The sequence below is a fragment of the Halichoeres trimaculatus genome, unplaced genomic scaffold, assembly GCF_033239565.1.
Source record: "Halichoeres trimaculatus isolate MK-OKI-2021-1 unplaced genomic scaffold, fHalTri1.1 fHalTri1_scaffold_2, whole genome shotgun sequence".
NCBI lineage: Eukaryota > Metazoa > Chordata > Actinopteri > Labriformes > Labridae > Halichoeres > Halichoeres trimaculatus.
Genome location: NW_027437180.1, coordinates 14152948 through 14223233, shown reverse-complemented (window position 1 = coordinate 14223233; position 70286 = coordinate 14152948). Strand labels below are relative to the sequence as shown.

Here is a 70286-nt window from a genome sequence, read left to right as displayed (position 1 = left end):
CTAGTTTGCATAATCAAATGTTTTAATCTCTTTCTTTCTCCCTAATTTTCACATATTAAATCCAACCCTGTATGATCTGGGCCACAACTTGTTTGTCGTTGCTGTTGTTTTCTCTCTCATTTAGATGTAGGTACGAAGGCATCACATTTAGTTTTAGATTATAGAAAATTATCTGCCCATTTATTCTTGTTTCATGGTGGCTCCTGCCAAGTCGCTGCTTGCATTTAGTTAGATGTAAAACTCATAGATCTGCTGTCTCATGCCTCATTTACTCAGCAATACATTTAATTTCTAATCGTAAAAAGTTGTTACAAGTGAGTCCAGTGATACTTAGATTTAAGGAAAATGTAGGAATACAATCTCAAACAACAATAATGTTGCATTTACTGCACTTACACCTCACAGGCTTTTATTAATGTTTACCCCAAAAAGGTAAAGCATGCACAGGGATAAATGAATTAGTCATTAGGTCAGTTATAGATGAGAAGAGTAAGAAGGAGAAATGTAGGAGTCTTAATAAGGTAACGTTTTTCAAGCAAGCTTAAATAGCTGTGACCTATCTCACAGAATATCTGAGCATGCTCAGTTCAGTTCAGTTCAGTTCAGTTCATGTCATGTCTTTCAGTGCAAATCTGAGTTTTCTCTGAATATATGTGGTAAGTATGGAATAGGTAGCTAATATATAGCCATCATTACATATGCCCATTCATTTATCCATTTTCTATACCACTCAAAGGTCCCATGTTATGCAAAAATCACTTAATTAAGTCTTTTAGTGAAATTTGTGGGTCTTTGGCTTTCTTCCCAGCCCACAAAATGTGATATTAAATTACAAAACCTGTATTTTGAATGTGAAATCCTGATTTAAAACAAGTTGTTTGGATTTTGGGGATTTGACATCAGCAATCCCCTTTTTTGACCAATCAGGAGCAAGTCCACTGGTCCACTGGAGCAGATACCCCTGCACCCCCTTCCCGCTGCTGGAGAGAAATCTCTCCAACAGCGGGAAGGAGAATGCCAAAGCTGAAGGGCCATCACTGCTCTGTTTTTGGCTGTAAACAGCCACATAGTTCCATGCACAAGCGTCCCATCTCGGAAGAAGACAAGACTAAGTGGCTAGAGGTCATTTATCAGGAAATGTGCCAGCTATACTCAGTAAAACTGTGCACGTGTGTGCTAATCACTTCACGGCCGACTGCTTTTGCAACTTTGGACAGTACAACAGAGAGCTAGTGAATAGACTGGTCCTGAATCCAGGCGAATTACCAACCATCCACCAACAAACCTCGGACCCTGGAAATGTGAGTATTTTAAATGCTGTGTGCTGTGGAGCAGATGTAAGAGCTTTTCCTCAGTGCCCCCCCTCTCTCTGTGTTAGCTTCAGGATGCTAACTTTAGCTGCAGTTAGCTTGTTGTTTTAGCCTGTAATGTTACGGTAAACGAGCTTCGCTGTTTTCTAAACATTGTGTACTCGGAGCTCGTGGTGCCACTCTCAGTGACGCTGAAGAGCGGGACAGTATCAGCGGTGGCTCATTTACATATGAAGGTCACGCCCACTAAATCAGACCGTTCTGAACAGAGGGGCTATGAGAGCCTGGAAACAATGCTGCTGTGCTTGATTTATTGGTGTTTTGGACCAAAACATGTCACTACCATTTCATGAAGACATCAATGATCCATATTAGACTGCAGAAAAGGAGCAGAATATGGAAACTTTAACCTATTCAGGGTCACGGGTGCCTGGAGCCTATCCCAGCTGTCTTAGGGTGAAAGGTGGGGTGTACCCCGGACAGGTCGTCAGTCAATCAGAGGGCATACACACAGAGACTGACACACTCACACCTACAGACAGTTTAGAGTGACCAGTTAACCTGGTGAGCATGTTTTTGGACTGTGGGAAAGAACCCACACATGCACTGAGAGAACATGTAAACTCCACACAGAAAGGCCCACTGGCCCAGATGGGAATCGACCAGGTAACCAACTAACAATGGTGAGTGCTGCAAGAGTGAATCACTGACCATTGTGCCACTGGGCAGCCCATGTGTGCTGCTCTTTTGATTAATAAGCACTCAGATTTCAGATTCTCGAGAACTGTACAGCTCATTGCTTGTTCTCTGTTGCTGCTGACGTGTTTCACTCTCAGTGTGAGCGCCATCGACCCATCCTGAGATCAAATATGCTAATGCCAAGTGAAACACAAACCACAGGGCATAAGGTCAGAGACTCATGATTGTGTGCATGTTTAAAGGACAAACAGATGCTAACCTCTGCTGGAGGAACACACCCACCCATTATCTTTATCGCTTTTGTCTTTCAGGGTCGTGAAGGGCTAGAGCCAATCTCAGCTGTCACTGGGTAAAGGGGGTGGTACACCTCCAACTGATCACCAGCTTATCGCAGGGCTAACATGTAGAGACAGACAAGCATTCACACACACACATTCACACACACACACACACACACACACACACACACACACACACACACACACACACACACACACACACACACACACCTACAGGTAATTCAGAATGAGTGATCAACCTGATGAGCATGTTTTCAGACTGTGGGAAGAAACTGGAGTACTGATCTTCTCGCTGTGCCTCCTGGATGAATTTAGTGCTGTTCTCACTTTGACCTGCTATTTGCATAATAACATGCATTCATTTCACAGAACTGCTCACAGTATGTGTGGAGTGTAAAACATCTTGGATCCCTTCGTGGTCTTGTTGTAACATGTACAAGTGCTTTAAGGCCCAGATCTCGTGAAGTCTGTGTTGCTAAGTTTTTCTGTTTACAACACAGCTTCACTGTGTTTATCCAGGAGGGAGGACTGTCATTGTATGCTGCCATTAGCTTAAATTGAAACGTGCTGAGTATGACATTGACATTTTGTACTATTAAAAAAATTAACACAGTGTGAGGAAAAAGTTGTTTAGAGTGCCCAGGAAAAAATACTAAAAAAACATGACTTAATGCAAAAGTAAACTGTTACTGAATCAGTGAGCTGACTGGAAAACAAAAAAGAAGCATCGCTAACAAAACTCTGAGCACACCTCCAGAATAAAATCGATGAAAAGAAGATGCAGAGCGCTTTGTCTAAAAGGTTTGCCAAAATCAACTAAACACAGAGGTTTCTCATTCATATAGCCTATTACTAATACTACACGCTAACACTACATCTCTGCAGTCTGGGGTTTCCGCTTTTGCTTTGGAGTTCAAGTGATGAATCTGTTTCATGAGAAGCTGCCTGATATGAGTAGCAGACAAACCAGTGGACTTTCCAGCATATTGCTCTTTACATGAGACAAATAAATCACCAAGAGGAAGAGGAAGGCGAGCCCTGATGAGGGCCAGACTGACTTGCTGCCCTGGTCACACAGACCCTTAGAGAGGTATTGACATGCTTTCAAAAATATCAAATCCCACAGTATGTCTGTCAATCATACGCCTGATAGAATCAATTACAGTCCATGTGGGTGTTTCCCGGATGTGTGCTCTTTGTTTTTCTATATTTTGCTGAGAACGCTCTGAGCTCTATACTTCCTGCCATTGGTGTAAAGCTGGTCTGCTTTTCTGTCAAACCCGGAGTCACTTGTTTGGTCAGCACCAGAGTTAAAATGAGCTTTCACACCAAACCAAACAAACCAAATCACCATTGGAAACAAACCAAACAGCAGGGCATATACACACTCACCAAAGCTAATGTATGCAAACCTCTTACAATAAACCACCAGGGCCTGTACTGATGTGCTACAAGTGACACTTTTATTTACCCGTTATTGACATTGTAAAGCTGCAAATGCTGATATGAGACCCCAGTATTCAGATTAGTCTGTTGGCATTAATATGAAGTTCCTGCAAACAGTGCTCATTCAGTGTGTCCATAAAGTTTTTTGACAATAGTTGGAAAACTTTGTCTTTGTTTTACATCAGTGACGTCACCCTATTATTCAACAGCTGGGGCTTTTGGCATCCGACTTACATGCCGCCTACCATGAGGGGCACAGTTTGCTGTGGAAACGCATACGGATAAGGCTTAACCATTCCAAACCGGACTGAACCGAACCTGACTGCTCAGTGGAAACGTGGCTTAAAGCCAGCCCATCCCTACTGTGTGTATAAGAGCATAAAGCAGGACAGCGGCAACTGTAAATTGTTCATAGACTTTTATGTTAATAGATTTTTTATGTCTTTCCAGTCATAGCACTGCACCGCACATTCACCCGTTCACCCCGCATTTCCACACCGATGGCACAGAGGCTGTGCGTGTCTGTGTTTGGTGTCTTGCTAACTCCAGTCATGTTGTCCCCAACGATGTAACATTAAAGTTATAAGATCCAGAGGTAACTGATCATGTCCGGTCTTAGCAATGACAAAAAAAAGCTCGAGAAGGGTTCATGTGTGGTTTCAGGTGGCAGGTGTCACATTCTAGCTGTGATCCTAAAACCACACTCAGACCAGGTTTATCTCCATGATACCTCTTTGATAGTAAACCTCAGATGCCATCACGTCAGTCTGAGCCTGGATTGCACAGACGCCGTGGAAGTAAGGCTCAGGTCTGAGCATTTAATCCCTCCATCAGGCTGCATCAGGCTGCATCAGGCTTCATCAGGCTTCAGGAATAAAGACACAGCACTGACTGCTTCTGTTTCTGTCACCCACTTGTTTTTGTTCCAGCGATGGGAGAATGAGACAACAGAGTGCATCCCTGTGCTCCAACAGTACTGAGGAAAAACAGACTCACCGGGGATGATAATGTAGTTTATAAAGTGTCACAGTTCAGGGGTGAACCAAGGAAATACAGCGAGTCAGTATACAAGCAAAAGTACAAGAGGTTAGAGGAGAGAGTCACAACATTGCAGCTATCAGTACTTTTTCTACATTCAGTGAGCTGGCATGACTTTCTCTGTGTCACCAAAGTACAGTTTGTACACGAAGGAGGACAAAGCTGAGTATTGTGGCTGAAACAGCAGAAGTTTGAATATCAGGAGTGTGAGTTATCTTTGTGTGCTTACACTTTCTCTGCAGCGTCACTATACGGTCTGCACTTCATTGCTCAGCTCTGTACAGTCACTCCTGCACAAATGTTGAGGCTGAACATGGATGCAGATGCGAGACATGTGTCAAGTTTCATGTACGTCAGAGGGCTGATGGCTGGAACAAAATTTTACACTTAAAGGGGCTGTGAGGAGTTTGAAAGTGATCTTAAAAAGTCTCCCTTCCAGATATATGCCTGATTGCAATCCACACTTTAAAATGAGATTATCAGAGCCAGTATTGCTAGTTAAAGATTATTTTAAATTGCTACTTTTTAGTGTCCCGATCGGGTCGAGCAGGGCCAGACTGATTTATCTACGTCTCTATGACAACACCACACCTACCAGTGGCGGACTGGGACTGAAAAAACAGCCAGGGACTTTACTGGCCATTGGCTGACTGGCAGCTCGTGCCGTTCTGGTATTCTCCAGAACGTCAAGATGGCCAGCCCGCCCTGATGCTTACTGAAGAAGTTTAGTAGTAAGAAGAGATAAAACACAGAGGTCTGTGTTTTTCTCTTCTGACAGAAAATGTCAGACAGAAAAAGGACAGAGGAGCAGAAGAAAGCATAACAGGAGAGTGATACAGCCCAAGCTAAAGGCTAATTAGCACAGTCAGCAGTTATTCTGCAGTGGTCTGTTCAAACTTGAGAGTCTATCAATAAAATGAAGAGTGAGGTTACGTTAGCTCTGCTTGGTAGATGAGGGCTGGCAGGACATAGCTAACCAGGATTTACTAATATTACACATTACAGACACGTCTTAGGGCACCGGGTTGTCAGTATATATAAACAGCTACTAAACTATTTACAAACTGACAGTGTTTACTTGTTGTCACGTTAACCTACAGATACGTCTGAGCACCAGGCTGAAGATGTCGCTAACATATAGCTGGCTGCTACGCTTGCTTGATGTCATGTTGTAAACTGTAGCACTACGTAACTTTACTGATAAGTAGCTTACCTCGGCACGTTGTATCCAGTAAAAATTTGTCTGAACAAAGGAATTCTGTTTTGATCCGATCGCCATTTAATTCCAAAGCAAACACACGCCTCACAAAAGTAATTTGGAACAGTGTACTGAGACGCCGGGCCACAAGGTGGCGAGGGAGTGCAATTAAAACAGATCCTCCTCACAGCATCTTTTATATTTGTTTTAAGTTTGTCACATGAAAGAACATTAAATCCGGAAGAAATATTTAATCACAGCTTCCAGACAGAAAGAAGGACAGGATTATTTGCAGGAGGTCTTGCACAAATTAAAATCAGTTAGTAAAAATAATGTTCCATTTCTGTATGTATGTGTGTGTCACGCCTGATCTTACACTCAGGACCCCTAAATCTGTCTCAGCCACGGCTCCACTTTAATTACCAACCCCATTCTTTATGCACACCGACAGAGCTTCACATTAATCTCCACACAGCAGCAGCAGTTCAGTTTTATTGCCAGAGGAATCAGCAAAGCCCGTGACCCATTGGTATGATAGTGGGGGGTGTCATGAATCTCATTCAGGGACAGAAAGGAGCAGGGTGGACTTGGCCTCTATTATAGAATTGCTGAAGCTTTTATTTCTCAGCTATGGGGTACTGAATACTGTTTTCTCATTTACACCAATCAGTTCATAGAAAATATTAAACAGCTGGGTCTCTAACATGTAGCTAACAGATGTCGCGACAAAGTTTAAAGTTGGTGTCCACATTTTCTGTTTTGTTTTGTTTTTTTTTGTAGTTGTTTTATTTTTTCTGAATTTATTTTTCTAAAATCAGAGCCACAGAAATAAATGAAATTAGTGTTTTTACCACCTCACAGTTTCCATGACCCTATCTTGGAAACACTGAGGCTGCAACACAAGACACTTGTTTTATTCGGTGTCCCTGAATAGGAGTTTGTAAGGGTTGTTTGGCCTTGATGTAAATACATAAAACCCTTCAACTGATTTTTTTTTTTTTTTTTTTTCATTTTAAAGTTACAGCACTTCTATCCTGCTGGGACCCAGTCTTTCATATTTTTTTGTCCTCTGTGTGAGACACAAGTCTCCAAAGGACATTTCCAGTGCTCTTTAGGCTTTGCTGAAACCTTTCAGATTTTCCAATGAGCTGTCACTTATGGGCTGTATCATTCACAACAAGATTCATGCCACGTCGAAATGATAGCCGTTTTCAGAATAACACCTGGGTATAAGAGGTAAATCCTTTTACTTTTTTGATGTCCGAGGTGCTCCTTTGAGATGTCTTTACACTAAATCCATTGTACAACAAGCGACAGATACTTGACCAAGGCAGAAAACATCTTACACACCTTGCATGGATTGTGGAGGGGAGCTCAACTTTGGGGCTTTCTGGTATTTGGACACAGAGAAGAAGACTGTAGAGGGTAGCTATGACAGATAAATTACTGGAAAATATTTATTTGGCATTTGGGGATTTGGATTAAGTGATATTTCAGATTAAGTCAAGTACATGTGGAAACGAATCAACTTTAGCTCAAAAATCTTTCTTCCAAAAATGTTTGTAACTTTTGTATTTGGACATGTTGCTGCACTTTTTATAACTGAGGTGAGATTAGATTACTTTATGATTTAAAAAAAAGGTCACTGAGAAGTTATCTTTTCAATTTGTAGACTTAAAATGTCTGGAAATGTCTGGAAATGCTTAACCTTTTGAGGGAATTTCCTAAAACAATATGTAAAGGTCCAAATAACTGTCTGATAAAGGCAATGGTAAATGCCAAAGAGACAGAAAAAAAAGAGAAATTTTCATGATAGGAAGAAAAGCAAAAAAAAACAAATATTCGTTTTGCTCTCTCCTAAGAGCACAAGAAAATCTTCTATCATTTTTCATCTCAGACCTTTTTCCGATAAATGACTTGCCTGTGAGGTAAATCTGCATATGCTAATGTTTTTGACGCTGCATGGCATTATGACATTTCCTGAGGGTCATCTGCAAAATAATACAACGCAGAAATGTATTTACAGCTCTTTGAAAATGTCACATTGTTCATCTTAAGCTTCTAGAAAATACTGCATCAGCATTTATGACATTCAGCAAATTGCGTTCAGATGATCATACCCAGGAAACCAGCGCCATGACTTATGTAGTATAGATTTTTTCTGAGAGCTGTTGCTAGAATAAAGTTCATTTTGAAGGACCATTTGTATAACTGCGAGCTCAAAGTTAATGGCTTCAATTTGCATAAGATAATGATTTTCCATCCAAGAGCCTGTGTCTGGTGTGAATGATAAAACTGTGTGTGTATACAGCACTGCTGCAGAGGAACACAAGTACTGCATGTTTTTTCTTATTCATCATATACATGGGACTGTTGGTTTTACTGGAGGGCTCTACTCAGAGGAAATCCAAAAAATCAACAGTATTAACATAAATTGCACAACAGACATTGAAGACAGGGCTTTCTAAACAGCAACAACCACATGTTGATACATGTTTCTTGGCTGCTTTTGACCAGAGACATCATGAAAGAGCTGCTATCTTTGCTGAGACTGAGGCAATCACTTTTTTCAGGGCTAACTTTGATTACTTTGTTATTTTTTAAAGTTGGCACCCCATTCAGGGACGGATTCTTGGCTGACAGACCGTAGTTCTTTAAAGCCTGAGTGTATTTTTATTAAAATCTACCAATCAGATTTTGAAATATTCCCAAGATGAAAATCTCTGCAAATCTGGAAACGTCATCCACAAGCCGTAAATGTCCGTACAGAATACCATCCAAATCCAGCCAACCATAAGACAGCATATTTCAAAAGTTAAACCCATCAAATGGAAAATACCATTTCTTTCTTTTTCTTTTTTTGCGTAGGTACATTTACAGGAATGTTCTGAATTCTGTTGTTTTGTTATTCCAACTGCATACCACAGCAATCCAGTTAAATTCAATCTACAGTCCTATCGAGGAAAACTGACACTTTTTTTTTCATTCTTCACTGTGTTATATTATTTCTGGCATCATCATAGCAGCAGGAATATCATTTAACTAATGTGGAGTTTCCTCTTATTGTTCAATGGAGCTGAAAAAATGTTAAAATGTCGACCTTTGAAGGTCCCATATTCTGCTCCTTTTCTGCAGTTTAATATGGATCATTGATGTCCTCATGAAAAGGTAGTAACATGTTTTGGTCCAAAAAGACAATAAATCAAGCACAGCAGCATTGTTTCCAGGCTCTCATAGCCCCTCTGTTCAGAACGCTCTGATTTAGTGGGCATGGCCTTCATACGTACATGAGCCACTGCTGATATCGCCCCGCTCTTCCACGTCACTGAGAGCGGCGCCACGAGCTCCGAAGCTTGTTTACCATAACATTACAGGCTAAAACAACAGGCTAACCTATGCTTGCCACCCGTCCCTTGAAATACGGAATCGTTCCGTAATTGGGAATTAAAAGTTGCGTTCTGTATTGAGCCAATACGGAACGCAGTTTATTCCATATTTCACATTTGTTCCATGCACATCTGTTACACACACGCCCGCACACATACGTGAACACTGAACTAACAAGATAAAGGACGGGAAATATCAAAGACAGCAAAATATGTTACCTGCCTGCCTGCGGCCTGCCCTGCACTGCGCAGCCTAGCCCCTTTCACGCTCCACTCCCTGGTCACCGTTCGTTGCCTAGTTACCTTGCTCGCTCTGCTCAGTGCACCGCCGCGCGTTTTAAAAACAACAAAGATGTCTTCGACTTCTACAGCCGATGCTCAGGACACCCCACCTCGTCCTCAAAAGAGGAAACGTTTGCAAAAATATAGACGGGAGTGGGAGGAGGGCAACCTGTGGCTCAATAGAGTCACTGAAGATGAATATAAAGCAAACTGCAAGGCATGCAGGAGAACTTTTCAGTGTCTCAAGGAGGTGTGACAGATGTAAAACAGCATGCTGCAGGGGACCTCCACAAACGTAGATCCCTAGAGTTGCCACCCGTCCCGTAGAATACAGAATCGTCCCATATTGGTTGGGGCGCAATTTGTCCCATATTTCCAGTTTGCCTGGAATGCAGCACCACTTTGCCTGAATTCAACATGCGTTCGTGTCCGCCTACTAGAAACAACACCCCCCCCGCGCGCTGCTGAGGGTGTCCCTTATTTTTCAGCCTCAAAAGTGGCAACCCTAGGCTAACCACAGCTAAGGTTAGCATCCTGAAGCTAACACAGAGACAGGGGGGACACTGAGGAAAAGCTCTTACATCTGCTCCACAGCACACAGCATTTAAAATACTCACATTTCCAGGGTCCGAGGTTTGTTGGCGGATGGTTGGTAATACAACTGGATTCAGGACCAGTCTATTCACTAGCCCTATGTTGTACTGTCCAAAGTTGGAAAATCAGTCGGCCGTGAAGTGACCGGCACACACATGCACAGCTTTACTGAGTGTAGCTGGCACATTTCCTGATAAATGAACTCTAGCCACTTAGTCTTGTCTTCTTTTGAGATGGGAAGCTTGTGCATGGAACTATGTGGCTGTTTACAGCCAAAAACAAAGCAGTGATGGCTCTTCAACTTTGGCATTCTTCTCCTGGGGAAGGGAGAGGGCGGGGACGGGGTTTGGGGGTATCTGCTCCAGTGGACCAATCAGGTCAGACTTGCTCCTGATTGGTCAAAAAAGGGAATTGCTGATGTCGGCAAATCCCAGAAATTCCAAACAGCTCATTTCAGTTCAGGATGTTACATTTACAAGCACAACTAAATACAGGTTTTGTCATTAAATATCACATTTTGTGGGCTGGGAGGAAAGCCAAAGACCCACAAATTTCACTGAAAGACTTAATAAAGTGATTTTTTGCACAATATGGGACGCCGAACTCAAATTAACCATCACATCCCTCGTTATTGAAGGTTTTTTCTTTCTATTGATTCTAAGACACTCTAATTATTGTGGGCACTTTTAGATTTCTCCCCCCTTAAAATATCAAAGCAGCCGTGATAAAGACCGGCTTTGTTCTGCAAAGAACGGAAACTGAGACAGGTTTGAACGTCAGCATCCTCCCTCTGAGCACTTTCATCAGTGCTCCACATCTTCAGGGACCTGCTGACCTACAGTAGGAAAGACAGTAACTGGAGATTAGGAATAGTTTCTGGATAGCACTTGGACATTTGGACCATCCTTTTGAACAACTGGTATACAAAGTGTGCAAACGTGTGTGTGTTATCAGCTAGAATCAACTGAATCTATGTCAGTCCCTGACAGCATGTTTGTCTCCTTGGCTGAATACTCTCATGCAAACATTCCTGTTTCATTTCTGGCCTGCAGTTTGTGAGGCGAGCAGAAGGATAGCGTGTGGCTTTCCACTCATAACAGCCAGCATCTCCTCAAAATGTCAGCCAGGAATGCACAAGCACATGACCCCCTTGGTTACTGTCGCCACACAGAGCACAGATACATTTGTCACTTTGTTTGACTGATATCAACACGTTACAACTGTGGAAATCGTCACCAGCTGAGGAGTTCTTACTGTTCCAAATAAAACATTTTTCATAACTGACACCACACACGAATCGGTAAATCCATCACGTCCAGCTTCAAGGCTCCTGTAGTTAATATTCGGCCACTGACATACAGGTATGTGCTCTGCAGAATGTTTCGCCACATGGCTGATTGAAGAAACAGATGAATGGCTGTGGTAGGAGACGTTTTGGTTTTGTCCTCATGTCACACTTGGTTGTGAGCAAAGAAAATGCAAACTTTTTCTCCTTCCTAAACTCTGAGCAGAGATTGTGCTCTCCACTTTTCTAATCTGAGGAGTTCCTTCTACCCAGAGTGCTTCAGAGATCATCAGGTAAGCAGTCGGTGTGTTTTTCCCCCTCTGTGGTCAGTGGAAGGGAGTACACAGGGAGCTTCAAACCAATAAAGCTCAGACTTAGTGTTGGAAAAAGTCAGTGGCCTGTTAAGGCCAAATGGCACCATTTGTAGAAGAACCTGAAGTGAAATATGGGGAACAGGGTCTCTTCTCATAGCTGGGGGAAAAATACAAACATCAGCCAAATGCTATAGCGTTAGACTCAGAGTCAATTCAAGAATGAAGACCTAAGAGATCAATGGTCCGTCCTGAATGATAAAGACCAGCACACACTGAGAGATGTCTTACGTGATGTGCTACCAAGGAAAGAATCCTTTCTGTGGGTTTTCAATTTAAATGTCTAGACTGGACAATTGAAAATTATCAGTCAATATTTTTCTGCCAATGACTATTTAACCCCTTTCTGCCTGAATTAATTAACAGTTATAAAAAATAGATTGTTTTTATGGTTTTTGCATTCCTACAAATGCTAAATGAAGTGGAGATAGTAAATTTGAGTATACACGATAGTTATAACTAAGCTTTATATATATATATATATATATATATATATATATATATATATATATATATATATATATATATATATATATATATATGTATGTATATAAATGAGAGAGAGGGAGAGAGAGAGAGAGAGACATTGGGTGTGCCAGCTGAGAAATCAAAGTGCACTGTGTTTTTCTGAATTGTCAGTGTCAGGCACTGATGCACTCAAAAAAGTTAGTGTTAGTACAGAAGTACGCGATGTGAGACACAGCATACGTGTGGATATGGTCCAAAATATCCATATTAATGCAGTAGAAACAAATAGTATGTTTCACTGAGAACAAAACCTCACAACTTTTGTTGTACCCTGAAATGTTTGGAGAAAAAATGAGAAGAACTAGACACAGAGCGAGTATAACACCAAAGCTATTTTGACAACTGTTGGACAGACGGCTGTAAAACTTAGAAACACATGGTGTCCAGAAGATGAACTTTTCCTCCACCACACAGTCATGCTTTGACATTTCTTACAAACATTAATGTTCCCCAGGATGGAAGATTAACACTTTAATCTCTGACCATTTAGGGCCCAGTCAGATCTGTTGCATTCCTGTTGCAGTCATGACCATGCACATGAGACAGTTTCCCCCTTCACTACACCTAAAATACCCCCTCTGTCTCCATGTCTGCCTGTGTGTCTGTGTGAGTGTGTACTGGCACCACCCGGTCCTACATCAGTCCACTCACCTGCTGCTGTCTGCACACCACACCTCCATCACTCATCAAAGGTCTCCATATGTCTGCTCTGGTTTTCCATCCACTCATTGTCAGACTGTAGTTGCTAACTCTATCAACTTTCCGTTGCTGGCTCAGCCTGACCTCTCCTAAACATCCAGCCAACAGAAGGAAGATTTTTATCTTTCCTCGTTATTCAGTTTGACTCCATGTTGCCCCTAATGTGAACCCTTTGCTTTTACTTCACTCTTGCTGTGGTCCCTCAACACATCACACACCCAAATCAACCCCCTTGGGAGCAAAAAAAAAGTAGTCAAGTGCACTCTCAGGAGTCAAAACACATGCCAAAGTACCCGCTTGGGAGTCAAAACATGCACTAAAGTGCCCTCTTTGGAGTTTGCATGTGCCTTTTAGTGTCTTTTCACCCCTGCCCTTCAAAAAGTCTGTGCATGCTACCCGGACTACTCCTTCTGAGATGCAGAAGCACTTATGTACTACCTCATATGGATACTGTGTATATGCTAGTTCAATTACAGCTCTTGTTTTAAGATTGGTAAGATAAATTTTGGGGAAATATTTTTGTGCCTTAGAAAAAATACATATCAATTTGCTAGGTAGCATAAAGATCAGACTCTGGAGCAATGGGAGAAGGTCATGTGGTCTGATGAGTCTGGATTGACCCTGTTCCAACATGATGGGCCATCAGGGTAAGAAGAGAGGCAGATGAAGTGATCACCCATCATGCCTAGTGCCTACTGTCCAAGCCTGTGGGGGCAGTGCTATAGTTCGGGGAACATGAGACATCATTTTCATACAAGGATTGGCCTCCACAGAGTCCAGACCTCAACCCCATTGAGAATCTTTGGGATGTGCTGGAGAAGGCTTTGCTCCACCATCATCGATGAGGATCTTGGTGAAAAATTAATAAAACACTGGATGGAAATAAATCTTGTGACATTGTAGAAGCTTATTGAAACAATGCCACAGCGAATGCGTGCCACAATCAAAGCTAAAGGTGGTCCAACAAAATATTAGAGTGTGTGACCTTGGGGAGTAACGGATTACATGTTGTGGCATTACATAATGAGGATACAAAAAATTAACTGTAATCTATTACATTACAGAAAAAAATATATAATCAGATTACAGGTATATTTGATAAAAATGAGGAATTTCCAGCTGGATTGGGTTTTCAAATCAAATAAAATATATTAAAATGCAGCTGAAACTTGCACAGTGAGCACACATGTAACATTTTAAGTTTGCTAGGCTTTGAAAAAAGCATATTTTTGTCATCTTTGTAAACAGTACTGTTTTGTCGGCAAATACTAGGACAATTTGGAATCCATAGGTGTAGTCTGAATTTGCTTTATATTTTTAACTTTTTTTCCTTTTTAAAAAATCAGTATGTTGACACCTGTTTTGTTAAAAGTGTAAGAGGAGAATTAATAGTGTGTTTCTCTAAAAAAAAAAATACACCAAGCAGACACATCTTTACACTTTCTTGTCTTTATGTGCATGTTTGGTATTGAAGTTATCCAAAAGTAATTAAAAGTAATCAGGCACATTAATTCAATAAAGTGATACTTTGAGAATGTTATTGATAACATTTTTCAACAAGTAACTTGTAATTGTACTGTATTACATTTTTAAGTGACCCTCCCAACCCGTAAAGTAAATAACGAATGAAACTACAGTAAAGTCCGGTTTAACTGAATAAAGTGACACATACATTTTCGCATTAAATATTTCACGAAATAATAGACATTTTATCCTCTAATAGCTTACTCCGTGATGTGATTAAGAGATCTGAAATAGTGACCCTCTGCAATAGAAATCTGATGAACATTAAATCCAGCATGTGGAGGATCTGATATCTCTGAGGGTTATTTTGAGCGCAGAGTTGTGCACCAAACAGCAAAAACCCTCATGTAACTGGACTATGTAACTGGACCTTCCCATCGACCCAAGCTCGAGAAATCAAGTGGAAAACTGAACGTCCTTTCTGTACGACAAGTAAATTTCCGCCCTGACCTTCTGAACTTTTTTTTTCGTTAACGAAGCCATAATTTCAAAACAGCTGGTGAGAGAAAAAAAAGAGCAGGTTACATCCAGAACACAAGGTTCTCTGCCTCAAAAATTGAAAAAGAGCATTAGAGATGATTTCTCGGAAGGATAGGTGACACACAAAAGGTGAGTCAGGACAGTTAAGTGTACTTTCTGTGTTAATCTAAACACCTTGAAGCGACTGAAGGTGCAGAACAGGGAGAGGGTCTTGACTCAGAAGTCGCGCCGCAGCACAGACGCCCACACAGGCTGACGGACGGACAGACGCGCTATAAAACCCCGAGTCGGTGTTTGGGTGTCATCAGGGATCCTTTACGACCTCAAAGCCACCATGAAACAGGCACACGGACTGAGCCATGGACAAAACCCTGCAGAGGACATCGATGCCTTGGACTTTATCAGAGGGGTGCAGGATTTCTGTTCGTGAAGATCTCAGTTTTTAATTGGCTGCGGGATTTGAGGGTTTTGAATCCTCCTGAACGTTTTCTGAGGAGGATCTCTGGAAAATTGAACGACAAGAAAACTATTTTCTGGTTGCTTGCTTGGACTAAAAGTGACATTTTAACTATGTAGGCGAGTGGTGAGTAATTTCCTTTAAAAATACGAAACATGACGGAGATCCTTAATCAGTTACAGTTGCAGGAATGTGGGTGAGACTTAAGTAATAAGTAAATAATTATTTGATCATTGGCTCATTAGCTGCACATCTGTTAGTATAGAAATCAGATCAATTATAAATGTAATGTGATCTGTTAAAGACTGATTGTGCTTAAAAAAGCCTCTCAAATTCCAGTCTTTATATTTAGAGTCCACTTTGACAACAGAATTATGTGTATATTTTATTTTAGAAAAATGTATCAGTCTTCAAGATTATTAAAAGGTTTTTTATTTATCTTTTGTTTTCTGTATGATATAAATCTCATTTTATTTCTTGTCACTGACCTCTTGTGTTTTGATGTGTTGAAACTGAATTTCATATCTCCTTAAGTCCCTAATTTAGTTTTCTTAGTTTTGATCAGTTTTCTTTGTTCTTCAAACATTTCTCATTTACTTGATTAGATAAAGAAATGAACTCACAGTAATTTACCTGCTCTGATCAGTAGTGTATTTCTCCTTTCTCTTGCAGCCTGCTGTAACAAAGGACCTCAGGGCTCAGTGATGTTAGCTCTGAGCCACTTCAACAGCTCAGCCACCCCGCTCTACCCTCATATTCCTAATGACAGTGTGGGGAAGGCGGAGGCCAGGGTGGCTGTAGAGGAGCTGTCACAACATGGGAACTTCACCTTGTTGCAGCCCACCACCAGCGGGGCTATTGTGGTCATACTGTCCATGACACTGGGAATCATCTCCAACATTATGGCTCTCTTCATCCTGGTGAATGCATATTCCCTGCAGCGCCGGCGCACTAAAGCTACTTTTCTTCTGTTTGCCACGTCACTGGTGGTCACAGACTTTATTGGACACCTGATCCCAGGAGCCCTGGTTCTCAGACTATACCTCTCTGGGGGTGTGCACCCTGTGGACTTAAACTCCTCTGACAGGATGTGTGAGTTCCTGGGTGGCAGTATGGTGTTCTTTGGCCTGTGCCCTCTCTTCATGGGCTGTGCCATGGCTGCTGAGCGCTGCCTGGGGGTCACTAAGCCCCTGTTGCACTCATCCCTGGTCACCAAAACCCGCGCAAAGATCTGCCTGTCTGTCATCTGGCTGGCAGCTCTGTGTGTGGCCCTGCTCCCCTGCGTCCAGCTGGGCTCTTACACCTACCAGGATCCAGGGACCTGGTGTTTCATTAAAGTGCTCAGTGACACCACAGAGGTGGATGTGGCCTTTGTGGCTCTCTTCTCTGGACTAGGTCTGACCTCGCTAACCGTGTCCATGGTGTGTAACACCATCAGTGGACTGACACTGGTGCTCACCCGGCTCAGGAGGCAGCCGGGCTCTCATCACTCAGCCAAATCCCACGACATAGAGATGGTGGTGCAGCTGGTAGGCATCATGGTCACTTCATGTATATGCTGGAGCCCTCTGCTGGTGAGTACGAGGAATTACAGTGAGAGTAAACTGAAATCGAAAAATTATCTTTTTTTTTTTCTTTACTTTACTCATTCACTTAACCTCGATAAAACTCTTATAAACTGAGAATCCCAACATGTTTGACAGTCCTTAATAACCTAAACTTGCAACACATTAGTGGTTCACTTACATGAGTGTCTTTTCTTATACATGGTCAGAACGTTCTTGACTGTTTACAACTCTGTCATTGTTTGGTCGGTTTTACTGCAGCAGGTAGGTGAGGATGACTCACACCTGTCAAACTGTATTGGAATAAAGCAGAGAGTTGTTGCACAGACAGGTGTTTGACAGGTGAACTATCACCTCTCCAGCTGAGCTGCATCTCCCTTCCCATAGAAATCTATTAGACTTCACAGGTCACGGCCTCCCTGGCTACAGAACTAAAAATCATATGAGTAACAAACAGCCTGACGGAAAATAAGTATTTTCTTTAACAAATACAGTAAGCTGTTTTATTTTTGTCTAGGAGGCTACTGCATGTGCAACTGTCTAAATTCACATAATCACAATTTACGTAATCAGAATTTGTGTTGAATTTAAGCCCAGACTCTGGTCTAAAGACCTGGTCTTTATATTTTTGGTACATTGTGGTGAATAGAAACATTAATGGTGAGCAAGCCATCTTTCTCTTTGCCATGCTAAGCGATACTTCCACTCAGCACCCCCCTTCTTAGGTTAGGATTTATGTGAGCTTGCACACTTTCTCTACCAAGTGACTTGAGCTTCGTCATTTAAAAACAAAACTGTTGCCAATAATATAGAAAGTGACTTTGGCAAAAGAAAATAGAATTGCTGGATTATTTTTTGATAAAAGTGTTTTAAATCGACCACATCAACCTAATATATTTAGCAATTCCATTTTCTACTCTTCAGAAATCTGACTCTTTTTTTGTAAACCTGTGATAAGTGGTGAAGCTAGTGAATAAATGAATGGCTGGCTGTCTGGATAGATGGATGGATGTTTCAAAATTGAGATTACAGTAAATATCCCAAGTTTGCACTTTTTGGCCTCTTGTAGCAGGATGCCAGCTACAGTGCTCAACAGACAAGAGAAAAAGCAACAACACACAGATAAGACAGGGGCAGGTTAGAGCAGGTTTAGAGGTTGACACGTTAGCTCCTAATTTAAGCATACATTTTCAGCACTATAACAAAGGTTTGTTTTTATGCAAAATATATTGAGCAACATACTCGTTTCAAAACAGGTTGTTTCTGATGAAAAGCCAATGTTAATAACAGCAACATCCTATTCTCCTGATGAAAAATATGACTTCTCTAACTGTGTCAAACAGGCACAGTGTTCGCTGAGTGCTGTGGGGCTCGATTCTTTAATTGAATGCATAGTCATTGAAGCAGTGGCTCTCTAGGCCTGACTCCAGGCAAAAAGCCTCAGCCATAAATTGTGTTTGAGTTTAGTTGGATCAGCCAATAAACTTCTGGGAAACCAGCCATTTCTTCATCTTGTTAAAGGAGCTGCTGGGTGCGAAAGCAGTGAAGTCTATAGATACAAAAAACTAACACTATTGTAGAATTATCTTTAAGAGATCTGAAACAAACTTTCTGACACCAAAGGAGAAAATCAGGAAAATATCTTTTTGAAAAGTGGCGTTCACCTCTTGAACAGCGTTTCAGAGAGAGAATTACAAACTATGCCAAACACACTAAAGCTTTGTTTTAGCTGTATGCTAACTTTGCCTCTTTATCTAATTATGTTCTCTTGGTTAATTTGTGGAAAGAATAAGTGACGGCAGATTCTTCTGCATGTTTCATTTATAGGGTGTAAGAAAAGAATTAGACAGTCCAAGTTTGACTGTTATTTTAAGCATAGATGTGGACCCCTGGGTGAAAAGCTGCAATCACAATGCAGGGTGTTTATTACAGAAAGCTTAAAGCAACACAAAATCTCTTTCTGGATCTTGTTGTGTCATTTTCCTTCCATGATTATGTTAAATGCTATTATTTTAGGTCAACATCAATATTTTAAAACGAGGAAGAAAACTTATCAAAAAAAGTCAATTTGCTGTGTTTCCTGTCTTCAGATTTTTGGCCTGATGTCCGTCATCCACTCTTACATGGGATCCATTGGTGATGATCTTTCCAGCTATAAAACCCTGATGGTGATGGGTGTGCGTTTGGCCACATGGAACCAGATCCTGGACCCCTGGGTCTACATTCTGCTACGCCGCACAGTCCTCCGCAAAATCTACCTCATTACCAAGTGCCAGGCTGGCTTTAGAGCTAATATGTCAGGGCGCTGGGATAAATCTTTTCAAAGCTCAGAGAAAAATGAAATCAACCAAGTCTGCGCTGAGGGAGCAAGAGACTGTTTATAGACGTTTTCCTGATGTATAGTCACATATCATTGAGCATACAAACAGCTACTGCGAAGGAAGTGTAAAAAATTAACTTAGTTGTCAGGACAGTGGAACACCTTACGTGTATTTCCTACTTTTCTTGGCTGGTCCAACCATTTTTTAATTGCCCTTCAGAATTTACTGGTGTGTTCATGGACTGGTCCTTTAAAAATAGAAGCTCGCTAGTGCTTTGATTTTGCACAAAATGCATCTGCTTATTGAGCAAATATTCACTATCACTGTTATTCTCTTAAAACTCATTTTGCCTCAGTAAGGATTTATACAACTATCTGAACATATGGTATCTAAAGTGTTGTATACACAGTTAAGTATTCACCGTATGAACCAGACTCTGTTCTGACACAGTAAGGTTTCGAGTGTTCAAACTCAAACTGGAGGTAAAAGACTTTCTTTCATTCCTGTTTCTAAACCCTTTCAAACAAGCTTGGAATTGAATACATGACTTGCACTAACATAAATAAGACACGTGAAAGAGAACAGGACTGCATCATTATAACCCTGCTGAATGTATTCAATGAAGAAATAACCAAACACTGTGGTGTTCTGACATGTTTTCTTTCACTGTTGATGGTGAACACAGTGGTTAATGTGAAATGTTGTATGATTATACATCAGTACTTGAATGTAACATAAAATTTAACTATGTATGTAAATAAAACAAAGACATGAATGTCCCTTTACCCTGTATCTGTGCGCCGATTTTTAGATATTTGTCTTTTTATGTTTTTTCAGCACATAGACTTGTGTTGAGAAGATATACATTTTGTTATAAAGTTCATATGCTGCTCTATGCCCAGTGTACACATGATATCAATCACTTTTATTCCAGCTGCTTAAGTGTTATTGCATGAATATGATCAAGTATTTTCATTGTGACCTGCCAATGCGCTTTCATGAGAATGATGAGGAAATAAGTTGAAATTAGGTTTCAGTATAAACAAACCTAAGATGAAGCACTCAATAATATTGATCTAGCTTTCTCCTTTATCCATTTACTCTCCAGAAAACTCTTCATTTCTGCACCACATGATCTACAATTGCAACAGTATTTCCCTCCATAGTCCCACTGAAAAACTCACTTTAGAAAAACCTTAGTATTTTATCAGTTTACAACATAACTATTCATTGGGTATGTGTTTATGAACAAATGTTTGTCTTAACTTGTATCATTTAAATTTTGGTTTTAGATTAAACTCCTGTATTCAGTCATCTTCTATAGACAGGTTTATCATCTCTGTCTTCCTTATTTTAAAACCAAAACATGATCAATTTTCTCTCAGACATATGGTGTACAAATACAAATATAAAATACTAAAAAGCACGTTTACTGGTCCTTCTCTGCTTCACATTATCAACACTTCACTTGTGTCTAGCTGCTTTCCCTCCTATTTTATACAGGCAGGCTTTTCAGCCGCTTCTTGAAAAAGCAGAACCTGGACCCTTCTATGATGAGCAACTTAAGCCCATTTCTAAGTTGCCTTTCTCATCAAAGAGCCTTGAAAAGGTGATTGCTAATCAGCTGGTCCCTGTGCTGCTTGAACACAACATTCTTGACAAATTTCATTCAGGTAAATGCCAGATGCACTCCACAGTGACAGCACTTTTTAGAGTGTCTAATGATGCCATGATAGCCTCCGACACTGCCAATCCCACTACTATAGGTCTATTTGACCTCAGGGTAGCTTTCGATACAGTTGACCATCAGATCTTACTGGAAAAGGCCCCGTAACCACGTATGTATTCCCAACAGCGCTCTTAACTGGTTTGTCTCCTACAGGAAATTTCTCTGTTGCTGTTAGCCCTTATGCCTCTGAGTCAGTCCCTTTATCCTGTGGTGTGCCTCAAGGATCGGTACTAGGTCCAATTCTGTTTACCCTGTATATGCTACCTCTCAGCAACATTATCAGTAGGTTCAATGGCATCTTTTACCATAAGTATGCCGATGACATTCAGTTGTAATGCTCCATTAAACCTAAAAGTACCGTCAATCTTAACATTCTGTATGGTTGTCTGTTTGCAATTAATGACTGGTTAAGTAACAACTTCCTTCAGCTTAATACCACTGAAACTTAAGTCCTGATTGTTACTCCTGAAGGCACTATCTGTAATATTGCTGGCAGTATTGGGTCTCTGAAACCAAATGTTTGCTCTGGCCTGAGAAAATCTTTGATCAGGCCATTCAATAACAGTTTGATAAAGCCTTTGAGTCAGCTATGTCAAGATTATGGAAGGCTCTCCTACTGACCCTGTTTGACTAACATGATGAAAATGTTCTTTTTATGAAAATATGCTTGAACATGTTTTTCTTTATTATTTTTTTTTTTGTACTTGATTATGTCTGTTGTTTTAATTCTGTAAAGAGCTTTGCAATTTTTCTCTGTGAAAGGTGCCATACGAACAAACATTACTTAATTAATCTTTAGATTTTTTTTTTTTTTTTTTTTTTCAAAAAGAGCTGTCATCACGAGAAGTGTGATGCATTTTTTTTGTTCTTTCTTTTTATTCAATACATTTTGGTTTGGTTTAGTTTAGTTTGATTAGCTTGGATCATGTGTGTTTATCATTGCGATTGAGCGTTATGATTGTAATTGTTTCTTAAGAAAGGTGAGGTAGATAGTAAATAAATAAATAAGGAAAAACTGGACAACTATGACTATGATGACCACCTTGATCTGCTCCACTCCAGAAGGTGGCAGCAATTCATGTTAGAGCTGTTGGGCAACAGTAATGTGATCATCACTGAAGAAGAGCTCTTGCACCTCATAGCTATTGGGGGTGCAAATACATGTTAGAATCGTAACTACGAAAAGATCAACACTGGTACACCACAACATCGACAAAGGTGAGCCTTAACTGCATAAAACTGTTTAACTTAGGTCATCAAATAGATCCCACACATGAAAACATGACTGAACAGCTTTCATATCCAGGCCATCGTTAGCATGCTAGCTCACTGGTGTCAAGTTAAACATGGTTAGCGTAGCAACTTATCCGTGACAGTTTGTGTTCATTTCATGGTAATGGTTTAACGGTATAAAAATATACTTAAGAGATGGTCAGCTGTATTAAATTATGTGGTCAAGATTTTATCGAAGTAAACCCCAAAACACACGCTGTCAGGAGAGGCTGACCAACCTTCTTCCCAGGGTGCCTGCATAACCGTTTTTAGCCAACGGCTGTCAGTAAATATGCGTAGAATAACATTATCATACCATTGATGGGTCACAAATGAATGGTGTGTACATGAGCTGTTCAGAGTGGTGGATGTCACCTTTACGGTTTGATTTCCAGGACAGAATGGCTGCCGCTGCAGCGTCCATGTGGGATGAGCACCAGGCGTATGAGGAGCTGCTGTACTGGGACAGTCTGATACAACAGGGCCACCGTCTGTTACCACATGACTTTGACAGGTACCAACCTTAACATGCAGTAAACGTGTTTGTACAGAGACACATAAATCGATCCAAATTTTTTATGTAATTGGTAGAGAGGTGATAGTGTTATGTAGTGATGGTGAGATGAAGCCTCATGAGGCATCGAACCACTTGAGCCAAGTGGTTCGAAAAAGGGTTCATTTCTCGAAGCTTCATTTGCTCACGAAACCACCTGCTGGTCAGGCACATAATCACAGGCAGTTGTCGCTTAACCACATAATGTGTGATTCATTGAACTTCCGTGCATGTTTTCGCTCTTGGGAACGTCTGTTAATTACAAAAATAAAAAAAATAAAAAAAAATGTTCAACCAAATAATTTCTCTACAAAAATGATCACATTTATATATGGAACAGCATTTTTGAATATTCTGTGTGTAAATTTCCCATAAATGGTAGTATCAATGACATGGCAGGTTGTATAATAATGTTTTTATGTTGCTTTAGGAAAATTGAAACAGGCAGAGCACAGTGAAAGTGTGGAACTAGGGAGTACTGTATATGCTTATATGGGCTTATGGGCTATATGCTTATAGTATAATATACAGTACGGGGGAGATTTTACTCATTCTCATTTTGAACTAATGGTTCTTCAACTGTTTCAAACTATTTTCAAACTATAAACGCTATCCCAACTATAGCATAAAGGCTATCAGTGACTGATCAACTCTCTATCAAAAGCCTACATTTTGAACGAAGCCTGATGGGCTTATGCTGCAAACCTCGCGGTAAACTCTGAACCACTTTCCGAAGCAGTCACGTGGTGCAGTCGGCAACGAGGCTTCGGACGTCATCATTTTTGACTCCTCCTCCTAATGAAGCAAGCCTCGATACGCGCTTCGCGGGAACGCCCCCACCATTTCTCGATACACGCTTCGAAGCCTCGGCACATCTTGTAACATCACTAGTGTTATGTTTAATATGTTGACAAACTTGCCAGTATATGAACAAAAAATACTCTTGATAAGGTAAGATAGCAAGATAATGATATATCTGGTTGAATAATCAACAACATGATCAATCATTTGCTTTTGGCTGTGAGGTCAAAGCTTTTTGTACAGCTTTTCTGTTCTTATACTGTAATTTTCTCTTTCTAGATATGAAGATCTGCGGTACTGGTACGACTGCCTGTGCTATGAGGAGGAACTAAGACAATACCATGATTACATTGCAGCAATTGAAGAGATTGAGGATACACGTCTGCATGAGGTCATTGTTTCACCCGTAAAATAAACCTAATCTTTTTAATTGGTTGAGGTGATTAATCAGGCCAAGTGATATCATTTTTTAAATAAACTGTAACAATTGATGCATGAACTCAGGAGGTATAGTCCTCTCATTCAGACGATGAGGTCATGTTAGTCAGATCTTCAAGTCTCTATATTATGACTGTGTATCTTGTGCTTTCCATCTAACTCGTCAAAAAAAAAAAAAAAACATGTATTTTTAACACTCTTAGCGGAAAACTTTATGTGGTGCCTGTGGATTTTTATTTTCCAGGCTTTTTGTTAACCCCGCACTTGTGAACCATTTCAACTAAAATAATACTTCCCTAGCCTTCTTCCCTCTTTTGTGTCGTAGAAGATTGGCCTTTCCTCCAAAAATCTAAAACTACTGCTTTAAAGAGTCGTTAAACTGGGAAAGTTTTTTTTATCAAAATTTCTGCTTGTAAAGTTGAATTAATGTATTAAGAAATTGATTATTGAGTCAGCTGCACCACTTATCTTTGCCATTAAAACTACTTTGTTGATTCCCTTTTTGTCTTTTAGGAAGCTCCTGCCCCCAAAGTGCACATTGGGCCCTATGATCGCCACGTGATGGCCAAACACTCTGATATCTATCCTTCACCTGAGGAGCTGGAAGCTGTGCAGACCATCATCTCCCATGTGGAGTGTGCATTAAAGACTGTGTCTGACCAGATTGATTCCCTGAAAGAAGGAAATACAGAGATGGAGAGGTAAGCAAGGCATTGAAATGCAGACCCAGGCCTGCCAATGCAAAAGTAAACAACTGGAGTTGATTGTTCACTCATCATTTCCCTGAGTCCTGTGTTTTGTTGTACATACAGACAACAAATCAATCAAGAAACTGAAATGTACATATATTACACATGTTGATTTACATATGGTAAATGTCTGCTCATTTAAGCTGGCCCACAGTATGCAATAACTGCTGAGAAAGGAAATGATTTGTGAACCATCAGAATCCCTTTTAATTGACTCAGTGCCCCAGTTTTTTGTTTATTTGGGATTGAGCTTTATTTTCAGAAATGACTGTCCTTTTAAACTAGGGATGGGTACCTTTCACATTTGAAATGATACGGTACCAATGCCCGATATTTGGCAATCAGTACCGACACTCAACGGTACCACTTTTTGGTACTTTTTTGTGTTTATGTGGTAAAAAATATTAATTCGTGTAATAATAAAATGTTACATTTTTCAATTTAACATACCTATTATTCAATTTATAACCTTGCAATGCTGTGTTCATGTCCAGCATTGAAAATCGCCTTCTCATCCAGTCCCTCACAGTCACAAAGATGCATTAAGGTACCTAAACATGGTACCTTTTGGTTATACGTGAATCGGTATCCTGGTACTTTTGTCAGAATTTGGTCGGTACCTAAAAAAAGTACCCAATTCAGTACCCATCCCTATCTTAAACCCAGAATTTCATTTTCCTTTTTTTTCTTTTGTCTATCTAACAGTGCAACCAGCAATTCACAAAAGAGTGTCCTGTGTGGAGTTATGAGAGTTGGTCTTGTGGCCAAAGGACTCCTGCTGAAGGGAGACAATGACTTGGAGCTTGTGCTGCTTTGTTCCAACAAGCCTACGTGTACTCTGCTTAAACAAGTGGCTGAAGAATTGACTGCACAGTTAGAGGTAGGTCTGAGATTCTGCTGTTTAATATTATCTCTGTTCAGTGTTTGATAAAGAACTAAGTTAACTTTATTGCATAGACACTAAGAGTCTCTCTCTCTGACCCCCCATTATGTTGTTCCTGTTTTTAATAGACAATCTCAGCAGAGACATACACCGTGAGCCAGTGCCCCGAAGATGCAGCTATTTTTGTGACTAGCAGCAAGGAGGCAGTCCTGACTCTCAAAATCCACTTGACATCGCCGCTTATGAGGAAGGAGCTAGAGAATGTGGCTGATGAGAAAAACGGTACGTCCAGTCTCCAACAACACACGAGTTACCACAGGCCTGATCTGTGTGTTCCCAGAACGCAGTCACTGCACTGCTCCACTGATCTGCAACTCTGCACCGAAAAACAAACCCTCACAATCACTGTCCATCCTCTTCTCTGAAACCTCGGTGGAGCTTGTACAGTGACTGTGTCAGACCTATGCCAGTGAACAACCAATGAATGTTGGCTCTTCACTGGCTCGAGTGTCCTGCCGTCGTCTTGTGACAAAGTGGCATTTGCCAGAAAAGCATCTCTTTTGTAGCCGAAACATTCTGCACATATTGTTTTCAACATTGCTAGGCATTCAAACAACTTTGTTTATTCTTGTTAAATTGTTTTCATGTTTACAGTGAAGGCTTTTCAAGAATAACAAGTTAGAGCGCGCATTGCATGTATTTGATGCTGAACATGTAAGTTTGGCACCAGCTGCAGCAAAACTGATATTAAAAGCTGTCTTTTGACTGTTAATTTAAATTCCAACAGATCAGAATAAAATATAGAAGTGCTTTATTTTAGTTAGTGCATAGATCAACCTTTGGGCTAGGTTCAGGGATTTACCAAGCTTTTGTGCTGATCGGGTGTGAGCTGTATTTTACCAAGTTTTGATGGATATAGTTAAAGATTGGAGCTTGCTCCCACAAACAGAACCATACCAGCCTCAGTGCAGTTTTAATTTGTTGCTACACTGAACACTGGGGCTGTTACAGTATTGTACGGTTCAAATAGAGAACTCATTTCTCTCAGCTTACCCATATCTCTTGGTTTTCCTTTAACCAACCCAGTTTTTTGATGGCTGTCTGATATTCACTTAACATCAAAAGATCTTGAAGAATTGGATTCGATTCAGAGAAACTCAACCCAGAGTTAACCCAACCTTAAAAGTACTTGATCTTGAAATCGCTTAAATTAATGATATCCCATTACTATGGCATGAAAACTGTATTTTTCACTAAATGACACCTTAGTTTGGTGTTTTTAACAAATCCCTTCTTATATTCTACATCAGAAACTTTACAGGACCTCTGAATTGAAAGTTTAACCATTAACTTAAACAAAAATTGAAGTAAACATGATGATTTATAAAAAATAATGAGATAGTTTGGCCACAACATTGTTGACTCAGAAACTTCTCTTGAGGTCAGAACACCTAAGCAACAACATTTGAGCTACTCCACCAACAGAAAAATGGTTAATGAAGGAAATCACCTAGCATGATGAATTACAGCTTTAATCTTTAGCCGTTGTCTTCCGTAAATAATACAACTTTTAAAACATTTCCTTGAATTCTTATTAAATAATTAAACAAATGGAAACCATTCCAACCTGAACTTGAATTATCACAAGCATCATGAATTACATTTAGGTTCTCACAACTAAGCTTAGCTTTAGGTATTCATTTCTTAAAATGAACTCAACATTCTGTTTCTGACTGCTGAGACATAGTCACACTAAAGCATCACTTCAGTGAAACTTAACTGATCATAATCCAGGTTTTATTTTCTGGTCCTCTTGAAGGCTGCGTTAATTTGATCTACTTTTTAGCAATTAATCGGTCCTTAATCAGTCATTCTGTAACAATATTTTATACAAACTGTAGAAAAATGAAATCTAAATGTGTGAATGTGTTAGTTTTAATTAAAATGTATAGTGTAGAAAACAAATAAAACCTGCACAAAGCTGGTATGGCTTACAATGTGTTTTTAGTACTTCTTAAAGACTTGCCAGGTCAGTGGTGGATCAGGGTTCCCATCAGCTTTGCTGCAGCTCGGAGCACACGTGAAGATACTCAAAATGTTTGTGGTTTACAGCTGATTGCCTCTTAGTTTTTCAAGTTTTGTAGGAACGCTGGACCTTTGACCAACTGGACACGCTGTCTCAGGAGGGGGGGAAAGCAGTGAACCCAACCAAAGCCAAGCAGCAAAGGGATGGGGGTATTTAACATAGACTCCTTTGTGGCAGTCTTCACCTCACTCTAACACAACAGTTAATGATAACCTTGGTCCTGTGACAGGTGAATATTACTCTTGTCAGGACCAAAGATTTACTCATTGGGTACTTGGGGACCCCCTTTCCCTGCTGCTGGTGTTTTGGGGAAAGCTGCTTCTCCCTGAGCTGCAAGACAGAGCCCAACCCCCTTGGTCAAACTGTACCTTTTCTTCTTACTCCACCTCGTCAGTAGAAACGCAAACAGTCAACGATCCGCCGGACGTTCTGGACAGGCAGAAATGTCTAACTGCCTTGGCGTCTCTCCGCCACGCCAAGTGGTTCCAGGTTTGCATTCACGTCCTTTATAGTACATAAGGTTTAACTTTTTCAAAGATTTGTCTTTTATCCTGTCTCTTCTGACCTACACTTTTAACTGTTCATGATGTAGTCCTCAGTATTAATAGAGTCCATAATCAGTGTTAAAGTGTGATGTGCTGATCACTAGCAATGACAGACGTTGAAAAGTCATTGGTACTGAGCCCAGCACATTTTATTGTTAAAATCTATTTTTCCCAAATAAAACACTGCAAGTATCAACACTACTAATACTAGAACTTTAAAACAAGCTTTTCAGAGCTGTTGATCTCTGCCATGTGTTCTAGTCCTCTAACTCACCTGGTTCACGTTTGTGTCCCCAGGCTAAAGTCAACAACCTGACATCTGCTGTTGTTGTAATCCGGATCATGAGGGACCTGTGTAACCGTGTTCCCACCTGGATGCCACTGACAGGATGGGTAAGGAAATGGTTGTGCCTCACATGTACCAGCATATACACTCACTGCCCACTTTGTGAGGTACACCCTGCTAGTACCAGGTTGGACCTCCTTAGCCCTCAGACCTACCTTAATCCAGCAAGGTACTGTAAACATTCCTCAGAGAGTTTGCTCCACAACGACATAGCATAACACAGTTGCTGCAGATTTGTTGGCTGAACATCCATGATGAGAATCTCCAGTTCCACCACATCCCAAAGGAGCTCTATTAGATTGAGATCTGGGGACTGTGGAGGCCATTTGAGTACAGGGAACTCATTGTCATGTTGCAGAAACCAGTCTGAGATGATTCCAGCTTTATGACATGGGTCGTGATGGTTGTGTGTGCAAATACTTCAGTAGTTTGCCATGTTTAAAATCCCTTAAATCACCTTTCTTCTCCATTCTGATGCTCAGTTTGAAATTCAGCTGGTCTTATTCACCATTTCCACATACCCATAGACATTAAATTTCTGCCATGTGATTGGCTGATTAGATATTTGTACAACCAATTGAACAGGTGCACCTGTTAAAATGGATGGTGAGCGTGTGTGTCTGTATAGTACACCCAGATATTTTCTGCCCTTTTTATTGTTGTCTGATCAGCATTAGTTAGTGTCATATTTTGTCTGTGCTTTAATCTCCATACAGGCTCTGGAGCTGCTGGTAGAGAAAGCTATTGGGACGTCTGAGCGACCAATGGGAGCAGGAGAGTCCTTGCGCAGGGTTTTGGAGTGCATTGCATCTGGAATCCTGACACAAGGTCAGATAACTTTTTATGCTGATAATTATGTGACTTACATGGATGCCTCCACGCCTGCGCTGACATTTATTAAACTGATCTATTAAATCTGTGGTTAGACGGCCCTGGAGTGAAAGACCCATGTGAGAAGGAGGCAGTTGATGCCACTGCGTACCTGACGGTGCAGCAGTGTGAAGACATCACGCAGAGCGCTCAGGTAAGACCAGGCTGCTGATTTACTCTGAGATATAACCTTTCCTTTTCCTTTTCCTTTTTGTAACCTGAATGTTTGTGTTGTCTTTAGTTTGCCCTGAGGCTTTGTGCCTTTGGACAGATGAACAAAGTTTTAGGAATAGACTACAAACCTGTAAAGCCTCGCAGACCAGCAGGCAACAGCAGCAGAGATCACACAGGTACCCAGAGTCCTCTGTTCTTTTATGTTTCATCACAGTTCACCGTGCACAGGTCTGATCTCTGCCTCTGTTGTATAAAACAGCCCAGATACCACCTGCCAGACAGCTCAGCCTCCCACCAAAGAGGCCGTACTCAGAGGTGGAGAAAGGACAGGAGGAGTCTCAGATGAATAGCAAACAGAGGAAGTTTCTAAAGTTCCAGAAGCGCTTTCAAAGAAAACCATGTAAGTAATGAACACAAGAGCTTAACCCATTACTTCCAGATACATTTAAACTATAAAAAAATAAATAACATAGAGTTTGTGATCACTAAAAAGTCGCATAATCTTTTGAGTGATTTTATTTAATTTTTCATCATTTTGGCTCCATCCTTTTAAGTTTGTGTTGCCTTTTTTAACGTATCGAACTTTAAAGTGATCTCCCAGAATTTATTTTAGTTATGCTAAATACTTTACATAAATGTCTTTAACTGCAACCGTAGTCTCACTAAACTCGAAAAGGAAGTAAACCCATCCTTTTGTGAATCTGTTTTTAATATGTGTGCTGGAAAATTATTTAAGTTTCCAAAAAACACTTTTTAAATAAGAAAAGTTGCGAAATGCTGTTACTGTTGTTCAAAACAACTAACTTAATAAAGTCACTCATCTTTCTATTGTTTTCTCTGCTTTGTCTCTACAGTCACAGACGACTTTAATATGAATGCTGTGATGCGTCTGAACCAGTACAGACCTGGCCTGGAGTACCGTCTCACATCACAAACTGGTCCAGTCCATGAGCCGGTCTTCACTATGGCTGTCGACCTTAACGGGAAGACCTACGAGTCAACAGGACCTTCCAAACGAGCTGCCAAGCTGAATTTAGCCATCAAGGTAAAAAACTGACATGAAGTGTCTTTGAGAAGTTATACTGATTTAAAATTATCTGCGCAGCATCCAGTGCAATGATGTTTGTGAACTGTTTATTTTTGTCATGTGGGTGAATCATAAAGGACTTACTGATATGCTGTCATAGATTTGTGTTCTTTGATGTCTGTCGTTTGTCATTCACAGGTCCTGCAGGATCTCGGTCTTCCAACAGGCTCTGAATCAAAACCAGAATCCAGCGCTGACAATGAAGCAACCCAGGAGTCAGTTAAAGCTCCTCCCACAGTCTCTGCTACACCTGAAGATGTATGTACCTCATTTCTTTTCCTGGAGTTTTGGTTTCAGATGTCTCAGAGAAACCTGAGTAGTAGCAGTTTTTCTATTTGTTTTTCTAAATTAGAAACAAGTATTATGCGACACCTAAAAAAGTTGATGTGCACAAGCCTTAAACATCCATTGTTGGGCTGCTTTCTGTGAACAGAACAGCCAGGGTCCCATTCTGACTAAAAACGGCAAAAATCCTGTGATGGAGCTGAACGAGAAGCGCCGCAGTCTGAAGTACGAGCTGTCTGCAGAAACTGGAGGATCTCATGAAAAGTGCTTTGTCATGGAGGTAAGTGTGCAGTATCATGAGACAAATCTGAAAGGATAACTTTATAAAGAATCCTACCGTACGCATTAAAAAACAGCAGCAGTTTTTTGGGGGGTTAAACCAACATTTCCTTTTCTCTGGCTAGGTGGAGGTTGATGGACAGAAGTTTAAAGGCCGAGGCTCTAATAAGAAAGAAGCGAAGGCCTTTGCTGCTCTAGCTGCTCTGGAGAAGCTTTTCCCAGAAGAGAACAGAGGTGCCAGCAGATCACCTCAGAAGAAAAAGATCACCTATACTGACATGGTAACTGATGAAGGAATTCACCTTTGACTCATGACACAAACTGTTACAAAGTTTTAATGTATAAATCTGAATGATGTATGTTTCCTTTCCTTTTGGATTGTAGCATAGCTTTTTATTCAGTCATCTTTCTCATTCGTTTTACTGTATTCTGTGGGGTTATAATGTATTTATAAATGCTCTTTACCTAGAAAAATTTGCTGTTATTATAACCAAGTGTTCCTTTACTTTTTCCCTCTCGACAGCACATTCCAGGGTTTGGCACCATCCGTGGCATTCCTTCAGACTCAGGGTCTCGGGGCTGGGGTCCTAACCGAGGCAGAGGAAGGGGCCGAGGCAAACTGTTTCCTTCAGGACCCAGCTATAACAAGAGTAAGGAATTTCACGAGCTCACACACTATTCACTTTCCTTGCTTAGACAATAGAGACTCCTTCAAGCACTCCAACAGCACTTCATGCATGTTTGCAGACAATAGAAATGAAACATTTATTCCTTTCCTTCTTTTCAAAAGCCAACTACAGTTATGAGAGCAGCACTGGCACAGGCTATCGTAAGTTTGCACTCTGAAAAATAACCCTAGATATGTGCAGTGTTGTCTGTGTGTGTTTGTGTGTGTGTTTAACCACTGCGTAAGACAAATAAGGAATCACTGAACTTCACATTTTTTGTTCCTGGATTATACAAAATTCCTTCAACCAATCAGTTGAATTTTGCTTTTTTTTGGCATGATGTTGTTTCAGTTTGTTCCACACATTATTTGTTGTTCTGATTTATTTTTCTTTGACATTTTCTTTATGGAACAAAAACAAATGATATTTTTAATATCTGAATAACTTTGCACATTCCTGATAATGCTCTCGTCTGTCCTGCAGATAAACTGTATGGTAATAATGCAGCCAACCCAGCAGCAAAAAGCCCAGGCTCCACCGGATCAGGATACGGCACCTTCTACCCTGAGGGCAGCAGCTACTCCTCCCCAGCCGTCTCCAGCTCAGGCTCAAGCACCAACAAGGGACAGAGCTACCAGTCGATGCCTCCCCCTGCTGACCAGCAGAGCCCCTACAGCTATGGGTACGGGGATGAGAAGAAGAAGATGCTGACCCAGAATGAGGGCCAAGGAGTGGACTACTCTATGTACAGCACAGCGTACCCCAGCTCTGTGACAGGGGGTCAGGTGTACAATAACTATGGTGAGTAAAAACAAAACAAAACAGGCTAAAATAAACCTGCCTTTGATCGTTGATGAGTTTTTCATTTTTTATTGGTGTACATTAATGCATGGCTGTATTTACCGTGTTCTTCAGATAAACTGGTTTTGTCTGCTTCCACAGGCTATGGGAACCAGTCGTCCTGGGATAATCAGCAGGGGCAGGGCATGTACCAGGGCTTTGAGCAGAACCAAGGCTCTTATTCTGGATACAACAACATGAATTATTAACCATTACACGACAAACCGTTCTCATCTCGTCATGCTATCTGGCTCTGACTCTGCTGTTTGAGGAAACTCGAAGAATGGAAAAAAAAAAGCTGGTGTTGTCTCTGAAACAAAAACTTTGGGTTCTTTGTTTGTGTTTGCCCTATTTGTTACTTTGAAGATGCAGAAAAGTCTCTTCAGTTCAACTGATTTTCTTTGGACTGCAAGTATCCATCAAACTTTCCCATGTCAAAAGAAAATCAACGAAATTGTGGGTGTTTGAAAATAAGTTTTATCATTTTGTCTTGTTTCTGGGGCTTTGTGTTGAGCTCATGTACTGTTTCTGTGACTGTACGTTTCAAAGCTTCTTTTAGATTTTAACCTGTGGTTGATCATTTTTTTTGTGTCACATTAAAAGCTTCTAGCCCCCTGTTAAATAAAAGAATTTTACTTTGGAGCTCTTTATATGACCATTTTGTTTGCAAAGACACAGATGAGTCACTGATTAGTTTTGAATTTTAAAGTGAGAGCAAGAAAAATACTAAAAGAGTGTCCTCACCCTGTGGGCGCGGACCATAGACTAAAAAAATAGACACCATCTTGCTTGGCTCCAAGTGAGGTCTCCACAAAAACTGCTCCCCCTGGTGACTGGCTGCAGTATATGTTAAAAAATCCAGCTCTCCAGTCATTCCAGATGGGCTGTGGTCAAACTTTGAAAAATTAATACACCTCGTAGAAATGTTTCTCATGTCCGATTGTGGTGGTGATTTGAAGATATCATTTGGCTGTCTTATATTCAAGTCCTCTTTTATCTGAAAAGTTTTGTTTTCATACGAGGTTAAAAACAAGGCTTTACATAAGGTTTAACGATGATTGGCAGCTGCCATTCTTGTGTATTTTTGTGAAGACTGTAAAATGTGTTGAGAGGTAGAGTCAAGAAGTGATTGGACTCTCGAAAGAAAAAAAAAAAAAAATTTTGTCATCCAGCTCCGCTCAGATTCTCCCAGAATCCCTCATCGTCTCTACTGCGCAGACTCTGGCTGCAAACTGCTACAATGGCTGTGCCTGTGATGGGGGAATTTTGGCTTCTGAACCGTACAATGATAAATGGCGACGCCACATTGTCCACTCTATATGCAGTCTATGGTGAGGACCTTAAAAATGTAACATTGAAGTACATCTGGTACTGAATAAATTTTATAAATAAAGTTTGATTGTCCTCTAAACTTAGCAAACCTGCTCAAGTTGAGTTTGCTCAAAACAAATGAAGAAGATACTCCTTACATCTTTAAAGTAAAAGCTTATGCAACACGCAGAAGTGCTGCAGGTTGCTCCTGCAGTGCATGCATTTTCTGTAACCATGTAGTATGTGTTGTCTACATGTGGTTAGCAACGCCGAAACAATTAGCCTTAACCTCATTCAAAATGAGGTCAGTGAAGTTGCAAGACAATGTTTAAAAACATGAACACCCAACTTAAGCACGTTAGATCCTTTACAATTCATACAGTTTTGGATGAAATGTTTCTGTTTTTTGCAACAAGTCTCCTGCTGCTGCTTCTGCTTTCAGATTTGGTTCCATGAATTTATCCGCACCAAAGTTCACAAGCAAAATACCACTTCCTGTTAGTTTTTTAAAGAGTTTCTGGACACTCAACTTATTCTTATGTAAAGGATTTTAAAGGGATACTAAAAAAAAGTGTCTTAGAAAAAGAAACCCAATCATTCTGACTTCTTCCTGGGTTGGACTTGAGCTCAAAAAGCACCAGATCATTGGTTGACCAAAATGCAGCTTCTGTACACAGTTGTGGGCTTCATACCTTTAACTTGGAGATAATTGAGTCTTTTATCAATCATGAAAGGCTCATCCAAACTGAAGACAGCCATGCGCAATCCTAATAACTACATTTCATTCTTCATCTTCACTCATGCTGAAAAATGGATGGCAGAAAAAGTAGCGTTTAGATTCAGATCACTCCTCTCATAATTTACATGCTTGTGACACTTTTTGTGGCTGAAATTTAGAGGTCAGTCAATCAAGCTCTCAGTTTTAGTGACGGAGAGTAAAGACTCAAATCCATTTTGTCAAGAAAAGAAACATCTCATATCTGAGAAATGAGATAACTTGACCTTGTCTTTTGAATACATTGAGTTAAACAGTTTGTCAATAAATTAAAAACACTGTGGACTGCATTTCCTTCTCCTTGAACAACCCTAATAGAAGAAGGAAAACTGTCAGACACTGAAGTGGGAAAATCTGAGTCTGGACACCAGCTATAATAACCGTCCTGGTCACATGTGCCCCAGATGACCCTCCAGTCTCAAGACTTAGTCAGGGCGTGAGCAATGTTCATGCCCCTGCAGCGTGTCCATGGGCCGGTCCTCCTGTGGCCCTCGTCTCCTGGATTGCTGATAAAAGGCGAAGGAGAGGAGCGCTGAGGGCGGAGGGTGTCCCGTCAGCTCTCACTGAGCACACCTCACTCAGTATCTGCCATCGTGAGTGTCTCTGTTTTTTATCACTGAGCTCTGACATCTTTATCTCAGCAAACTGAGCAGGTTGTTTTTCTTGTGTGATAGCTTTTTGTTTTCTTTTCCTGAGAGGCTGTGGACAGAGCTTTACTCTTTTATTGCAAGGAAGGTTATTAAATGTGTAACTTCAGTTTATCTAATTTATGACAGAGAGAGTTTTTATTAAATATTCCTCGCCAGGTATAAAGTGCACTCCTTCAGTCTTTGAGCTTTGTCAGTAGGCCTGCTTTGATTACACCTCTTCCCTCCAGCTGGGTGAGCTTCAGGCTTCAACCAATCAGAAGTGAGCTTTTAGCATAAAAGCAGGAGGTGCTGTTGTTTGTTGAGGCAGGGAGAGGGGAAGCATAGGCTCACATGGTAAGCTGCAGCAGCTGTTTGTTTCATGTTCCTTCTTGTTGCTGTTGCTTGTGTGAGCTGACTTTCAGTTTTGGTTGTGACCAAAGACCTTGTTCTCCATTTAGGTGATGTTTCATTTCTGCTGCGAACCGTTCTTTATAATGCTTGTTTCTTTCTGTTAAGATGGCACTCACACTTATTTCCATCATACTGGCTGCCATCCCTGTGGCCTACTGCTATCCTACTGCCTATCAACACCTGGAGGGAACAAACTGTGAGTATAAAAAGGGTCAAGGCATGTGTGGATCTGTTTTGGCTCCTTGTGATCTTATTTTATTTATCTTTTTACAGTAAACAGAACCTCCATTAGGTTCCTGGCTGTGGGAGACTGGGGTGGAGTACCTTATCCACCCTATATCACCGCTGTGCAGAAAGCTACAGCTCGAGAAATGAGCAAAGTAGCCGAGCAGATGGGAGCTGACTTTGTTCTGGCCCTTGGTGATAACTTCTACTTTAAAGGTGTGGACAGTGTGGATTCCCCTCGCTTTGAGGTGAGTTGAGTAAACTCCTGTTCAGATATCAGTTGTCAAAGTGACAGCACTGAGATCGGCATTTGTGGTCTCTCTTCTGGATCTTTTCAGGAAACGTTTGAGTCTGTGTACACGGCAAAGTCTCTCCAAGTGCCCTGGTATGTGCTTGCTGGTAATCATGACCATGCAGGAAACGTCAAAGCTCAGATCGAGTACAGCAAGAAATCTGACAGATGGTATGGAGCACTTTTAAAAAGACGTCAAACAGCACTTCCTGTAAAAAACCTTAAACTGTCTACATGTGACCCCTTCCTTTTTTTAATCTGTTAACAGGAAATTCCCGTCCTACTACTATGAGCTGAACTTTCACATCCCCAACACGGGGAAAACTTTAACCATCATCATGCTGGACACCATAATGCTGTGTGGAAACTCCGATGACTTCTTGGACGAGAAGCCTAGAGGGCCGCTTCATGCTGTTGATGCTAATCGTCAGCTGGTGTGGCTGCAGGAGAGGCTGGCAAAGAACAAGGCAGACTTCCTTTTAGTGGCCGGCCACTATCCTGTGTGGTCTGTGTCTGAACACGGCCCCACAGAGTGTCTCCTGCAGAGGCTGAACCCTCTGCTCATCAAATACAACGCCACTTCTTATCTCTGCGGTCATGACCACAACCTGCAGGTGGGTTCATGCAAAGGTTTGCTTTATTTTTAACCCTTGTAACCTATTTTCTGAGCCTTTGTAGCCTGAACATCCTCTTTCCCCTACAGTACATCGAAGAGTCTGGTGTGGGCTACGTGGTGAGCGGTGCTGGAAACTTCCTGGATCCTGATGTCCGTCACTGGAGCCACGTTCCCAAAGGTGCTGTGAAGTTCTTCACTGGCCAAGCTTCAACACTTGGAGGTTTTGTGCATGCAGAAGTCACAAAGAGCCACATGATCCTGACCTTTTACCAGGCCAGAGGCACTTCTCTTTATCGCACTGTCCTCTCCAGCAGGAACTTTGAGTAGAAATATTTTGCTTTTTTAACTTTGGCATTTCCATTTCAAAAGAAGAGACGTATGTTTTAAAAGAGGTTTTTACATGTTGCTGTATGAAAAGAATAAATTTAGTTTGTAACGACTGTGTCACCTTGCTGTCATGTGATTTCTGGCAAGGCTGTTCAAAAGTGGTTAGGGTGTCATCGTGTGACAGAGGAAACTGACTCAGAGAAAAGGGAGGACTGGTGATAGTTCAAGGTAATGGCAAAGTTTTGAATCATGCATTCACGCTTCGTCACCATTCATAAACCCCAGTTAGGTGCTCCCTGCACTGAGGTCTCACTATAAAAAATCAAACTAAGGGAAAATACAGTGTAGGAGCAACATCACTTATATTTAGGTCTACATTAGAACTGAGTACAATAGACCATAGTTTATTCAGGCTGACCGACCACTAAAAACACTGCTTGGTTTGTTCTTTTGGCTGCAATCAGCTGACCAAATATACTCTATAAACTTCTAGTTATGCAACTCTAAGCCAATAAACCCCTAAAACTTGAATTTTAAACAATAGGATCTAGAAAAGCAAATCAATAATAGCTTTATAGTGCAAAGTAAAAGGAATTGCATGACTTAAATACTTCAAAATAAGGATTGCAGTCAAAACTACAGTTTACATTTTTCTTGTTATCACCCTTTAATAGTGCTTGCTTTATCTTTTAATGGTGAAACTGGTGCAGATGGAGCGTTGCAAGAGTTGAATACATAAATCAAGTGCAGGAACCTTTTTAACAATGTTGGATTTCGTCGCCCACACAGATATCTACATATGGACAGCGTTTATAGACTAACAATCTCTGGTTGCTGTTGGGGGAGGAGACAAGACTTCTGCAGTCACTGCTTCTTGTCACTCGCACAGAGAACCACATGACCTGCCAACAGGGGATTAAGCTGAATGACAGCAGATTGGTGCTGACTGCAACCAAGATAAATTTAAGGTTTAAGGTAATCTTTATTATCCCCAAGAGGATATTTATTCACCAAACAAAAACATCTGAGTATCATTCATTTAAGACACCAACGGCGAAAGTTCTTGAATCTATTTGTCCTGTATTTTCTCCACCAGAGGAAAGCAGCTCAAATTCAACAAACTAATGAGCATTTACCTGGAGGTGGAGCATTGATCCAGAACAGTCTCTGGTGCTGAATTATTAAGCTGAGGTGTTTTTTACTGGAAGTGATGTTAGCAGTTATTCTTAAAGCTTTCGACCAGAAAATAAATGCTAGTAAAATATACAGAATGATGGTAGTTAGGATTTTTTTAATCATAACATTAAATCTGGATTCTCCCCATTTTGGCCTTCTTTGACCTCAGAGTAAATCTCCAAATGTTTTATGTTTTTCTGATCCAGTTCCCCTGAATTACAGTCTGTGTGTGTCAAACTGAAAGTTGGACTCACAGAGGTGAGTCAGTGCCAATAAGAAATTAGTTGCGGATAAGCTGACACCTGAGGATAAAGACAGGTAAGGATCACTTAACCCTGATTGACGTAATTCATTGCAGACTAAATAAAGCCTTGCTGACTTGCACATCAGGACACAGCCTGTGACTAGACACAACGTACTTTTGAAACCATGCATGTCTGTGATGGTTTCTCACTTGCAGGAGTCCTCAGTGGATGCCATGCAGGCTTACAGCAAGGAGCAGCAAACAGGGAGATCATTTTCTTTAAATGCACCTAACCTATTTAAATATGCACATTTTAAAAACACAGTTTAAAAATGACTAATGTGAGTAAATAAAAGCTATATTTTCAAATGGACAAACAAGCTCACAAGTTGAACCTGAACAAGCTTTGTGATGATGTTGGCTGAGAAATGCTGCAGGTTGGTGAAGATTTTATCTGCTTGATGTATATCTTAAATGCTCAATATGTCTCCCCCAGTGTTGCTTCATCAGCAGTTAGTGTAGTAAGCTGTAAAACAGACAGGATCTTTTACAACACTCAGAGTACAAAGCAGAACTTCAGCCAAAAAACAACTACTGCTTCTCACTTTTAAGGGCAGTCTCCTGACAGGTGAGGAGAAACAGGAAAGACAGATGTAGAAGATGAACAAGGGTCTGGGTTTCCTTTTTTATAGCAAATGTTAAAAGTGTTTTTTTTTTACTTTTTAAGAGGTTACTCAGATAATTCTGTTAACCCAATGTAACTTAATTTCTCTCTACAGCCCCTTTGCTTGAGTTCACATGCAGTGCTGTCCTTTCTTATGGCTCATGTGACCCAGGTGAGGGTCTGAGGGCGGACTTCCTCGCAGTCTTACCCTCCGTCCTTATTGGTTAAGCCCTAACCCCTCTGTACCAATAGGAGAACTAATGTGCCATCATGACATCTTGCCTGGCGTCAAAGTGGAGTTGAGGGCGCAAAGATATCCTGCCAAGGCAAATAGGATTAGCAAACCTTCTCTCTCTCCCCTCCCACCAGAACTGAAAAGGCCATTTTTGTAACGTTGATTCAAGTTAAGCTGCATATCCAGCAAGCTCAGGTGTTCATTTGTCTGAAGGTTGTGTTGAACAGGAGAGCTTTGGAGTGATATGTTTCATGATTCAGGCAGCAGGGGGACATGATTCATCAGAAAACACTTCACTTGTGTTCACGCACTGCTTTGTCCACCAAGGTCCTCGCTGAGACAAAAGAAAAGCAGAGCAAAACCTCTGATGGAATATCAAGGGAGTGACAGAAACTTCCTCAAAAAGATTTTTCAGACGGTGCTTGAATCTGTTGAAATCAATGTGCCCCTGAAAATTTGAATTCAATCATCAAATTAGAAGTAAATGTCAAAAGAGCCTGTTTGTTTTTGTTTTAGTAGACTAACAGTGCTTGAGGCCTGGCCTGAAGCTAAAGTCATTTTCCAACATGTGCCAACACCTTCCAGATCAAATTCTGAATCATTTTTTTTTCATAAGGGTGATTGCTCCAGAAATACTGTGACATTGTTTTTTTCCCAACATTTTCCCAACATTTACGAGCACCTATGAGAAAACGTGGACAACATACATTCTGACTATTTTCATAAAGATCTAATGTCCCTTCTTTGACCCCATACGATGTGATTCTGAAGGGTAACACCTGTCAAGGAAGGATGTCTGCTGGAAATGGGTTTCAAAGAGTAAAAGAAACAAGTAAACAGCCAAATTAATCCCCAAACGAGCCCTCTTTTGACATTTTGTGTCATGAAATAGAGAAATGTTTGAAGAAGCATCACTATTTTAACACCTTCTAAAAATGCTGCCAGTTTTCTAAAAGTGTAAGGTTGTGCTTTGTCTGCCCAGGCTGCCAATGCTGTCTTGCATTGTTGTCTTGCAAAAATCCTGCTTCTTTTCATCTCTTAACATCACTGATACAGAGGCCTGAACTCTGTTGCTGGCTGTCCGTGCACACCTTGACATGGATCCAATTAATCCTGTTATACAAACAGAATAACAATGTAAGTTTCTGAAGTCTGTCCACTCAGATTGAGCTGCTGTGCTCTGATTATCTAATTCCACAGCTCAAAAGTAATAAAAGGACTGTGTATTAAAGGCTAAGCTGCTCATCTAATCCTCTCTCCATAATCTCCTCTTCTTGCTGAGTACGAGCACCCTGAGTTTTACGGATGAGATGAACAATGTTAACTTGATGAGTTGCCCAAAATAAACTAATATCAAAGATATTATGTTAAAACATTCATATAAGTCATGAGAGAATAACCTTCAGTTGTGTTTGTGTGCGTTGTCATGACATAAGGATGTTTCTGCGTGTGTTCATGGGCTTTTATGTGCTTTTAATATCCCTGGATTTCACCAACCAGCCATTATCCTGCTTAAAATGGATCTGTCGTTTGAGTTGTATAACAGTGCATGTGTTTTTTTTTCTAACGCCAACAATCAAAAACAGAGCAACATGCAATGAGCAGAGATACTGTTAAAAAATTAAAAAGTTTAACATTTAAACCTACATGACATTAGAAAAGGTCATTCCAGCTTTAAAGCAGAACTTTTATGTGTACTCAAGTGCTTCGCTTCACCTTGGATGGCTCAGATGGTTATTTACAGATCATTTGACAGATAAATGAATCCTGGTTATGTTCATAACATCCAAAGAGACATCCTCACTGTGTCTTTCCTTTTATATTGAATAAGGTCATGCAGTCACGTGCTTACGGTCACCTCCACTAATTGAATTAACTTCGCTCTATTAGTGGGTAGGTTAGGCCAATCCTCCTAAAGGCCAGAAATATATTTAGCATCTGAATAAGACTGAGACTCAAGTGTCAGCAAGTATTTTCTTAACAGACACAAGCACTTGACCGTCACAACAATTCAATATCAACACAAACTGCTTCTTTCAGCTTCCTCTCAGGTATTCATCAAAGAAACATCTGACACCTTTTACAGCCAGTCTGTGAAATAGTGACTCTATCTGCCATCCACTGAAGCTCATCAAACAGTCCATTTAATGGCCAAATAAAGCTAATGAGATTTTTTTTTTTATTAACTTGGTCACAAGCTCTTGAGTCAATCTAAAGATTTCTGCTGTTAAAAATTCAAAATAAATGTGAATTTTCAGTATGGAGCAATAAGCCCAAAGGAGATGTGTGCAGTAATGACACTCACTTGGCACAAATCCACTGGGAAAACTGACAAGTGAAGGCCATCCCACCGACAGTCCATTCTTTATTTAGGTCATGAAAAAGTTTTTGTCCAGTACACGTCTAAGTCCAGAGCAGATAACTTGTTTGACAGTCTGGTCTTGATCGCTGCTCGTTTATGATTCCAATCAGATATGGACAGTGTTCAGAAGCTCAACATATTCATGTCTCTACGGGTTAAATGACATTAGGAGATCTGTGACACACAGGAATTGTTCATATTTTCCTCATAACCTACTTGGGAGCTGACGAGGAGCTCCAGAAGTTCAGCTAAGGAAGAAAAGCAAGGTGAGAGAAAAGAAAGCGTTGCACAGAGAAGACTGTCCTGATCCTTTGTGCTGGCTCATGCATCCGTCTCCTTTGGGAGTGGCTGATTGTAGGACGGACTGTTCATGCTTAGAGCAGAGGGGAAAAATGAAGGGATGTAAGGGATGACATTGATCAGAGGGCTGGATAGTGGGCTCCCTTCAACGGGAGTCATGGGGATGATGACATCATCCTGGTCCCACACATGGAAGGCGTTTGGGTGGGAGTGGGTGAGGGTGGATGGCAAGTGCAGAGGGTTGACTCCTTCTAACTCTCCCTCTTTTTTCATGTCATCCTCCATGGGACCCAGCAAACAGTCTGAGGAAAGACAAGAGAATAAGCATATGTTTATCTAAAACATGCTCATTACAAGGCTCACATCACAGAAACAGTCATCTTTCTACCTCTTTTAGCAAATTATGTTTGATATAGATAGATAGATAGATAGATAGATAGATAGATAGATAGATAGATAGATAGATAGATAGATAGATAGATAGATAGATAGATAGATAGATAGATAGATAGATAGATAGATAGATTGGCTGATTAATTGATTGATTGATTGATTGATTGATTGATTGATTGATTGATTGACACTTTATTTATCCCTAAAGGAAATTCAAGATATAACTTGACAAAGTCGTATCACTCATTACTTGGCGGATTTTCAAATCTTATTTTACTGTCTAAAACAGTCTTATGTATCACTCATCAAAAACCTCTACAGTTAAAAAAAAGTCAAAAAGTTGTTTTGACGATGTTCTGTTTGTCCAAGACATTAAAATAACTATGTTTTTTTAAGAAATTCTAATAAAAGCCTGGCTACTGTTCCAGAAATCTTTTTTTGTCGTCTTCATTCCCAAAGAAAACTATTTGTAGAAATGACAAACTACGTTAATAAAGTCTCAAATACAATGATGTAAATACGCAGGGCAAGATCACCGGAATACTTTCCTTTACTTTGTAGTGAGTTTGCTCAAATTGTGACTCTGTACAAATATACTGTGTTGTCTTTGATGTCAGGAGTTATGAAATACTTAACTAACAACATAAATTAATGCAGATTTGTTGCATTTTGGAACACATTCACTATGGAGTAAAGCAAAGTAAGCTCAGTGAATTTTTTTTGGACCTACATTGTTGCCCAAAAAGTTTAAATGAAATTTTTTCCATTTCTTCCTTTAAAATAATTATAATTTATACAAAAATAAATTGTGGTTTAATTTTCACTGTTATATGTTTGGGAGAGATTGGTCAATAAAGTTTTGAAACACTTTACACTTTATCTATAAAAAGTAAATCAGAAAGTCATAATAATTTCACGAGACTAGGTAAAAATCCATTTTATTCAAAACTTTATGGGCAGTGTATTTCCTTTTTATAAAAAAACCCAGATGGTTTAGAACTGTTCTGGGGAAAAAATACTCTGCATTTTTTTTCATGGCAGATTGTAGTTCACATTAATACACATGTACAGCATCCTTTAAAAAATACATAAGCATGAAACTATTGCACAAAATTATATCTTGGACACCTTACTGCTACCTGTAATAGAGTTGAGTACCTGTTATATCCAGCATTAGATCCTTAATGAGGTGACCCACGATAGCATAAGCCACAGCAACCACCACCACAGCAGCCATCACCAGGTAGAGAACAGATTTTGGAAGCTGGATTATGTCCCTTGCAGGAGGCCTGTACTCTTTGTAAAGTGGTTCTACTTTGTGAACCAAGTACTGGAAGGAAAGTCCCCCTTCTTCTGTGAAATTGAAGTTATCCATTTTCCCACAGTGAGCCTCCTCTTTCCTCAGGTAGTAAAAGTTATTCCATTATATGAAGTGACAAATGTTGCCTTTTCATTCATCCACTTGCTGGGATGTTGATTCCTACAGTGCAGAGAAAGGCAGGTAAAAGTTTCACAAGTTCAAATAAAAGTGAGATATTTATTATGCATTTTTATGCTTAACTTCTGCTTTAACTACTCAACTACCATGAAAATAGACACTTAAAGAAATCTACCCACCTGTCGAGACCAAGTTTATGAAAACCCCAGAACATATCAGTGTTTTTTACCCAACATGCTTCTAAGGAAGGGCTGAAAATCCATCTGTGTCATGTCATGTTGTTATCAGAAACTCATCAGCTGCAGTATCCCGTCAACCATCAGGTCAGACTACTGCTCTTTGCTCTGTGCTGAGTCTTCCCATCTGATAATCCATCCCATGGGCGGAGACAAGCAAAGAGACAGGGTGATACAGAGAGACAGACAGAGAGTGACAGAGAGGTCTCTGATCACAGTTACAACCAAACACATTAACCTACTGAATACACATCAAACAATCTGAGTTCAAGTTTACAAATCGAATAGCATCACAACAACGCCTACTAAAATAAATAAATAAATAAATAAATTTATTTATTTATTAAACAATAGTGCCCTCCCTTTGAGCGAGGACCTTAATAAAAACATGCTCATGTAACAAACAGAATGGACATTTAACTAGGAACGACAGATCCACCAATAAGCTGATTAAAATGCACGAAAAGCTCCCAGGACTGGGCATTAGAGGAAAACGGATATATTAGGCCTTTATTAAGGCAGATAAATTCTTAATCACATATCCTGGTTCTTATCTATTTGTATTAAGCAAACTTGTCCCTTTCTATTCTTCCTAAAAGATTATTTGTGTGTTATATTGTAACAGTTATTACAAGTTGAGTTATTACGGTAAAACGTAAGCGACGGTTGTTAGCTTGTCGGCTAACACACGTTAGGTACCTGCAGGTAAAAACTTATGAACTCACTCTAAGTAAGGTACTTTTTATATAATTATTTATATATCTGAAGCATTTGATGTCTTCATGCTACTTCATTTCATTTTTATTCATTCTGTTTAGCAAGTGTGTGCCTAATGGAGATGTTATTTTTGATTTCACAGATTCAAATTCAGATCTCGGAAGCTAAGCTTATTTTAGCTAGCCGCACCTTAACGCTTAGGGAAGACGGACAGATGTTGGTTAATCTACTGGTAGAAATTCACATCATATTTCGTGTATGATTTTAACAGAAAATTTGAGGATCCAGTTCAGCTTCACACCTGCAAGGCAGACCTAGCCAAATGGATTTTTTCTTTGAAGACCTGCCATGTACATCCGAGTACAGTCCAAAGACCGACTATGATGATTCACAGAGGGTAACACACCATCAAATCACTAAACTATGTGATAATAGACTGCTTTGATAGCAATATCAACTTGACAGAGCTTAGGAGCTTAAAGTTTACAAACAAGGTGACATACGCGTTTTATGATGACCAGCTGTTGCAACAGTCATCGTAATATACATGCTGGCTTACAACCTGTAACGGATTTTGAGAGATTCATAAATATAAAATGTTGATCACTCCCAACAAATTCACAATTTTCCATCTCCCCAATGTCGTTACTCACCTTGACATCAACAGAAGTCTTACATCCTTTGTACTGTCATTCATCCTTCGTGCTTTCAGCTTTGTTAATGTGTTTGAAACTCTCTTTGTATACAGGCTGAAGGTTCTTTTGATGTATTGAAAGCAAACCCCTCAAGTGTGGACTTCACCGGGACTCGAGAGCAGCACACAAGGTACCCACATTGAATAATTCACATGTGTCTCAAACCACCACCCATGGGTCCTTGGGGGCTCACTGAATTGAACCTGAAGTACTGAGGTCTCGATTTTCCACAACTCAAGCGTTGATGACATTAGCAGAAAAGTTCAGGATCTGGTGGAAAAGGTTAATGAAAACCGCAACCGTGACCAAAAAGTGATGGACAACTTTCAGGAGAATGTAGCAGCAAAGGTACAGAACTTTTCCATACATCTGGTCTACTTCTTAAATCTCACTATATTCCTTTCTTGACATTGAACTATCTTCTTGAATTCTGTATTGCTTCATGTACTGTTTTTGGCAGGTATACGATGCTGTCCCTGCCCCAAAACCTTTCAAACTAGTAAACCTTGTAAATTCATGCCATTGTATTCTGACCCCTAGGTGACAGAGATGTTTCAGCAGATGAAAGAACACATGTTTGCAGTCTATGAAGAGAATAGTAACGCAATGCAGGTAAAGCTGCAGAAGTTGTCTGAAGTGCTGGAGAGCTGCACTGAACTCAATAAGGAGCTAATGGGGGCTGGTCAGGCATTGGCTAGCCTCAGAGAGGGCCTGGCCATTAGCTGCGCACCAGAACCCTGATGAACTAATTGTTTTTCTGGTATTTTCTGGTAATGGTATACTTATTAAGTTTTTTGTTTACACATTCATTTAAGATTATAGTTCCTTCATAATATTCATAATAGTCGACTTTGTCATGTTCGATTTCAGAGGATTTTTCTTCTTTTTCTTACTATCCATTGGTATAAAGTGGTTGTGTTCAGGACACCGGTTCAGATTACAATGAATGTGTATGTATGTTTAAGTCTGTTTCAGTAAATATTACAAACCAAATTGTTTGTCTCCCAGGTTTTAGACATACATTGCAGTGTAAAACTAGAAAACGCCAGCACAGATATGGACTTTGGACTATAGAAATTTAAAACTGAAAAAAAGATGTAAAATGGAAAGAACGGATACTCAAATATAACCAAATCAACATTTATTAAAAGTGTCTCACTTATTCATATCTGTTTATGTACACACTCAATTATAACCAAATAAACAAACCCTTTAAAAGGCACTTAACTAAATGGTATCTAAATTATATGAAAGACATTAACTGTGCAAATAGCATAGAAGGACCTATTGTATCTACTTAACAGAGTCAGTAATGGCAAGCTCCCATCAGCTCAGACTACACATGTAGTGAGGTATTTATGAGTTTCAGACAGTACATATTAACATCAAGGAGAAACTGAGAGAGCCTTTACTTCCCAACAGTGAAAGACTGTAGTCCTGTGATGGCCCTGCCCAGGATCAGAGCATGGATGTCATGAGTTCCTATGAAGACCAAAGAGGGAAAAAACACTTTTAAAAACACTCTTGTTTTATTCTGTTATAAAGGCATTTCTGAGTAAATGGTACGATTGAAGTCTGATAAATATTTATGTTAATTGTAACTATTTTTTGCATGAGAAGCATTGTATGTAACCTGTAACATTTATTACAATGCTGACCTCATGTGGTGATTTGTTGCCATTGCAGTTTGAACATACTGCCACAAAAAGCCTCAATGGACATTTAAAAAAAATGGTATGGTGTATCCTGTGGATTGTCCCTACCCTCGTATGTGTTGACAGCCTCCAGGTTCATGACGTGACGGATAATGTGGTACTCGTCTGCAATGCCGTTCCCTCCAAGCATGTCCCTCGCTTGTCTGGCAATATCCAAAGCTTTACCACAGCTATTCCTCTTAAGCAGGGATATCATCTCTGGTGCTGATCTAAAAATAAAATAAAAACAATAAATAAAAGTTTGCCCTTTTTGGGCAGGACAGGAAAAGTAGCTGATAGAGGTGCAAACAAACACTTTTTAAGGAATTAAAAGCTGATCAGGGGGACTCACTTCTTCTCATCTATAAGTCTTCCCAGAGTCAAACATGACTGTAGTCCAATTGTGATTTCTGTCAGCATGTCTGCCATTTTTTTCTGCATCAGCTGGTTTCTTGCCAGTGGCACCCCAAACTGGATTCTGGTGACAAGATAGAGAAATGAAAACCAACATTTTTAGCACAGGCTAGCAAAGTACAAGGCCACAATCTGTGAGTAAACTATGCAGTAAGGCTTACACTCATTCTTTTTTGGGTCATGTCATGTTTTTTAAGTCCTATGGCCTTGGAATTAGATAACACTCATACAGATAGCAGAATATCTTGTACCTGTCCAGGGTGTACTGCCGGGCTGCGTGGAAGCAGAATTCAGCAGCTCCCAGAGCTCCCCATGCAATGCCATAACGGGCATTATTCAAACAGCCAAAAGGACCCTGTTAAGAGCAACAACAACAACAACAAAAAACTGGTTATAGAAAATAAAGAAACAAACACTGTTATAGCATAAGAGCAAGATTCATTCTGTGTATCAGGAGAATAGCCACTCACAGCAAGACCAGAGACGTTGGGCAGAAGGTTCTCCTGGGGAACCTCCACTTCATCCATCAGGATCATGCCAGTAGCGGATGCTCTCAAAGAGAACTTTCCCTCAATCTTGGGGGTAGAAAAACCCTTCATTCCCCTCTCCAGGATAAAACCACGTACCCTGCCGTCTTCACACTTTGCCCACACCACCGCAATGTCCGCAACAGGGGAATTTGTGATCCTGTAAGAGGGAAGGGTCAGTTAAGAAGGGTCAACATTTCTGATTTTGAATGTCTAATGGGCATAATTACACCAGTGAATATGTTCCTGAAAATCTAACTCTTCTGATTCATTTCATTTAAAAATTATTACTTTGTTTTGTTGTCACAGAACTACTGCTCTGCTTGGTTCTGTGTGTGATTGTATCCCCCACAGCTAGAAGATTGGACAACTACCATGAAAATAAAATGCCATTACTGTGTGATTCACCAACTTTTAAATACTTATTCTGCTGACTGTTCTATACCATTATTTATCGCTGATCAAGCTACCTCATCAGTCCCTGAGCACTGCAACTCTTAACAGAAGACAACAGTTTGCATGAACAGCTGCAGCTTCAATTAACAGCTTTGAATATCTCTTCAAAGTGTGATCCTGTGGGTGTCCCAGCATCACAATAACAAGAGCAGAGGACAATGTGTGAAAACACTTTTTATTCCATCCAAAACTTTAAACTGAGGCAATGACCACAAGTTGCTCTTTGCTAGTATGTGACACTGTTGCCATTCGCTCTTTCTTTATGTGGGGTTTTAAATTTGCTGAAATTCACAAGAATAAACTACGATAATCCCCAGTTAACACAGTCCTCTTACTCCTCCTCTGGAGAATTCTGCATAAAATGTAGGAACTTAAGTGTCATCAAAAATATAATAGTGATTTTTAAAAGTTATTTTTCCCCAAACAACTCAAATTGGTTTCAACCCCTAACCTCTTTTAAACCTCTTTTTTTTTTTGCTCACATGCCCAGAAATCTTTCATGGTTTTTGTTTTTTACAATCCTGCTGATCTTTATTTTAAATGGCTGCCTCTGTACTTGGATGTAAATCACAGTTTGTTGCCTCTACAGCTATCTTGATTTATGGGACCAAGTGAAGACGGGGCAACTACTTATGAGTCTGCTGCTTACCAAGTCTTTGCTCCACTGATGCTAAAGGTACCACTGGATGGGTTGTATTTAGCCTTGGTCTCCATACTGCTAGGGTCACTGCCATGGTTGGGTTCAGTTAAGCCGAAACAACCCAGAATTTCTCCCCGAGCTGTGGAAAAACAACACTGACAATCTTAACACTGTTCTTTATTATGTCAACATGAAATGCACTGCTGCAGAACTGATTATTCTCACCAAGCCGGGGCAGGTACTTCTCCTTCTGGGCCTCTGTGCCATATGCATTGATAGGGTGCATGACCAGTGAAGACTGAACGCTCATGACAGAGCGGTAACCACTGTCAACTCTCTCAACCTCTCTGGCAATCAAGCCGTACGCCACGTAACTAGTGCCAGCACAGCCGAACCCTGCAGAGTAGATAGAACTGTCAGTTTCTACATGTAATTCTCATTCCATGATTATAAACATATCAAAACCTGATATTCAGAACAAGTGCCATGATGCAGTTATGCTGCTGCTTACCTTTGATAGTTGGGCCTAAGACACCCAATTCACCCATCTCTGAGACAATCTCACGGTGGAAGTCTGCAGCACAGAGCATAGTGAGAAAACAAAACTGATAATCAAATGTTTTGTTTTTTCCAAAAATAAAAATCCCATCCTGACAGTTTTATGAGTGAGCAGATTGACACCTTATAACTGTTCACTGACTACATTTCATGCCTTCATGCCTCAAGCATGAATGTTTTCTTTCCTTACGTTCATGTCTGTTGGCCATGAGAATGCGGGGCATTAGTTTGTCCTGGCAGTAGTCGCGGAAGGAATCTCGGATCATGATCTCCTCCTCTGTCAGCTGACCCTCAAGATCCAGGGCGTCCTGCCAGTTAAATGGCACCTTGGCTGGGGGTCGAAATATGAAGACACACACACAGGAGTTATGTCACCACAACATGTGCACGCAGAACATGTGCAGGACACTGAACAGACAGGTTTGACTTGAAAAAGTTGCACTTACATGCTTTAACCGGCTTTTTGGCTTCTTCAGCATCTAAAGAAAGAAAATATGACACTTTGATTATCCATTTGAGTTGTCATTATTCTGTGTATTTTAAGAGTTAGAGTCTGTGATGTACCCTGTGGAGCTGCAGCAGCTGTTCCCTGAGCTCTGGACGCAGTGACAACAGCACATTTCTGGCTGGTGGAGAGCAGGCGGGTGACAGCACTTCTGAGAGCCATGTGTTTACTAAACACAGAGAGGAAAGACACAAAATTATTAATGTTGTTATGTTGTATTTTTAATGGACTTAAGAAATGTCCTCAGGGACAATCTGTAAAGTAACAATGATGAAGCCTGGAGTTGCCAGCCCAGGCAAAGTTGGTCTAGTCTAACAAAATGCAAAAATAGATGAAATTCTTTTATCTATCAAACTCTAATTATTGTTAAAAAAAAAAAAAAAAAAAAAAAAAAAACACCTAAACTTAGTTTTTACTTTTGTTACTCCATGGTAAAAACAAACCGGTAATTTTCAACTAGCTCTTTACCCAAGAAAGGCAGCCACTCAAACTACATCAGATTTATCATGCACTCATTAAACATTCGCTGTTATTTTTCTTTTTCAAGACATGATCCTAAAAATCCATCTGTACATTACCTCTGTCGTTTCGCTTGGTATGCAGTGATGACTTTCGCTGTTGATGGAAGTTGCTTAAGTAATACCTCGACGTGTGTGACGTCATCTGGCTATATAACATGTAACATGGGAGCTCGTGTCCTCCATGTTTGGTGTGGCATACTCACTAAAGAACATACAGGCACCGGTTAAGTAATGAGCAGCTGTTGTGTGAAAGAAAAAAATACCTAAATTTAACACAGCGCAGGAGTTTTTCCTATACATTATATCACCATATGTGTTCTGGGGCGGATATGGTTTTAAAATTATCAAGGATTTTCACACTCAAAATGGCGTTTTAGGACGACTACACTACCGTGAAGAGTAGAGGGTGTCGGCCCACGCCCTTTCAGTTCATTGGCTGGTAAAACAAGAAGTCGTGTACAGAATGTAGAAGTGCACACATGTAACAAACTTTAACAAGTGACTTTGCAGCTGACAGTGTTGATAAGCAAAATGCAAAGAACATCCTGCTTTGACACCCATGACTTTTAAAAAGTGCAGATAAGTTGTTCAATTTGTTTTACCAGTATTGGTGTTTTGTTGAGACTGAGTCCAAACCATTTTGACTTGAAATATTGTTGTTGACGTGACATCAGGCAGTTTAAGATTTGAATGTATCCACAAGGTTCAGTGAACATGTATTTTTAGTCTTGTTTATATATATATAACTTCAGATCTTTAAAAAGCAAAGTTTTTCTTTAAACTTTAAACAAACTTAAAAACCATTAACTATGTTCATCCTGATAAGGAGTGATACTTTTTGTCCTTCAAACTGTTATGACTTCCTTAAGTCATGAGCAGGGACAACTTGCTCTGCTAATAATACTCAGGGTGTTTCTCGCTGCAGGGATCCTGTTGTAAATATCCAAGGGGAAAATGCAAGTGCATAAAAGTTGTTCATATTGTGGGGGTTCCTAAGACACGTTACGACTGCAGTACTAAGAGCATACTGCATGCCACTTTTGAACAATTTTAGTGTCTACTGTTCTTATCAATGAGCTGTACTTTAAATAGATTCAGTAATATACTCTAACCTAACTTGTGAAATCCACTTTTATGTCAGGTTTGGAGTACTTTTTGCTTTTTTTGGAGAAAATTTTATGATAATTACATGTTTCCTGAGCACTTCTAGTTTTTTACTTCCCATGAAAGCTGTTTAGTGGACTAAAAACAGACTTAAAACTAATTACAGTTAAAGCACAAAATAAACTGTTTTAATTTTATAAATTTTTGGTACATCTTTGACAAATATCACTCTTTTTTGTACAGTTTAACAAGTATGATAAATATTAAATGACAATATGGACTGAAGCACACTGCAGCAACATCCATGTCATTTTGATTTGAGAGATGCTACAGCCAAAAAGCTCAACAAAGAAGACCCCTCAAACACCTTTTAAGTACAACATTATTACAAATAAGCAATCACAAAGGCAGGAATAAATTTAACTTTTACACAAAGGTTAGGAAACAAAATGTAATATGACCGCTGAGTTATGGGAAATGGACCAGTACTTACAGTGGGGAAAATAAGTATTGAACGCGTAAACTTTTTTTCTCATCACATTTATTTCCAAAGCTGCGATTCAAACTAAATTCCTACCGGACATTGGTATTAACTCAAATAATCCACACATGAAAAGGAATCATGAAATTCAGGTCCATAAATAATGATTATGTGGAATTAAGTACGACAACACAGGAAAAAAGTATATAATGCACCATGGTAAGGCTGTATACTTTGGCAAAGAAATGCACCATACCACCTGAAATCTGTCAGTAGTTATTACTTGAACTTCCAGTTAGTGCAAACTAACGTCAGCTGGGCTAGAGCAAATTGATGGTGCTATAAAAAATGTTGTTGTTTTTTTTCACCAAGCATTTAATTACTACACACCTTTTGATGGGTAAAGGCAAAGAGCTCTTTGAAGAGATTCACAACCTGATTGTTGCTCAGCATCAGAATGGAACTGGTTACAGATTTATATCAAAGCACCTAAATATTACAGTCAGCACTGTTGGGGCCATTATTCACAAGTGGAGGAAGCACCACCTTACCATCAACAGGCCACGCACAGGAGCTTCTTGCAAGATTTCTGACCAGGGAGTCAGAAAGATAGTCAGAAGAGTACTCAAACAGCCAAGGACCACGCTGAAAGTGCTCCAGAAAGACTTGGAGGCAGCAGGTACAGTTGTCACAGAGAAAACAATAGGCAATGCACTCCACCGCCATGGGCTCTATGGACGCTCAGTCAGCAAGACTCTATTCAAGATGCTTGAGGAATGGAGGAAAGGAATAAAATGTGGTGAGAAAAAAATTGAAGCATTCAATCCTTATTTTCCCCACTGTATATAGCTTTCTTCTAGCCTCTCTGAACACTCAAAGCACTTTACACTGCTAGTCTCATTCACCTTCCCACACCACAATCTGTCACTGATGGCAGGGAGTGATGCTATGCGAGAAGCCATCACTTTATTTATTCACAATCATGTCTTGCTTAAGGAAACTTTGGCATGTGACTGCAGAAGCAAGAATTAAACCCTCAACTCTGTCACAGAGCCATAGCCTCAGTGTAAACACCAACGTGTAGCTTTGTGTCAAAAGAGATCACAAGGATCTGTTACAAGCCTATGTGTATTAACTGTTGGTTACATTTATGTTGTAAAAATGTTACATCACAAACACTGAGTTAAATGCATAGAAAATATTTACTTTTCAAAGCTTTGACTTTATTTTCAGTGTGTTGAACATGAATAATGAAAACCAGAGCAAGTAGGGAAATGCATTTATTAATCTTAATTCCCTAGTTAACTCTCATTCCAAATGTCATAATGTTTTAAAAATTATTTTATTTTAATGTAATGTAAAGTAAAAATAAAACATACTTTAATTTCATCAGAACTGGACACCCTTTCCTTTTTGATATGAAGACAAATACTGTACGTTGTCAACCTCTAAAAACAGCCTTCAACATTATCACCACATAAAGCCGACTAACCTTTAAGCAGGCCAGCTGAAGACAGCTATTTTCTATGACTTGTTTTGTTTAAGTCCCATAATTAAACATTTTATAAACATATTATCTATTATATTTGAGATAATATACCTGAGTTATTAGTCTGGATTAAATTTCACATGATTACACAAGCTGGGAAGCTGTGACAACAGCAAAAGCCATAAATCCACTGACTGTCGCCATCACTGCTTTATGCACTACAGCTGCAGCATGTACATAATAATCATCCCCATTAGACAAAAACAAAAACAGGCCTATTATAAAAAAAAAATCTATAAATGTGTACAACCATAAAATGATAACCTTAAAAACATACACTGGATAGACTGCTGGTTTTAGGCAGAGCCATGAGGATTATTCTGCTGTGTGCTCATAAGTCTGCTAATCGAATTCTGACCCTTACTGGTCTAGAGCTTCACCACCTTCTGAAGCCAGCTGGCATGCCACCACGAGCCGTCAGTCCCAAGCTGTTCAAAGACCTGCATCGGTCTGCACTGACTCCTATTAGCTGCATGGCCAAGTGTGCTGCTGTAGCCCTTTCTGGCAACAGGCAGCCTGAGTCAATAGGAATGAGCTGCAAATCACAACTGGATTTGAGTGTGCTGAGGCTCAATAGTGCAGCAGTGTCTGGCACAGTACAGCTGAGGAAGAGAGGCCACCTGCCAGATGTGCTCCGACGCCTTGTTTCATGGCTTGATCAATTCATTTATTTTAGTCTCCATCATACAGTCTTCATCAATCAGGGAAGGCACAAACTCAGCAGAATAAAGCAAGAAAATATGTAATCACAGGGGTAATGAGTGAATCAGTGTCAAAAACCTCTGGCCACTTGAAGTGAAGGTCATGCCCCACAACAAGGAGGTGTTAATGCTGTGTGATGCCATGGAGCTCCTCACTGTCCAACTGGGAGTGGTTTAAAGTGAGGCAGAGGTAAGGTTGGTGGTCGACTGGTCATCCAAATGAAGAGGCAAACCGTACAGTCCTTCACCATGTATCCCATGTCCTGGTTGATGCCTTCACACCACAAGGTTCTTGCAGTGTTGCTTTACTTTGATGATACCACAAATCATTCAAAGTGACCAAGATTTTATGTCACTAGTTGGTGGAAACCATGATAAAAGTGGGCACACTGTACTTGTCTGCATAGGGGCTTGAGGCCCACCTTAACTCCTCTTCTTTACCTCATCAAAACTTGGAACAAAGTTAGGTGGGGTCAGCTTTGTAAAACTGGTGCCTGCCAATAATAAGCTTTAAAACTGTGCATTAGAATGGATGACTTCACAAAGACCATACCCATATATAGTACAGTCTTCAGTGAAACAGCCCTGCTCTGAATTGTGGCTACAGTTTTTACATGCTAATTTGATGCATTGTCACTGTCTAAGCCGCATGATTTTTTTTTTCTTAAATCACAGATAATTTTCTTTTTTTTTTTTTTTACATCATATTTGAGTTTTCATTCATGGCTTGTTCTAGAAGGGAAATATTTTTGTCACATGCTTTTCAGTGTTGACCATCAATATCTATCTTCATTGTTACGGTATGTTTATAGGATATTGTACTTACTGTACTTTAATGCTTATTGATTGTAAGAGAAATAAGACTTGTAATATGCAAGGCCCACCAAGACTTTCTTTAATATAATGACATACCATATGTTTATTATTCACATTCACTTTCAGTATTTATTATTTATTTTTATATTTATTTTGTAATGTTAATTTCCTCATAGAAATACTTTTCATAGTATTTATTTGGAACAAATTAAAATGTTACTTGACATTTTTCTTATTGTCAGTTCTATACCATGTAATGAACATGAGTTGAACAATTCAGTAAAGTGTGATTTACAAAATTGATGTCATTTAAGGGGCCTCGAACAGAACTGTATTTTTGCATAATTTCCAAAGTATGTTTTTCAAATCAAAACATCCTATGTATCCACAGAGCATTTCAGGGAGATTACTTAAAAATGCTTTTCCATTAGGTACAATAAATGGTAAGCTGATTCACGAAAGAGTATTTTTCTTAGGGGTTAATACTTTAGATAGTTTGGGGGGGGCTGATAATGAAGTCTTTCCTTAAAGTATATTAAACATGTTTTAAAGTATATTAAACATGTTTTGACAGCACAAGTATTTGGCACATGTTTGGCTATGTTGAAATACAAGAGAGCATTCTTTAATACACTAAAGGACAGTTTAATGCAGTTAGATATAATTTTCCCTACTTTAGAATTGGCATAAAATCATGATATTTTTTAGGAGAAAGATTTTTTTGTTGTTGTTCAGAATGTGAAAGACTGGGCTTCAGTGATAATTGAGTTCTCAGAGCCTTGGATAAAGGTAAAAAATAACATAGCCTGCTTTGGAAAGTTGTTTTTCTTTCTGTTCATAGGTTTTTCAATAACCACATAAATCCTTAAACAAAACACTAATGCTGCAGACTATTCAATGCATTAAAATATGACTGCATACTTATTAAAAAAAAAAGGTTTTCCTCACATGTTCAATTGTGTTTAACATTTCACTGGGATTTATGGACCAACTCTAGCAACTAAACGAATAAGTTTAGTTAGGCAGCTATCACAGTTTTTGACCCTGTCTTAAATCTAGTGATCTTTCAGGGTGCTTCTTGAGATTTTAGGGGAAGTGGTGGGCTTTATTATAAGAGTGTTTGTTAAGATACTCCTCATATATATATATATATATATATATATATATATATATATATATATATATATATATATATATATATATATATATATATATATATATATATCGTTGCTAGGCGCTACCCAAGTAGCTGCCTGTTGCAGCAGCTCTCTCGTCTTTGTCCGTTTCTTGTAATTTTTTTGCCTCTTTTTCGTAATCTTTGTATTTGGAGTGGATCATCACTTTGTATGGTTCATTGTTAGTCACGGACACCAAACTTTTTGTGGCTTCGGCGATATTTTTTACTACTTTTCTCCTGTGTTTGTCTGGAGATCCTACATGTAACCATGGCTGCATTGTTTACATGCAAAATTAGCTGTTAGCAGCCTGTAGCATGTCAATGCTAACTAGTGTAGGGCTTGATTATTTCCCTCGAGCTGAGGAGGATGAGGTGAGGACGACGTGCTGGTTCTCGGATGTGAGCTGGGAGGTGACGACGTGGACCTGTCCTTCCATCCATCGTTGTTGGGAACGTGGGATCTAGCCCCGGGGGATGGACGAGCTAGCTGTGCTAACCCAGCGGCATCGTGCTGTTCACGGACGTTGCTGACGGAGCTGACATCGGACGCCGGCGCCACATTGGAGGAGCTTCGCCTGCTGTGAGCAGACAGGATCCAGGAGACAGAGACTGAACAGACTGCTGGGGAGGCTCAGTCCTGGACCCTGTGGAGGTGGAGACTGGCTGGGCTGGAGAGTGGTGGACAGGATGTCGTCATCTAATTTCTTATGGACTTTTTTTTGCACTTTCTATACTCTTTCTTACTTTTGTTTTCTTAAATGCTGCAGTGACTCCTGAATTTCCCCTCGGGATAAATAAAGTATTTTCTATTCTATTCTATTCTATTCTATATATATATATATATATATAAAGTGTTGGCAAAAACTGTGTGGTGAGCACATTTTCCATTTTAACTGAACTTTAAAAAATGAAGTGAAAGGGTTAAAAGTATACAAATATAGTATAAAAGTGAAATTTTTCATTCACATTGACATTTTTCACCACCATTGTTCTGTAGGCTTATTGGGGGGTTGTGCTCTATTGACGCCCAAAATTTGAAATAAAAAAATTTAAAAAATCACTCCCTTGTTTGATTTGTTGTTTGAAGCAGCAAAAACTTTATTTTTACCACTTTTCTGACACATATGTTAGCTTACTCGTTAGCCTTTACCCAATACACATTCCATAAAAGGAGTGGCGAGCCAAATGTTGTTGTCTCTGTAAGAAGCCCTCTGATTGGTTGTGATAGTTGTCAGTTAGCAGGTCCTGCTCTGTGATTGGTCTGTTCTCCTCTGCGTTAGCTTGGAATGTGCTGTGCCACACTTTGGTCTGTATCCATATGGCATGCTCTCCCTCTCCCTCTCTGCTGTGGAGCTGGAGCACTCCGCCAGTGTTATTGATGTTTTTTCCTCGACATTTCCATGGTAACTGTTCTGTCTAAGGTCTCGTTAGTAAGCGGCAAGCTGAGCAGAGTGTGAGAATGGAGCTGGAGGAGAAAAACCCGGACCCTAAATACGGTAAGAACAATGTTTAGCCTTTATTAACTCATCTCTTCCCGGTCTTTCAATTTTCTCTAACGGGGCGAAGAAATGGAAACAATGACTGCAAGGGATGGATGGGTGTGGACCTCATGAGTCTAATGCAGATCTGAAGTCAGCTCCATCCTCTACGCTTTATTTTTAGAGTTTCAATGTAACGTCAAGAAATAACGTCGAAAGTGTTGACATTTTACTCTACAATGAATGGGAGTATCGTGTTTTAACCGTTGGGCTGTTTGGCATGTTCGCCTCATTTTTGGCAGCCAATTACAAACCGTTAAAGCTTCAAATAAAGCCACAGTAACACAAGCCAATGAAATTATTACCGGCATATGCCTTTTATTACATTTAAATATATGAAAATGGCGGGGAAACGGTGCTCAGAAAGCGTCTCTCATAGTAGGATGATTCATTTGACTGTATATTAAGTGTATTATGCACAACAGACACTGGACAGGCCGCAGAGGAGGAGCTGATATCAAGTTGTTTCCCACATGGCTCAAGAAACATCTGTTGTTTTGTATCTTTACATAAGGTCATCTTACCAACATGCATTATACAACATACTAATACTGACATGAACAGACACGTTTGCTTTACATGTGTACTTTTATTTAGTCGCACTAACAGAGTATTGGAAAATTTGGATGTAAACCAGCCAAAGACGTGACTCATCACTGATCATCATGTGTGTCATATGCAGTTTCTCCAACAACACCAACTTATCTGGCCACAGCAGCCCGGTGTGGTCGTCTTGTGTCTGGCGTGGTTAATGCTCATATGAACTGTTGAGTCATGAGGATGTTGAAAGCAGTGTTTTTCTTGCTGTAATCATTAGATGATAGACCTAGATTTCTCAATGCAAACACAATCCTTATTGTGGAATGTGATTGGAAATACAATACTGATTCTGCCTGACTGTTGAGCCGATATATCTTTCACAGTGTAACATGCTCCCACTGCCCACACCCATTGTCCAGATGCATATCCTCCCCTGTCAATCCATGGAGCCCTCTCTGTGGAGCATTTCCTTGACACCTTCCTGTTGCCATAAAAACAGCTCTTTCCCCCAGCTCTCCTCCCCCATAAAGGCCAAAGGTCAAAAACCACAACCCCTGTAAAGTAGGGCGAAAGGCTTATATGATGCAGACAAACAAACAACACTCCTTTCAGCTCAGCGGTATTCTTAAACAGAAGCTTTTATTAGCAGAGTTTGACCTGTGAGCAATCCGAAGTTGTCTACCACAGTTACTCCTACATTTTCTTCTGTCTAGGCTGCTGTGCATGCATGCAGGAAGGCAGGCAGGCTGCAGCCTGCACAGCCTAGATTGTGTTCAGCCTCGCCTGCTACCCACTCAGCAGACAGTCGTGAGCCTTCCTGTCAACATCAAAACTGGCAAACACTCAGATGCATTACCACACAGACTATGTTCACACATAAATACTTGAGCAGAGGAAACTGAAGCAATAGTGTTTTTTTTTCACAATATGATCATGTCATTTGGACTGTTGCTGCTATTGGGTATTTTAGGAAAAAAGACAAACTGTTGCTGCTTGATCCAAACAGTGGTGGAGAAGAAAGAGATAGTGATCAGAGCCAGCTGTTGTCACTTTTCAAGTATCAGCAGAGAAAGATTGTTTCTTTTTTCTGTACCTCCAAGTATATGGGTTAATAGCTTTATTTGTAGCAGTTTAACACCTAATGAGGCCAGTGGCTTACAGAAGCAGAAACAGCTGTTACACAGCGGTGGAGGTCGTCAATGTGATTCTGTCAAGTTAGATATGTAGAGCATCTATATTTAAACGCACTAAGTAGAGACATATAAATGTGAGCAGAAAGAAAAGAGAAGAGAGAGGGCACTCATGGTGTATGTGTTCACATAGGTCCTGTGCATACACACACCCGTACCCACAGTGCCCACTAAACCATTATGTAGCCATGAAAGGGTTGATCTGATAACCCCTCTGAGCCCATTAGCTGATGTATCAGTCATGACATCACCACTTCCTGTCATATCGGCAGAAGATGCAGTAGTGCCACGCTTTAAAATTCACATTTGTTTCTATTCAAAAACAGACTACAAATGTGTCAGAGTTAGGTTTGGCATTTTTTCACCGGTGAGTGACGTTATATAGACAGAGATGATTTTCACTGTGATGCCTGAGCTGAGCTGAGCTGACTCAAGAACACAAGAAAAAGAGTACATCATGAACACCTTTCTTCAGAAGAAAACAGCCTAAATCTGATGTTTTAACAGGCGTCAAAATCAAATAATTACCTTATTATTTTGCCAATACACAATGTTTGTACTCCATAACTAGCCGAAAACAAGAAATTATAAAAACTTACTAACCCACTATGACAACCAACATGAGGAGTTTGTCTTGCTTTAGAGGTGAAAGGTAAAAAAAACTATTGTAATTTACAAAAAATAAAAAAAATAAAGGAGCAAACCCATCTAGACCACAAAGTCAGAACGAAATGAATTAAAGGTCCACGCTGATTCCACACAAGCCCACACCCTTTTCTTCAGTGTGATTAAAGAGTGAATAAGTGAAATGTAGTCATAGACTGTGTGTCACACCTACACTCCCAAATTTTTAAGTTGTTTGGCACTTGGCAGTCAGATCCTCAGTCCTTTCAGCCTCTCTGTAGGTTGGCTCATTCATGGCTCAGTACTTTGAATGGTCAGAGGACTAGAGAGGTCCTGTACCATTTCCAATAATCCTACGGTCTTATCATTGACTATTCATGGTTCCTCATTAACAGCCATCACAATTATCCTGACAGCTTTGACCAATTTTCCATATTTATAGCTCTGTGGATTAATCTCTTTTACACCAAAATCTGCCCCCCAAAGGAAAAGGTCTGTCATGATTATTATAATTGGCTTTCTCTTTTTCTTGACTTAACCAGGTCAATTAAAATGACATAATGAAACAACAGCCCAATCATCTTGAGATAATAGTTTTAAATAGCTTCCAAAACAGGCTGTCCTCTGTTCCTAATAAACAAGATTGAAGCATGCTTTTGCCACTGACATAAACAAACAGGGCGGTTAGCAAGACATTTGGAAGTCTCTGGACAAATCTGCTGGGAAGCTTTTCATCACAATCAGAGATTGTTGTATGGCACAAAGCAGGCAAAGAGCGGCCTGTTTCTGCACTCACTCTCACAGATGGCCCTTCAAATTAAAAGAAGACTTTCAGGGTTATAATTCTCAAGTAAAGAGAAACAGGGAAAGAATACACAAACGGCAGACTGAGGGGAGGCACAACGTGTTGGGACTACACAGCTAAAGTTAACCCTGTCAAACCTTTCACAACAGTTCAACACAATGTACTGTGCTAATAGTCAGCATGACTTTTCGTGTTGTTACAGACGAATAACCAAGTCAATCAATCAATCTTTACTCGTATAGCCCCAAATCATAACAAACGTTATCTCAAGACACTTAACAAAAACATTTACAGGTCTAGACCCGTAAATGTTAATTCAATTTTATTAGCAGAAACCCAACACAAAGACAAGATAAGGAGTCTTATCTCATCTTAATCCACCACGAGAACAGGACTTTGCAGCATTTAGCAAGTTACAATGGCAAGGAAAAACTTCCCTTAAACGGGCAGAAACCTCGGACAGAACCAGACTCATGTTAGACAGACATCTGTCTCCACTGTGTTGGGGTTAGAGAGAAACAGATAGACATAGTCCGAAGTTTGGCGCTGTGGCGACAGTTAAGGAGAAACCAGCAGGCCATTCCCGGCAACAATCCAAAACCGTAGCAGCTGGAGTCTGGCAGGAGCACAGCAGCAGGCCATCTACTTCACCGATCCCCAGGAACCTACAAGACAAACTCAGATCCTCCCAGAGAGGTGTATGGTCAGTAACTATTTCAGGACACTAAGACTAGAAGTTAGACTGACAGAAAAGAGGGAAACAGGAGCCCTGTGTGTCAGTTCCCCCCCGGCAGTCTAAACCTATGTACCTAGGTACAACGAGCAGACCTGCATGTTGAGAACGCAAAGATCTAGACAGATAATACGGAACAATTAAGTTTTTAAGATAGGATGGCCCGATGCCATTAAGCGCTTTGTAAGTCAGAAGAAGAATTTTAAACTCTATCCTAGATTTTATAGGTAACCAGTGTACACTTTTCAGTAAAATACACTTTTACAATTTCTTTTTTAAACATGTGTTTTTTAACAAAGCTAGGCTCCTGCTGTAGCATTCTCTCACTGCATGGCTGTTTGTTTACACCTCAGAGTAGGATACCCTTAAGTCATGTGCATGACATTTAATGTAGCAGGGCGAACATGGACAGGGAACAAAGAGAAAACAGGTCAGTTAAGGGGAAGTTCTGTATACAAGCCTCAAAGGTGTTAGAGTTATAGTAGGTGCACAGTATTTATTTATATCCATCCATTGCAACATTTTGACTTTTTATTTTATTAAATTTAGATATCCTCAGATAAGCTGGTCTCCAAGTTTCAGCTTTTTTTGGCTAGAGTTAGAAGTTCACCCATTTTTTTGGCCGTCATGTCGAGTTAAGCACAACAGATTTACGATAAATTTCCTGTTTGAAAGATTATATCTATTAGATCAGAGAGTGGTCAGTTGGTTCAAACAATTCTCAGTAACAAAGAAGGCGAGTGCATCACTCACAACTTTCAGATCAGATTAAGGGTTTCAGTTACTCAAGAGGATCAAGGTTGAGGTTGTCTTTGAACGTACAATGCACTGTGTATGTTACCGACACGTGTATGAGGTCAAAACTTAGTATTGTATTTTATGCTGTGGCATGCAGTCAGTCTGTCACATGGCCGTTTAGGTGGGTAGATGAGAGCACCGCTCTGTGCCACCACGCCTGGTCATCAGACTGACTCGTATCAGATCTACACGCCGCCTTTTGTATGTCAGACTCAAAATTCATCTTAATGAATTCATTGTCTCAACAAAGCCTGCAGATATCTCAACTGAAGCCAATGTGTGGTTTTATAATTTGGTGATGCAAAGTCTGAATATGAAAGAACTTCATGAGAGGATGTGGTCGTAGAGCTGTGCACAAAGTGAACAACGCAGCTGTGAATAAAAAAACAGGAAGTAGAAAAATCCCAGTGTATAAACCAGAAATCGTTTACTGGATAAGGCTTAAAAACAGTAGATGTAAATGGAAAAAAACTGCTGTAAGCAGAAAAAATAATAATAATAAAAAACCTGTCATGTTGTGTCACTGGAATGGCAATTTTGATTTCTTGAAATTTCCTCGCAGCCAAATCTATTCATTTTGGCACCAGCAGGCACGCCACATGTCTGTCACTTTGCTGATTCTATCTCAATCCCCCCCCGTAGTGCTATGCTTCAGTTCCTTTGACAGGTTCTGAGCCAAAAAGAGAGATTGAAAAGAGACAGAGGAAACTGGAGGAAGGGCAGTGCGACAAGTACACCAAAAGAAGAAGTGTAGAGTTTGAGATCTTAAGACAGACTTCTTAAAGGAAGGAAACGTCAAGAAACCGCTGCTTCTCACAGCGCAGCACACTGTGAGATATTTACTAAACTGTCAGTGCCAAAAAGTTAAGGGAGGAACACGGACAGGATGACAAAATACAAGAGAGAAGGTACTGTAACAGTTGTTTTATTTGTTATTTAAAGCTTAAGGCTTGACTCATGTATAATGAACTTATTGACACGGTTCTTGTGTTCTTAACCAAAGTCCTTCAACAGGAAGTGTATGCCTTTGTATCTTCTTGTGTGCTAATTGATCTTCACAGTGTTTATGGAAGCAGATTTTGCATTTGTCAACACAGGAGGGTTAAAAAAGCAGCTGAGTTTGCTCTGAGTCTCACTTGTGTGTGTGTAACAAAGTGAGGAACAGTTAAAAATGCTAACCTTTGAGCTATCATTAAGTCTGTGTAGAGACACTTCTGTGACAGCCAGGTTGTGTAACAGCAACAAGCTGGGTTATCTCCTCAGCACACTTTCTGCTCTGTGCCTCTGAGCTGGTTTCCTGTGTTAAATGTGTATATCTAAAACCTAAAGACAAAAATATTCAGTTTCATTTCAGTTAAAATGGATTTGAAAATGCTGTTTAGCTGAGTTAGCTCATGATGACCTCACTGTAGGCTGGGTGGGTGTGGCTTGTGTTTCTGTGCTGCTTTTCTGAGGTGTTTCCATGGTTGCTGCTGATGTCTGTGGGGAGTCTGCAGTCACTTGGAGCCATTTTGTAGGTTACCAGGCATGAGTGAAGAATGCTTTTGTTGTCCTTTGTATTCAGTCATGTCAGCTGTGACATGTTAAACACATCCATCACATTTCGGTGTGTGGGAGCTTTGGTTAGATTGAAGGTGTTGTGTTAAATGAAGGTCACAGGGAGAAATTATGAGCCAGTAAAGAAATATTTGAGAACCACAAACACCATCAAAGGCTCAGACTGGATGGGTCATTTATTTTAGTATTATTCTATGAAATTAATAAAGAAATAATGGAAAAAAGAAGTGGGTGTATAAACTAAATAGAATAAAATAAGAAAGCTACACAGTTCATGAGCTACATGTAATTCCATACCTTAAAGAAATATTACTGTGGTTATTATGCAAATTATGAAAATATTATAAAAAAGCTTTTGTTTTATAATAGATTTTTAGGAGATAATTTGGTTCATTTTGCAATTTACACTGTCAAAAACAGACACTTTAAATTGAAGGGGAAAAAATGAATTTGGCATCAACTATTCTGTAAAAGTTGGTGGTTCAGGCTGGTGTTCCACCCTGGTTCAGGTTAACAGTCCTGTTGTGTTTTTGATCCTCAGGGGAGTCCCGGAAGTTTGACCCAACCTTTAAAGGGCCAATTTACAACAGGTGAGACATCTGGTTAAGTCAGTGATCTTTTCTCTAACTATTTTTTTTTAATGCTGCACAGGAGCAACATAACCATGTCTCCTCTCCTCTCCTCTCCTCTCCTCTCCTCTCCTCTCCTCTCCTCTCCTCTCCTCTCCTCTCCTCTCCTCTCCTCTCCTCTCCTCTCCTCTCCTCTCCTTTCCTCCTCTCCTCTCCTCTCCTCTCCTCTCCTCTCCTCTCCTCTCCTCTCCTCTCCTCTCCTCTCCTCTCCTCTCCTCTCCTCTCCTCAGGGGCTGCACAGATATCCTCTGCTGTCTTCTCTTCATCATTGCCTTGTTGGGATACTTCGCTGTGGGTATTATAGGTAAGATGAATCTCCCTATCTGTGTCATTAAACACAAGCTTTCCAGAGCTTTTTGTGTGAATTATGTATGTGCTTTTACTTGGAGTCATCAATTTTGAAACGTGTCACGTGGCTCATCGCTGGCACTACATGTATTCATCACACCTCTGAGGTTACCTTGTATTCATCAGGGAGGTCAGCTGCCTTAAATATCTATTAAGGCTTCCAGATAACTCATTGGAGAGATTGTTAATGTACAGAACAGGTGGGAGGTTTATAATCAGTTAGTGTTTGCCAAACTGAAACCTCCAAAAGATAGCAATCTAGTAGCAACAAGATGAAAACCTTTCAACACCAGACCCCTATATTTATCGGTATACCATGACAGGTTTATACAGCGAACTTTGCTTATTAGTAACTTATTTCCATCCCAGAAGTAGCAATCTTTATTTCTCTCTTTTTGTCAGAAAACCAAGGCTCCAGACTCAGAAGTGCTCAAAGAACTCTTGTCCTGCTTTGTTTACACTCAGCAAATAGACTCATTGTATGTTAAGGTCACAGTTTGATGAGGCCAACAGATCTGCGTCATACAGCAAACTGCAGAGGTGTGGTGACCCTCTAAACTTGAAACTGAAAAACATTTAAATGGCTAAATGAATGCGCTGCTTTTATTATCTTGATTGAACACACATTGATAAAGTTCTTTGGAAGTGCAAAGAGTTTGACCAAACTTTAAGATGAGCTGAGATCAGGTAAGATGACACTTGTATTAATTCCTGTAAAAATCTTATAATCCGACCCTACATGTGGTTGACAAACATCAGCTTATTCCTGAAGTTTCAGGCTGAGGTGGTGATGATGTGTCATCTTGTTGTGCTGGCTTCAAAAGACACCATGCAAAGTTGGCTGCCCCCTCTCAAGGCTATATTTAAAAAAACATTAAAAAATCTTATTTATGTAAAATTAATACAATAAAGGTAGTTTCACTGAATTTTTCAGAGAGCGTGTCTCTTTGTGTTTTGTTCTGGCTCTTGAATTCAGTTATAGGGGAGTTTATTTAAAGGCCATGCTACAAATGCAGACAGACCTAGAAACTCATAAAAGTATTGTTTACTGTAGGATACACAAGAGCAGCATGTGGAGCACTTTGCATTTTTTTTTATGTAATATTGACTTTCTGAATGATTCTGATTGTTTTCATGCAGCCTGGTCCCAGGGTGACCCCCGGAAAGTGATCTACCCCACAGACAGCAGGGGGCAGTTTTGTGGACAAGCCGGAACCCCTCTGGAGTGAGTCTGTTACAGTGTAATCACTTTAGTGTGTGTTTTTTCTGGTCCCCTTTGCTTGCAAACTAACTTGTGTATCTTTATAAACTGATGGATAACAGTGTAATGTGACACCTGCCATCTCAGACTTTGAGATAATTATTTATGAGACATGCTGAATAACAGTTCTGTCACGCTGCTTCTGAAAACAACAGGAAGAAGCCTTTTCTTTTCTACTTCAACATCCTGAAGTGTGCCAGTCCTCTGGTGCTCCTGGAGTTCCAGTGTCCCACCACACAGGTCAGAAACATTATCAGCTCTCCTTTAACTCACTTTACAACATTTACCTCGCTCCTAACACCTGATGCTGCTCCAGTTGAATGATGTTATTTGTGTCCAGTTATGTGTGGAAAGCTGTCCTGACAGACACATGACCCTGGTGAAGACCAAGCTCAGTGGCAAAGAAGACCGGGATTACTACCAACAGTTCTGTAAAGAAGGAGTGGACTTCTCCAAACTGGTTAGTACTCAAGTAGTTAAATGACAAATGTTTTAATTAATAGTGAACTGTGCATTGCATTAAGCTCTGTTTGGCATGGTTTAGAGCCCTCCTGAGCTCCTGAGGGATGGTTTGTGTCCTTCCATGCTGATCCCCAGTAAAGCCTGTGAGTGAGAAGTTGTTCTTTCCCCCTAAACTTAAAGTATGCTCAGCTGCTTCACAAGTTTCTGTGTATAGAGGTCTGATGACTGATGAGCTGTGTCCCCCCTGCACAGTCACACGCCGCTGCCTCCCAGCTCTGGGAACTCTAAAAGGCGGCGTGGTCGTTGTGGGCAATGAGACCACTGTTGATGCCGGTCTGGGCGTTACTATCAATGCCACAGAGCTGCTGGAGGCGTCCAAGTGAGTACTTTTCCCTTAGTGTAGAGACACATGTTCAACCTCAATAAGATGCTATCAAAAGATTATGGAACAGTATCATTTTAAGTTCAGTAAAAATAGTAGAGACCACAAAACACAGGTGAAATGTGTGAGATCGACTTCATAAATCAGCAGAGCTCTCATGTGTGCCACAGCCTGCAGCTGCAGTGAAATACAATCTTTCATTAAATGGATTAGTTGACAGAAAATTGTTGTTTTACTCTTCATGAAGCACTGTAATCTGTCTCCCTGAATAGACCTTGGAGCGCTTGTTTCCTAGAAACCCTGATTTATGTTTGCCGTGATGTAAACCTGCTCTATGTGAACACCCAGGAGGTCTTTGAATGTTTTCTATCAAAGTTATTCCCTCAAGGAGAGGTTGCAAATTTAATTACATATCATTGGTGTATAAGTATCACAGGCAGCAGGCTGCATCCCATGCCTTAATTTGTTGCATAAATGTAACATAAGTAACCACATTTATAACTGAATAGATAAAATTTTCCATAATAGCGATCATACTCTACACATCAGCAAATCTTTGTTTTTCCAACCTGGTTAATGATTTGTTGTATAACAGCTCTGAGGATTGATTTTGTCAAATATGTGGTTTCTTTCTTAGTATTGTGTACCTGTAAGTGCACCTTTATATGATTTCAGTCCACTAAAAGACGCTATGTTTTTAGTTTTTATGCTTTATTTGGAACGCCGTGGTGTGTTTTTCATTTATGTTCTTTTGTAACAGGAAATCAAATGTGGTCGTTGAAGCCCGCCAGGTGGCCATGAGGATTTTTGAGGACTACACTCAGTCTTGGCACTGGATCCTGCTGTAAGTCTGTCCTCTCATTAGTGACGGTAACAGAGAGCCGAACACACTCATCACAGGGTTTTGAGAGGGGAGAAAAAACACACATTTTTGCACAACTTGCATAACAACTTAACAGATTCATTCAGCTTGGATACAGTCGTTTTGACCTGAAGTGTTTTAAATAGACCAGAGGGGACACACTGAGTTTTCATGGGAGACCGCAGCCAATTTATCATTTTCAAACCATAAAGTGAGCAGGATTGGAGCTATGTTCAAAGTTTCAGCTGTTTTGTTTTTACATTTTCTTGCACCGATGTCTCCACCCTTTCCAGTGGTCTGGTCATCGCTATGGTTGTCAGCTTGATTTTCATCGTCTTGTTGAGATACTTGGCTGGTGTCATGGTCTGGGTCATGATTGTTCTGGTTATTCTCGTTATCGGATACGGTAAGTCTTCAGCCTCAGGAGGTGAAAAGTTGAAACCAGCTGTGTAAAAAAGGATATCTTCTAAATGTTTGGACTCGTCTCTCAGGGATTTTCCACTGCTACATGGAGTTTGCGAGTCTGAAGGGAGAGCCTGGTGCAGATGTCACCATCCGTGACCTGGGCCTGCAGACGGACTTCTCTGTGTATCTGCAGATCAGACAGACCTGGCTGGCCTTCAGTACGTTCTAACAAGCTTAAAATCTGTCATGCATCTCTGTAATCAGTTATTATGAATCCTGTGAACTTACACCTCACTGTTTCACAGTGATCATCTTGGCTATTGTGGAGGTCGTCATCATCCTGCTACTAATCTTCCTCAGGAAGAGGATCCTGATCGCCATCGCCCTCATCAAAGAGGCCAGCAGGTCAGTCTTGGTTCTGAATCCCTGTCTGGCATTTTGCAGCATCATGAGATCGCCTGACATCTCGTAAAACTGCACTGATCAATATTTATATTCAGAAATGAAAGCATAATTAATTTGTGTAACAACGGCATCACATGGTTAGACCTGATAGGTCACAGAGAATATCAACCCAACACTGCACTTCCCCTTTAAGAAGTGTTCACCCATCTTCAGCTGCTAGATCAGGGTGCTGGATTGAGCAGCTTCTGTTTTTGATCTCACAGCTCTTTGGCAGCTCTTCCAGGTTTCTCAGTTTGGTGCATAGCTCTTTGATAAACCCTCTTTAGTCTACCTGTGTCTGCAGAAAGAAACAGTGAGCTACTATCCAGAGACCATTACAGAGCATTTATCAGGTCAAGAGCCAAATTACTCCTCACAGGAGTTTATGGAAAGCAAACAGACAAGTTTGGGCTAAAAATGGTACTGTAATGT

At 40.2% G+C, this 70286-nt stretch overlaps 6 protein-coding genes across 9 annotated transcripts in view; 5 read left to right on the top strand and 1 right to left on the bottom strand.

The window, feature by feature from the left end:
• Positions 1–15448: 15448 nt before the first annotated feature.
• Positions 15449–20398, top strand: LOC141803113 (prostaglandin E2 receptor EP1 subtype-like). The gene is made up of 3 exons (XM_074687013.1): positions 15449–15722; positions 16269–17170; positions 19252–20398. The coding sequence occupies exons 2-3, from the start codon at positions 16301–16303 to the stop codon at positions 19543–19545; spliced, it is 1164 nt and encodes a 387-aa protein (XP_074543114.1). The 5' UTR covers positions 15449–15722; positions 16269–16300; the 3' UTR covers positions 19546–20398.
• Positions 20399–22286: 1888 nt separating this feature from the next.
• On the top strand, positions 22287–34143 carry LOC141803093 (interleukin enhancer-binding factor 3-like). 3 transcript variants are annotated; one of them, XM_074686992.1, is made up of 20 exons: positions 22287–22429; positions 22879–22997; positions 24117–24228; positions 24789–24976; positions 25730–25904; positions 26036–26189; positions 28391–28482; positions 28836–28931; positions 29601–29712; positions 29811–29908; positions 29996–30104; positions 30188–30328; positions 30783–30973; positions 31154–31273; positions 31449–31580; positions 31705–31860; positions 32103–32229; positions 32370–32408; positions 32731–33048; positions 33190–34138. In XM_074686992.1, the coding sequence occupies exons 2-20, from the start codon at positions 22885–22887 to the stop codon at positions 33294–33296; spliced, it is 2580 nt and encodes an 859-aa protein (XP_074543093.1). In that variant the 5' UTR covers positions 22287–22429; positions 22879–22884; the 3' UTR covers positions 33297–34138. The 3 variants fall into 3 exon arrangements, with proteins under 3 accessions (XP_074543093.1, XP_074543085.1, XP_074543102.1); XM_074686984.1 differs by having other exon boundaries at positions 28388–28482; XM_074687001.1 differs by lacking the exon at positions 32370–32408 and having other exon boundaries at positions 28388–28482; positions 33190–34143.
• A 1941-nt stretch (positions 34144–36084) lies between these two features.
• acp5a (acid phosphatase 5a, tartrate resistant) lies at positions 36085–37793 on the top strand. Its single transcript, XM_074687025.1, has 6 exons — positions 36085–36156; positions 36319–36409; positions 36487–36686; positions 36777–36901; positions 36999–37344; positions 37434–37793. Exons 1-6 carry the CDS (start codon positions 36154–36156, stop codon positions 37671–37673), a joined length of 1005 nt encoding a protein of 334 aa, XP_074543126.1. The 5' UTR covers positions 36085–36153; the 3' UTR covers positions 37674–37793.
• A 7921-nt stretch (positions 37794–45714) lies between these two features.
• On the top strand, positions 45715–46874 carry syce2 (synaptonemal complex central element protein 2). Its single transcript, XM_074664044.1, has 4 exons — positions 45715–45835; positions 46187–46263; positions 46373–46481; positions 46674–46874. The coding sequence occupies exons 1-4, from the start codon at positions 45761–45763 to the stop codon at positions 46872–46874; spliced, it is 462 nt and encodes a 153-aa protein (XP_074520145.1). The 5' UTR covers positions 45715–45760.
• A 416-nt stretch (positions 46875–47290) lies between these two features.
• On the bottom strand, positions 47291–51595 carry LOC141808924 (glutaryl-CoA dehydrogenase, mitochondrial-like). Its single transcript, XM_074695733.1, has 12 exons — positions 51506–51595; positions 50987–51096; positions 50869–50901; positions 50613–50753; positions 50376–50438; positions 50090–50260; positions 49874–50003; positions 48712–48928; positions 48493–48596; positions 48180–48305; positions 47897–48057; positions 47291–47615 (listed from the first exon to the last, which is right to left on the bottom strand). The coding sequence occupies exons 2-12, from the start codon at positions 51087–51089 to the stop codon at positions 47542–47544; spliced, it is 1323 nt and encodes a 440-aa protein (XP_074551834.1). The 5' UTR covers positions 51090–51096; positions 51506–51595; the 3' UTR covers positions 47291–47541.
• Positions 51596–58563: 6968 nt separating this feature from the next.
• Positions 58564–70286, top strand: part of LOC141804168 (choline transporter-like protein 2) — a 17759-nt gene continuing 6036 nt past the window's right edge. Inside the window, exons 1-12 of one of the 2 annotated variants that reach the window (XM_074688495.1) lie at positions 58564–58772; positions 65603–65651; positions 65921–65994; positions 67179–67263; positions 67455–67539; positions 67640–67759; positions 67844–67904; positions 68014–68140; positions 68904–68987; positions 69299–69411; positions 69497–69628; positions 69716–69815. In XM_074688495.1, the coding sequence (XP_074544596.1) occupies positions 58736–58772; positions 65603–65651; positions 65921–65994; positions 67179–67263; positions 67455–67539; positions 67640–67759; positions 67844–67904; positions 68014–68140; positions 68904–68987; positions 69299–69411; positions 69497–69628; positions 69716–69815 (1067 nt within the window). In that variant the 5' untranslated portion in view covers positions 58564–58735. The remainder of the gene's footprint in view (positions 58773–65602; positions 65652–65920; positions 65995–67178; positions 67264–67454; positions 67540–67639; positions 67760–67843; positions 67905–68013; positions 68141–68903; positions 68988–69298; positions 69412–69496; positions 69629–69715; positions 69816–70286) is intronic. The other variant, XM_074688487.1, reaches the window with a different exon arrangement.

Coding starts and splice junctions, on each gene's coding strand:
- LOC141803113 (XM_074687013.1), top strand. CDS start 16,301: ATGTTAGCTCTGAGCCACTTCAACAGCTCAGCCACCCCGCTCTACCCT. Junction 17,171..19,251: donor TATGCTGGAGCCCTCTGCTG/GTGAGTACGAGG, acceptor TCCTGTCTTCAG/ATTTTTGGCCTGATGTCCGT.
- LOC141803093 (XM_074686984.1), top strand. CDS start 22,885: ATGGCTGCCGCTGCAGCGTCCATGTGGGATGAGCACCAGGCGTATGAG. Junction 26,190..28,387: donor TGTGGCTGATGAGAAAAACG/GTACGTCCAGTC, acceptor CCACCTCGTCAG/TAGAAACGCAAACAGTCAAC. Junction 30,105..30,187: donor CAGCAGCAGAGATCACACAG/GTACCCAGAGTC, acceptor TGTATAAAACAG/CCCAGATACCACCTGCCAGA.
- acp5a (XM_074687025.1), top strand. Junction 36,410..36,486: donor ACACCTGGAGGGAACAAACT/GTGAGTATAAAA, acceptor ATCTTTTTACAG/TAAACAGAACCTCCATTAGG. Junction 36,902..36,998: donor AGCAAGAAATCTGACAGATG/GTATGGAGCACT, acceptor ATCTGTTAACAG/GAAATTCCCGTCCTACTACT.
- syce2 (XM_074664044.1), top strand. CDS start 45,761: ATGGATTTTTTCTTTGAAGACCTGCCATGTACATCCGAGTACAGTCCA. Junction 45,836..46,186: donor ACTATGATGATTCACAGAGG/GTAACACACCAT, acceptor CTTTGTATACAG/GCTGAAGGTTCTTTTGATGT. Junction 46,264..46,372: donor ACTCGAGAGCAGCACACAAG/GTACCCACATTG, acceptor CCACAACTCAAG/CGTTGATGACATTAGCAGAA.
- LOC141808924 (XM_074695733.1), bottom strand. CDS start 51,089: ATGGCTCTCAGAAGTGCTGTCACCCGCCTGCTCTCCACCAGCCAGAAA. Junction 50,754..50,868: donor CAAAAAGCCGGTTAAAGCAT/GTAAGTGCAACT, acceptor TTCGACCCCCAG/CCAAGGTGCCATTTAACTGG. Junction 50,261..50,375: donor CTTAGGCCCAACTATCAAAG/GTAAGCAGCAGC, acceptor TCTACTCTGCAG/GGTTCGGCTGTGCTGGCACT.